Raw genomic sequence first — 72,089 nt, forward strand, 5'->3', positions numbered from 1 at the left:
CCATCATTGGGGGACACAGGACCATGGGTGTTATGCTGCCTATCCATAGGAGGACACTAAGTAGATGCAAAAGCATAGCTCCTCCTCTGCAGTATACACCCCCTGGCTGGGCCAGGCAACCTCAGTTTTAGTACACAAGCAGTAGGAGAAAAAACCAGTAAAAACTTCTCAACAGAGGAACATGAGAAAGGAAGAGTCATAACCAAATAAGGTACTGAGAGAACCAAGGCCCAACAGGGTGGGTGCTGTGTCCCCCAATGATGGCTAAGAGAAAACGATTTTACGGTGAGTACACAAAAATCCGTTTTTCTCTGACGCCTCATTGGGGGACACAGGACCATGGGTCGTCCTAAAGCAGTCCATGGGTGGGTAAACAATAAACAACGCAACCCAAGGACTAGGAACCAGTCCCAGATAGCCAGGAGCGCCTACTGAGATAGGTACTCCACTATCGTTTGCAGAATTTTCCCTACCTAGGTTCGCCTCAGCCGAAGCCTGGGTATGAATTCAGTAATGCTTTGAAACAGTATGTAGGCAAGACCAGGTCGCAGCCTTACACCTCTGATCCACTGAAGGCTGATGCCTAATGGCCCAAGAGGCGCCAATTGCTCGCGTGGAATGAGTCCGCAGCCCACTAGGAATGGGCTTAAGTTGCAAGCGGTAGACTTCCTGGATCGCAGAGCGAATCCAGCGAGCCAGCGTTGCCTATGAAGCGGCCTGTCCTTTCTTAGACTCCTTGTTCGTCATTCCTGAAAGGCCTATGTTCCTAAAGGGGCTGTCCTGGGTACGTAATATCTGAGAGCCCTCACAAGATGAAACCTTTCCACCCTATGGACTGGGTGTGGACAAAAAGGAAGTCAGAACAATGTCCTCGTTCATATGAAACGGGGAAATAACCATCGGAAGAAAATCCGGAAGGGGGCGTAGAACCACCTTGTCCTGATGAAAGATCAGAAAGGGTTTGCGGCAAGAGTGATGCCAGTTCCGAAACTTGTCTGATGGACGTAATCGCCACTAAGAATGTTACCTTCCAGTAGAGAAGAGCAAGAGAAGATTCCTTAAGAGGTTCAAAAGGGGAACTCTGGATACCGTCCAAAACGAGATTGAGGTCCCATGGGTCCAGCGACCGTTTATACAGGGAAACTAGATGGTAAACACCCTTGAGGAAAGTCTTGACTTGCGGATTGCAAGCTAGGCGGTATTGATAGAATATTGAGAGAGATGAAACCTGCCCCTTAAGGGAGCTGAGGGCCAATTCCTTTTGCAACCTGACTGCAAAAAAAAAATAAAAATCAAGAATTCTGGGGATCGCCAGAGGCATAGGTTGGACACATTAGATTCCCTGCACTGGGAAAGGAAAGTTTTCCACGTACGGTGGTAAATATGGGATGAAGGCCGGCTTTCGGGCACTGTACATGGTGGAGATGACCGCAGGAGAGAATCTCCCTCTTTTTAAAGTCCAGGTCTCAATGGCCAGGCCGTCAGCTTCAGGGCTCTGGCGTTCTGATGGGAAATGGGCCCTTGGGTCAGCAAGTCTGGGATGCTTACGAGGCACCATGAGCAATTGTACTAATTCAGCATACCAGGCGCACCTTGGCTAGTCCGGTGCTATTAGTATCACCGGGACTCCTTCTGCCTTGATCTTCCTGATTACTCGCGGCAGCAGGGGCAGAGGCGAAAAACATGTAAGTTGGACGGAAACGACTTCAGGAGACTAGAGCATCCGCGCCAATGGACTGTGGGTCACGTGACCTGGCTAAGAACGTGGGTACCTTTTGCGTTCAACCTTGAGGCCATTAGATTATTATTATTATTTATTTATAGAGCACCATTAATTCCACGTCTGGTGTACTCCAGTGAGTGCAGATGTGTGGGAACACTTCTGGGTGGAGAAACCACTCTCCGGCGACCAGGCCTTGGCGACTTAGAAGGTCCGCCACCCAGTTCTCTATTCCCGGTATGTGTAACGCTGAAAACACAGACCCCCGTCGATTCGGTCCAGGTGAGGATCCTGAGGACCTCGAGATAAGCTGTCTTGCTGCTGGTACCTCCCTGCTGATTGACATAGGCCACAGCTGTTGTATTGTCCAATTGGACCCGAATCAAACGACCTGCTAGCAGAAGGGGGGATGATCTGAGCGCGAGAAGATCGCGCTGATTTTCAGGATGATTTCTGGGAAGGGAAGACTCCTGGGGTGTCCAACGTCCCGAAGCAGTGTGGAGCCAGTACGCTGCTCCCCAGACTAAGAAGCTGGCGTCCGTGGTCAGTAGTAGCCAGTCCACTTGGGGGAACAAAACTCCTTCTCGATATGGAAGAGGACTGAAGCCACCAGTAAAGCGCATACTTGACTGAAGGTGTCAGGTGAAAAGTTCGCCCAAGGAAAAGGGGCTCTTGTCCCAGGCAGCTAGAAGCGCAAGCTGCAGTGGGCGGTGGTGAGGCTAAGCGAGCAGCACTGCCTCTATAGCCGCCGCTATCCTACCTAGCACTCTCATACTGAATCGTATGAAGTGACAGGAGTACGTAGAGGGCAGTGTACCGCTTGTTGTAGAGCGGTCACCTTGACTTGAGGAAGAAATATCAAGCCCCAAAGAGTGTCCAGGGACAAGCCCAGGGAGGTGACGGATTTTGATGTGACCAGGGATGATTTGACTGGAGTCAGAAGCCGCCCTAAGCGGGATAGGGTGCCCACAGAGATCTGCACGCTGGTTGAGCCCTTGATGAGGAGGTCATCCAAGCAAGGCAGAACCGTCACTCTCCTGGCGTGAAGGGCACTCATGGCGGCCGCCATGACCTTAGTTAAGACCCATGGTGCTGTGGCAGAGCCGAGGGTAGGGCCACAAATGAAAAAAAGAAGTCCTGAACCGCGAAGCGGAGGAACTTTGGTGAGCTGGAGCGATGGGTATGTGCAGGTACGCGTCCCTGAAGCTAGGGAGGCAAGGAATTCTCCTTCGACCATAAAGGTAATGATGGACCCTAGGAAGTCCATTCTGAATCTCCTTACGTGCACATGTTTGCTCAGGTGTTAGAGGTCCAGGATGGGACGAACTGACCCATCTTTTTTTATTTTTTTTTCTGCGACCACGATAGGTTGGAATAACCTTGAATCTCTCGCCGTCCAGAACAGGTACCATCACCCCCGCCGTTTGGAGGGAGTGGATTGCTGAGAAGGCCTCGTGGTGTTTTGGAGCGTTTGGGGGGGGGGGGTTTGAGAGAAAAGACTGACCAGGGGATCGGGTCCAGAATTCAATAAGTGGTAACCGGAAGACACAAGGTATCACACCCATTTGTGGTCTGAGGCGGCGGCCCACATGGAGAGGAACGAGACTTCTCGGGTCTTTGTCTAGACTGCCAGGACGAGGTGTACTCTGGGATGGGCTGAGAAGGTCGGGCCCTGCGTGTCTAGTAAAAAAAAAAAAAAACATCCTGGGCTAGAGTTGGGGGAGGGAGGTACTCTTTTTCCTCCCGTGGCGTCAGACACAAAAAGAGCCTGTCCAGACGATCGGCAAACCATCGATCTGGAAAGGAGTACTGTGAGAGGCTTCTTAGAGACAGAGTCCACTCTCCATTATCGGAACCAGAGGGCCTTATGGATGGCTATGGTATTTGATGCGGCAATAACTGCGCAGGTAGCAGCGCCGAGGGAGGCCTGCATGAGGTACTCTGCCGCCGCAGCAATGTGAACAGTTACATCTGTGAGGGTCTGAGGGAACCTGGTAGTCCTGGTGCCTGTGCGACCCACACGGAAGGGGAGAGGGACCCGCGGCCTTGAGGCAGAGTGATCGAGCTGCTCCACTTTTCTGTCTGTCGGGTCCTTGAAGGAGGATCTATCAAGTAAAAGACAGGAGGGTCTTTCAGGCAGGCGGAAGCCGGGTGAGGGTCCACCGAGGCCGGATCGGCTCAGCCCTTAGAGACAGCTAAGCAAAAGGGGTACCGGAACTCCATGAGTTTACGGATACCGAAGCGGTGTCAAAAAGCTCTTTTTTTTTTTTTTTTTTTTTGAGGTTTCTTCACCCTTTTAAAGGAGACCGCAGGGTCAGTAGTAGTGGATGGGAGATCTTCCACATGCAGAGTTTTGGTGGATTGCTGCAATAAGGGAGTCCATCGCAGCTTGATCGCTCGGGGAGGTTGAAACCAAGGAATCATCCCGGTACAAATATCATTTCCCTTCCTCCGGCTCCTCGGAGACCGCGGAACATGTGGGAGAACCCCATCTGTGTACCCCAGAGGGAGACCCATGGGGGTCATGCCCTTTTTCTGATCTGCAACCGGTGAAGCAGAGGGCTGACTCTTATCAGAAGGACCCTCTATAGAGGTGTCATCAGGCTGTGTTCTGTCCAGGGGCCCTGAGGGGTGTAGGACGATGTTGCATAGCCAGCACCAGGTTCTGGGAACTGTGCCCATTCTGGGGGACTGGGAGCCGTAGGCTCTGGGCTGGCAGCGGTTGCTGCGGTGGGGCTACAAAGGCACCGGACTCACAGAAGGAAGAGGTGCTATCATCCCCTAGTAGCTCAGCGTGGCAGGATACATTAATAGTCTTATAGTTGTTGCTGTAGTTGTGCAGGGCATAAAACATGTGACTGCAGCCCCTGGCTGATGAGCCACAAACTCTGATTGTAATGAGGGAGAAATGCTCTGCAGGGTTAATATGCAAGTGAGGCTATAACTCATCCAGAACCCTGATGACCCCTTCCCCCTCCTGCGTCACAGTTCCTGTGGGAAGGAGGAAGCCAGCTCTGAGAGACGCCCACAGGCTCTCATCACAACAAGAGGGAGCAATGCTCTGCAGATCCTGTGTGAGGAGGGTTACGCGCGCTTTCGTGAGGGAGCGTGGCTTATCGAGTGTCGTAGGGGGCAGGGCTTAGCTCTGACAAGAAGGTGGACAGAAAAACCTCTATAAGTGTACCGCAGCTGCGGGGTGCACTTAGTCCAGGGAGTTGTCCCTCCCCCCGCCACAGATGGAATGCTATGCAGGTGTCTGCAATCACAGCCCATGTGCATCCAGTCAGTGTGACCTTTGCTCCAGTTTCCTGTCAGGGAGCCAGTGTGCAGATTCTGACGCCTGCTGTGCCCGGTCATAGAACGTGTATCAACTCAGAGCCTGCCAGAGGGACTGAGGAATGCTCTGGGGCTCTGGAAAAATCGGAATTCTCTCACCTCAACTCCTGTGGAGATGGCAGTCTGGTCACGCTGGTGCGGAGCGAATATCAACTCAGAGCCTGCAAGAGGGGCTGAGGAAGTTTTCATCTGCTCTGGAAAATCAGTGCCATGAGACCTGTCGTCCAGTGAGTAACAGCCCAGGATCCAGCGTCGCAGGAGGTGGTACAGGGAGGCAACACTCCGCGTTCCCGCCTGTTGATGGTTTTGGGAAATCAGTCCCCGAAGGAACCGTTGCCCTCTAAAAACAAAAAATTCTTGCTGCAGTAGTCTGCAGAGATGTGCCTCCTATAGACACTAAGCTAAAACTGAGGTTGCCTGGCCCGGCCAGAGGGTGTATACTGCAGAGGAAGAGCTATGCTTTTGCATCTACTTAGTGTCCTCCTATGGATAGGCAGCATAACACCCATGGTCCTGTGTCCCCCAATGAGGCGTCAGAGAAATAGTGTCAGGGGGTGGCGCATGCGCAGATGATGATATATTGAGCAGAGAGCTCCATCTGCGCACGCGCTGACTCCGGGCGCCATTATTTTGAAGTCCGCACCACTGACATTTTCAGGATGGCTCCCACAGCACAGCGCTCTCTGACTGCAGCCTCTGCCCAGCCCTAGCAAAGCACCAGCGGCATTGCTCCACCATCCCCGGTAAGCAACATTTTGTTTATAAGGCACACCCCTCGTTTTCCTCCCAAAATGTGAGAGGAAAAGTGCATCTTATAATCCAAAAAAATTCAGGATTCTCCGGCGGTCCCATGGTGAATTTGCTGGACTGTTGCTCTATTCAAATTGGGGACATATGTTCAGACTCCACCAATCTAGAATTGAGAACCCATTCTGTGATAAGGGATAATGTCTTACCGGAATCCTTAAATGAACACAAGACATTGGCGCTGCAAGGGGGGAGGTTTGTCAGAAAGACTAGGACTATATAAAATTAATAAATGTATTCAATGAAAAAAGTAGCAATAAAAATGTGAAGATTTGAGGGGGTACATGCATCAATGAAAAAGTGTACCTGCAAGTAGTAAGCAGGGTCTGCGTGGCTCCAGGCAAACAAAGAAAATGATCAATAACTGATATTACCTCGCTGCCAGGTGAGAATGGGTACATTAATACTGTATTACCTGGAAGAAGTGAGACAGTGGATAGCAGGTTCAGTATCAGGCTGTAAGGTTAGGACTGGATAGTATTCAAATATATTTACACAACAATTCATTTATCTTAGAGTGTTGCAGGCACACTACCTATATAGTCCACCCAGTGCAAACCTTACAGCCTGATAATGAACCTGCTATCCACCGTTTCACTTCTTCCAGGTAATAAATTATTAATCTACCCATTCCTATCTGGCAGCGTGGTTGTATCAGTTATTGATCTTACTGGAATCCCCCTTTTAAGGCCTGTGCCACACTCACGTGGAAATCACGCACGTGCCGCGAAACACGTATTTTCCCTGTGTGTTGCGTGTGGTAAGTACGTGTCTCCAGTACGTGCGGTCCACGTGTGTTCTCCGTGTGCTATCCGCAATAAGACATGGAGAACCGGTAATTTGCACACTCACGTGGTCCTCGCTGCTGTCCAGGGTTCTGATCTTCGGCTCTAGCCCCGCCCACTCCCCGCTGTTGCTGCTTCCGGCCGAGTGGAGGGGCGGAGATTTGAGCCAGTGACAGCACGCCCACCTCCTTAACACGCTCATAATGAGCGCCGGTCGGCAGCAACTTTTTGCAGCGGAAGATTCTGCAGGGCTGAAGGAGGTGAGTATTTGGTTTTTTTTTTTTTTTTATTTTAACATAATGACACGTGTTTCTCCGGCGAGTGTCACACTGGACTGCATCCACACTACATCCGTGTGGAACGGGTGCGGGCCGTGTGACACCCGTGCTGCCAGAGAACACGTGGACATGGCGTGAGGAACACACGGACACACGTAAGTACGGAACAGACACACGTTCCGTTCCAAAATACTTACGGGTGTCCAAAGCATTATGAAATCATATGTGTACGTGCCTCCGGTATGTGAAAAAACTGCCAAACACGTACCGGAGGCACGAACGTGTGATAGAGGCCTAAGGGAATGTGTCATCTGAAGATTTCCTTATTGCTACTGTGAAAGCTACAAGATTGCCAGTTATTTTGTTTTTAACTAAAGATTGTGATATGGAAAAATATGTAATTTTCAGACAAAACATTCCCCTTTAAAGACTACCTGTCCTCAGGACAAAAATGTCCAGTGTTTTCTCTTTTTCCCACTGCTCCCCTGATTGTTCAGTTTATTTTATTTTGTAAATCCACCATATCGTTTCAGATATGGGTCTTTTTATTTAGAGCTAGTTTTTATGATTTTACTAAAGGGAGGTAGCTCCCCTGTGAGCATTGATCATAAACATTAGCACTAAATAAAGAGGCCCATATTCTGAAACCATGTGACAGTTTAAAAAGAAAAAAAAACAAAACTGGACACTTTAAGATGTTCATTAAAAGGAGGCCTAGACAATATAGATTATCTGTACATTCATTATGAGAAATGTCTAAAACAAAAGTAGTGCACTAGACAAATTTCATAACTTGAAGTGCAGAGGAAGAGTACCACAAAAAACTGACCAGCACCTCCAAATACAATTTAGCAAGTGTGAACAGGTGCAAGCTGCTATAACTGCATAATATAAAAACCAAAGAATACAACAGCCTCTAAGCTCGAAGATGCATGTAAATATTGAATATTTGAATTTTGAACTGCATTACTGCTATATACCGCATTCAGTCACAGTAGCTTGTGCATGTTCACACTTGCTTTATTCTATTTAAAGGTACTGGTCCTCTGGAATATTTCCCAGAGGAGCATTGCAGCTATAAGGCTATGTGCGCACTAGGCCGTTTTACCCGCGGATTTGCTGCGGAAATTTTTTGAGAAAGGTTTGAAATCTTTCTGCAGACATTTCCCAGCAAAACCTATGGAAACAAAAAAATAGCTGTGCGCACGCTGCGGATTTTTCTCAAGAAACTTTCTTGAGAAAATGAGCATGTCCATTATTTTCCGCAGGTACCTGCGGAATACCCCCGGAATTTCACTCCATTCACTGTAATGTAATCGCGAAATTCCGGGGGTATACCGCAGGTAGCAAATGATGTGCGGTATACCCCCGATTTACCTGCGGTAATGCTCATCGCTCCCTGCGGTTTTGCAGGGAGGGATATCATTATGCCAGGAAGAGGAGGCGGAGCAGAGTAAACACACACGCCACACTCCCTAGATGCCGCACAGAAGCGCTTCCGTGTGACGTCCGGCGGGTGCCCGTGCAGTCTGTGTCCCGCTGCAGCCCCGCCGCTGCACGCACAGCAGTGTCAGTGTCTGCCCGCAGTGTCAGCAGCTTGTCACCCTGCAGCACAGGCAGACACTGACACACAGCAGTGTGTGCAGCCGTGGGGATGCCGAGCGCTGCTGTCAGGAGGTGAGATGAGATAATTACCTGCTGTGACGATCTCCTGCCTCCTGACGTCACCGCGGTCACTGCTGTCTATGCCCGTCTTGCGAGCGGCCCGAGACTGTCACTAGCGGTGACGTCACGGGCTCTCGCGATACTGCTGACAACGCGGCGGGCATAGAAGGCAGTGACAGCGCTGATGGCAGGACTGCAGGAGATCATCACAGCAGGTAATGATCTCATCTATCCTCCTGACAGCAGCGCTCGGCATCCCCTGCAGTGACCTGGGCTATTGATGTTAGCTCAGGTCACTGCATTGCTCTCCCAGCCAATGGGGAACATTCTATTCTTCATTAAATGGGACAGTGACTATGGTATGGATCGCCGTGGGACCCCCCTTATTGGATTACGCCGGACGTGGAATTGATTGTTCTTGTCAATAAATTGGTGAAAGAGGCTATGTGGGGAGTGTTTTTTCAAATAAAACTTTTTTTGTTGTCCATTTTTTATTTCTTACTGACTGGGTTGGTGATGTCGGGTATCTGATAGACGCGTGACATCACGAACCCCAGGGCTTGATGCCAGGTGACATTACACATCTGGCATCAACCCCATATATTACTTCGTTTGCCAACGCACCAGGGCAACGGGATGAGTTGGGGCGAAGCGCCAGGATTGGCACGTCTAATGGATGTGCCACTTCTGGGGTGGCTGCGGCCTGCTATTTTTAGACTGTGGAGTGTCCAATAACAGTGGACCTCCCTAGTCTGAGAATATCAGACCACAGCTGTCTGCTTTACCTTGGCTGGTGATCCAATTTGGAGGGGACCCCATGTTTTTTGTTTTAAATTATTTATTTAATGTAAAATAACAGCGTGGGGTGCCCTCTGTTTTGGATTACCAGCCAAGGTGAAGCTGCCAGCTGTGGTCTGCAGGCTGCAGCCATCTGCTTTACCCTAGCTGGCTACAAAAGATGGGGGGACCTCACATGTTGTTTTTTTTTTTTTTTTAATTATTTATTTATTTTATGGCTAAATACAAGGCTAGACACCCTTTAGTGCCACATGAAAGTCACTAAAGGGTGCCAGGTTAGAATATGCAGGGGGGTGGGACATTATATAGGTCTTTCTCATCTATCTATCCATCTATCCATCTTTCCCTCTATCCATTATCTGTCTATTGATTATCTATCTATTATCTATATTATTTATTGCAGTAGTTACAGCATAAAAAAACCGCAGGGAACAACCTGCGGCAAAAACGCATGCGTTTTTCCCGCGGATTTGGTGCGTTTTTTTAACGCAGGTGTGGTAATTTTCAACTCCCAGAAGTTTCTCAAGAAATTATCTTGAGAAAAAAACAATTTTCTAGTGCGCACATAGCCTAAGACTCCTCACTGGCAGCCAGATTGGTTTGTCAGGTCTCCGCAAGGAGAAAAAAACTTTTCTCCTTAGACCCCACTATAGCTTCTCATTTAGCCATATCAGATCTCATACTTTGTACTGACGAGGGACAATCACCCCAAAACACATTGTCTGCAAATTGAGGTTCTGATCTGGCGCAAATTGAGGTTCTGATCTGGCATAAATCCTAGGTCACATGAAAAGGCTTGTTAAAGGGCCATTTCTTTGTCGCTCCATTGGGAGACCCAGACAATTGGGTGTATAGCTTCTGCCTCCGGAGGCCACACAAAGTATTACACTCAAAAGTGTAACCCCTCCCCTCTGCCTATACACCCTCCCGTGCCTCACGGGCTCCTCAGTTTTTATGCTTTGTGTGGAAGGAAGCACACATCCACTCACACATCTCCATTTTAGTCAGCAGCAGCTGCTGATTGTATCGGTTGGAAGAAAAGAGGGCCCCCACGGGGCCCCCGGCATGCTCCCTTCTCACCCCACTATGTCGGCGGTGCTGTTAAGGTTGAGGTACCCATTGCGGGTACGACAGCCGGAGCCTCATGCCGTGTTTCCTTCTCCATCCCTGAGGGCTCTGGTAGAAGTGGGATCCGAAGCGGTCATCCAGGTTCTGGGACCGTGCTCCCTCCGCAGCCCCTGAGGGAATCTGCTGGACAGGAGCTTATCTATCTTCAGGGACAGGGCCCTGCATCCACGAGGTACTCTGTGTCCCCATGGGGACTGTGTATGGAGCGCCTGGGTTCCGGACGCCGCAACTGTATGCTCAATTGTGAAGACCGGGGACTACCGCGCCGACCGCGCCTGCTTGTCGGCCGCGGTATTAAATTTAGTCCCCGGCTTCATCGCGGCCTAGTGGAAAACTCCCGCCCCCGTGCCTGTCTATCAGAGATAGGGGCGGGACAGCCGACCTGACGTCGGATATGAGGGCCGGGGCATCCTGTATGCTCCCTCCCCCCTCTCTGATCACTGTGGGGACCCCAGATTCCCGCACTTTTCCTAACGCCGCCCCTGGCTTTACTCCTCCCCTGAGAGCTCCGGCAGCCATCTTTAGGACATTCTGCCGGTGGAGAATCACACAGAACAGCTCTGCAGCTCTGGGAGACCAGGCAGGGAATCTGGAGCGCACACACCCCGCTTTTTAGCGGTCGGTAAGCCGCACCGGTCACTCGGTGTTGGTCCCCTCTGGTGCCGGTATAGATACGTATATATATACCTTTCTGTTCGGCCGGGCTGTATACCCTTTTTTCTGTATACCCTCAGTGATCACGCTCCTAGGACACAACAGCATGTCGGTCACAAGGAGCAAGGGCACTAAAGCACAGGATTTTTTTGCGACATGTACCTCTTGTAGGGCCATGTTACCTGCGGGTTCCACCTACCCTCACTGTGAGCAATGCTCGACCCCTGTTACGCTTGCTCAGCCGGAGCCTCGGTCACTAGTGGGCCCCTCGGCTCAGGCAGACCCCCCTGTTTCTACTGTCCAGGTGGCAGCGACTGAGTTTGCAGTTTTTGCTGACAAGCTCTCAGAGTCACTCTCACAATCCATGGCTCAGTCTATGGACAAATGGTCTGCCAAGTTGCTGGAAGCCCTGCAGTCCAGACCGGTCCTTACACAGGCCCCGGACCCGGTTAGATCGGCACCTCCAGGTCCCTCTGGGTACACCCCGGCCGGGGTGGGCCCCAGGTCTCACGTGGAGGACTACTCCACGGACCACAGTCCCAGACCAGCTAAGCGGGCTCGCTTGGAATCATCCCCGACTTCCTCACGCTGCTCGGGTTCCCAGCTTGAGGACTCTCTAGAGGACGAGGCGGAGGTCGCAGCTCAGGGCTCGGACCCTGATGTTGCTCTCAATCTTGATACACCTGAGGGGGACGCCTTAGTAAATGATCTTATCTCGTCCATCAATCAGGTGTTAGATCTATCTCCACCGCCTCCACCTATAGAGGAGTCTCAGCAGGAGAAACACCAGTTTCGGTTTCCCAAACGTATACGGAGTGCGTTTTTTGATCACTCTAACTTCAGAGATGCTGTCCAGAAGCCCAGAGCGGTTCCGGACAAGCGCTTTACTAAGCGCCTTACTGACACACGTTACCCCTTCCCCGCTGACATAGTTAAGGGTTGGGCTCAATGTCCTAAGGTGGATCCCCCAGTCTCCAGATTGGCGGCTAGATCTGTGGTTTCGGTTGCAGATGGCTCATCACTAAAAGATGCCACTGACAGGCAGATAGAACTCCTGGTGAAATCCATCTATGAGGCCACGGGAGCGTCTTTTGCCCCGGCTTTTGCAGCCGTGTGGGCACTCCAAGCTATCTCAGCTTGTCTGGCTGAGATTAATGCGGTCACACGTACGTCTGCCCCGCAGGTTGCATCTTTAACCTCTCAGGCGTCGGCGTTTTCTTCCTACGCCATGAACGCAGTCCTAGACTCTGCTAGCCGTACAGCGGTGGCATCCGCTAATTCTGTTGCAGTCCGCAGGGCCATGTGGCTGCGCGAATGGAAGGCAGACTCTGCTTCCAAGAGGTTCTTAACCGGTTTGCCGTTTTCTGGCGAGAGATTGTTTGGCGAACGATTGGATGAGATTATTAAGGAATCCAAGGGAAAGGACTCCTCCTTACCCCAGTCCAAACCTAAGAGACCTCAGCAGCGGAAAATACAATCGAGGTTTCGGTCCTTTCGTCCCTCCGCCAAGCCACAGTCCTCTTCGTCCAATAGACAGGACAAAGGCCAGAGGAACTCCTATGCGTGGCGGTCTAAGTCACGCCCCCAAAAGACCGCCGGAGGCACTGCTTCCAAGGCGGCCTCCTCATGACTCACGGCATCCCCGAACCGCATCCTCGGTTGGTGGCAGGCTCTCCCGCTTTCGCGACGCCTGGTGGCCACATGTTCAAGACCAATGGGTGAGAGACATCCTGTCTCACGGTTACAGGATAGAGTTCAGCTCTCGTCCTCCGACTCGTTTCTTCAGAACCTCCCCGCCCCCCGCGCGAGCAGACGCACTTTTTCAAGCAGTGGACGCTCTGAAAAAAGAAGGCGTCGTGACCCCCGTTCCCACTCAGGAAAAGGGTCGCCGTTTTTACTCCAACTTATTCGTGGTACCAAAGAAGGACGGATCATTCCGTCCCGTTCTGGACCTCAAATTGCTCAACAAACACGTGAGCACCAGACGATTCCGGATGGAATCTCTCCGCTCGGTCATCGCCTCGATGTCACAAGGAGACTTCCTCGCATCGATCGACATCAAGGATGCCTATCTCCATGTGCCGATCGCACCAGAACATCAACGCTTTTTGCGTTTCGCCATAGGGGACGAACACCTTCAGTTCGTGGCTTTACCCTTCGGCCTGGCGACAGCCCCACGGGTTTTCACCAAAGTCATGGCATCCGTTGTGGCGATCCTGCATTCTCAGGGGCACTCGGTGATTCCTTACTTGGACGATCTCCTAGTCAGGGCACCTTCTCGGGCGGCGTGTCAACACAGCCTTACCGTCGCTCTGGAGACCCTCCAGCAGTTCGGGTGGCTCATCAACTTCCCAAAATCCAAGTTGACACCGACCCAATTTCTGACCTATCTAGGGATGGAGTTTCATACACAGTCAGCGGTAGTCAAGCTACCACTAGACAAACAGCTGTCACTGCAGGCAGGGGTGCAATCTCTGATTCAGACTCAGTCTCACCCCTTGAGACGTCTCATGCACTTCCTGGGGAAGATGGTAGCAGCGATGGAGGCAGTGCCCTTCGCGCAATTCCATCTGCGACCACTCCAGTGGGACATTCTCCGCAAATGGGACAGGAGGTCGAACTCTCTCGACAGGAACGTCTCTCTTTCCCTTGCAACAAAGACGTCCCTTCAGTGGTGGCTTCTTCCCACTTCTCTTTCACAGGGAAAATCCTTCCTGCCCCCAACCTGGGCTGTGGTCACCACGGACGCGAGCCTGTCAGGGTGGGGAGCGGTGTTCCTCCATCACAGGGCTCAGGGAACCTGGACTCCGATAGAGTCTTCCCTTCAGATCAATGTCCTGGAGATAAGGGCAGTGTATCTGGCCCTAGTGGCTTTCCAGCAGCTACTGGAAGGCAGGCAGATCCGTATCCAGTCGGACAACGCCACTGCCGTCGCATACATCAACCACCAGGGCGGCACGCGGAGTCGTCAAGCCTTCCAAGAAGTCCGGCGAATTCTGCAGTGGGTGGAAGCCACAGCATCCACCATCTCAGCAGTTCACATACCGGGCGTAGAAAACTGGGAAGCAGATTTTCTCAGTCGTCAGGGCATGGATGCGGGGGAATGGTCCCTGCACCCAGAGGTGTTTCGAGAGATCTGTCGCCGCTGGGGAACGCCGGACGTCGATCTCATGGCGTCACGGCACAACAACAAGGTCCCGACCTTCATGGCACGATCTCAGGATCACAGAGCTCTGGCGGCGGACGCACTAGTTCAGGATTGGTCGCAGTTTCGACTACCTTATGTATTTCCTCCTCTGGCAATGCTGCCCAGAGTACTACGCAAGATCAGGTCCGACTGCCGTCGCGCCATTCTCGTCGCTCCAGACTGGCCGAGGCGGTCATGGTACCCGGATCTGTGGCATCTCACGGTGGGTCAGCCGTGGGCGCTGCCAGACCGCCCAGACTTGCTGTCGCAAGGGCCGTTTTTCCATCTGAATTCTGCGGCCCTCAACCTGACTGTGTGGCCATTGAGTCCTGGCTCCTAGCGGCTTCAGGGCTGTCTCAGGATGTCATTGCCACCATGAGACAGGCCAGGAAACCAACGTCCGCCAAGATCTATCACAGGACTTGGCGGATTTTCTTGTCCTGGTGTTCTGATAAAGGTCTTTCTCCCTGGCCTTTTGCCTTACCCACTTTTCTTTCCTTCCTTCAATCCGGAATGGATAAGGGGTTGTCACTTAGTTCTCTCAAAGGGCAAGTATCGTCACTCTCAATATTCTTTCAAAAGCGCCTGGCCAAGCTTCCGCAGGACCGCACGTTCCTGCAGGGAGTTTGCCACATAGTCCCACCTTACAAGCACCTGCTTGAACCCTGGGACCTTAACAGGGTGCTGACGGCTCTGCAGAAACCGCCTTTTGAGCCGCTGCGTGATGTCTCCTTATCACGTCTTTCGCAGAAAGTGGCATTTCTAGTAGCGGTTACTTCTCTCCGTAGAGTGTCGGAGCTTGCAGCACTGTCATGCAAAGCCCCCTTCCTGGTTTTTCACCAGGATAAGGTGGTTCTCCGTCCTGTTCCGGAATTTCTCCCTAAGGTGGTATCGCCTTTTCATCTCAATCAGGATATCACCTTACCTTCATTTTGCCCTAATCCAATTCACCGCTTTGAAAAGGATTTGCACTCATTAGATTTAGTGAGAGCACTCCGTTTCTACGTGTCTCGCACAGCGCCCCTGCATCGTTCAGATGCGCTTTTTGTCCTTGTGGCTGGTCAGCGTAAGGGTTCGCAAGCTTCCAGGTCAACCTTGGCTCGGTGGATCAAGGAACCGATTCTTGAAGCTTACCGTTCTTCGGGGCTTCCGATTCCTTCGGGGCTGAAAGCCCATTCTACCAGAGCCGTAGGGGCGTCCTGGGCATTGCGGCACCGGGCGACGGCGCAGCAGGTGTGTCAGGCAGCTACGTGGTCTAGTCTGCACACTTTCACAAAGCACTATCAAGTGCATGCCTATGCTTCGGCAGATGCCAGTCTAGGTAGGCAGGTCCTTCAGGCGGCGGTGGCCCACCTGTAAGAGGGAGTCGTGTCGGCTCTTGTTATAGAGGTATTCTTTTACCCACCCAGGGACTGCTTTTGGACGTCCCAATTGTCTGGGTCTACCAATGGAGCGACAAAGAAGAAGGGAATTTTGTTTACTTACCGTAAATTCCTTTTCTTCTAGCTCCTATTGGAAGACCCAGCACCCGCCCCTGTTCCCTTCGGGCTAGTTGTTCTTTTGTGTACACATGTTGTTCATGTTCAATTGTTTCATGGTTTTCAGTTTTCCGAACATCCTTCGGATTGAATTTACCTTAAACCAATTATAAGTTTCCTCCTTCCTGCTTTTGCACCAAAACTGAGGAGCCCGTGAGGCACGGGAGGGTGTATAGGCAGAGGGGAGGGGTTACACTTTTGAGTGTAATACTTTGTGTGGCCTCCGGAGGCAGAAGCTATACACCCAATTGGCTGGGTCTCCCAATAGGAGCTAGAAGAAAAGGAATTTACGGTAAGTAAACAAAATTCCCTTCTTTTGACTTTCAGGATTGCTACCTCCAATAGGTGGCACTAGAGTTAGTCTCCTTCCTACCTGAAGAGACAATTTGAATATTTCTCAGAGGAGCATGGCAGCTACAAGATTCCTCACTGGCAGCCAGATTGGTTTGTCAGGTTTCCACAAGAAGAGAAGGTAATATAAGTATAACGCTCCTGGTTTTTGATTTTTTTAAAATTTTTTACAGGGGAGCCAGATCTGGATAGTTACATGGAGTTCCCTGGAACGCCGGGGTCGGTGCACAGATACTAGGTATCCTGTACGGATCCCGACTTTTACAGTCCGTGTTCGCCCATCACTATTAAGTTTTTCAGAAGGGTTGGAGAACCATTTGTTGGACCTGTAATGACAGTTATGGTGGTTGTCAATCAGCCTGATATTCCCTTCACAAGTCCACAACCGGAAGAAGAAAAAAGACCCAGACATTGACAGACCAACTTTGAGACCCAAAAGCCACTTTCTCCCTCTAGTGGCGATGAAAAGCCATATTTGTTAGACACAGACAGCACAACTAAAGTATTGTGTTTTGAATAAGAGATCTATCACCATTCTTAGTTTAGGAGTAATAATACCTCTTTATTTAGGAGAATTCACCAGACAACGCACACACAAGCATTCTCATATACGTTTATTTACATTGCACAGCTTATGTCTTGGTGCTATATCAGTACCCGCCATTTGTTATATATGGATGTACAGCTGCAGGAGCCATTGGTCCTTTGCTACAAGATTGTGCTTTATGTAATCCATAAAAAAAAGACAAGAAAAATTCAACATAAATTAATTGTATAAATCTTGATAGGCTTGCTCTAAACAGGGCAGCCCCCAAGATGCCGCAGTCATAGCACCTGGCCATGCTTGGCAATCTACTCACAGCGATAAGATTCAGTGCATTTTATGATGCCCTAAACTGTAGCGAATAGTGATGAGCGAGCACTACCATGCTCGGGTACTTAGTACTCATAATGAGCAGTTGGGAGACTCTTGTATCAAGTATAATGGAAGTGTGGCGCCCTGGACTAGCCAGGGGCCACAGGTAACAACACACACAAACCCCCACCTCCAGCAGTTCACAGCAGTCATCTCCAGTGAGACCTGATTTCTTCCCTCGGGTTCAGACAGACACACCAGGTGGGCGGAGTGAGGCAGATGGGCACGCCCACCGAGGAGTCTAACTGGTCAGAGGCAGGAAACAAGGTAGTGAAGTCCAGGTAGAGGAAGAGAGAGGAGGTCTGCAGACTGGGGCCTAGGTTGGAGCCAGTCAGGCAGACGGGGTAGTGGCCTTCTGCGGGAGCTGGGAAGACAGCCTTGGTGGAACCGTAGGTAGCCGGGGTTGGGCGGTGGCCCACTGGTACCGAACCGGGGAGCCAGCTGGAAACCGGAGCGCAGGAGGAGCGTACACTAAGGTGCAGGAAAGGACTTACACTAACAACCTGGGGTCAGGGGAAAAACACCGCAGCCGTCTGTGGGACTCGTCCATCCAGCCGTTTGTTTTACCAGAGACTCCGTGTGCATTACTGGCTGAGTGAGTACTACCGTGCCGCCTGGCACTGCGCTGCCCCACGACCCTGCACCCGGCCAGGCCCCGCAACCCACCTTCCGACCTCCACCACCGGGCCCCAGGACCACCAAACCCCCCTACCCACGGAGGGGAGAAAACATCTCAGCTGCTCCCTGTCAACGCTCCCGGGATCCCCGTACAGAGCAGCGGTGATGTCCCAACCTCACCACAAACCGTGGGTGGCGTCACAGACAATATCCCTAAACCAAACCACCCACTTTCACTCACGGGCGAGGAGCGCCGCTCGAGTCCCCGGGATCCGGCCCACCGCTCGAGCCAGAGCGAGCAGCAGCAGCAGCTGGACCCGAGCAGTGGGTGAGCGCAGCTCCCTCCCTGCCCGCGACAGAAGCCAGTGGGAAGGTCTGGAAAAATGCTCCAGTTTCCCATAGACTTCCATTATACTTTGTACAGGAGTCTGGCACCTCCAAGCGTTAGGAGCACCCGAGCATGATAGTGCTCGCTCATCACTAGCAGCGAATCTTTCTCATCAATTGGTAAATAACTGTACTATAGCCTTTTGTATATCTAATAGTTGCACTGACACCACATCCAAGTTTGCGCTAAATCATCAAGTGACCAATCCAGAGAAGTTGCTGATGAGGGTCTCTAAATATACTCACGTCCTATACACTGCACTGAAACCTCTTCTTTTACAGAGTCAATAATGATTAGGTCTTACCACTTTAGGTCCCAGTTCATCAAAAGGTGGCGTAAGCGCTTTGAAATGTCACCAAATTTTGGCGCAACTTGTTTTTAGCCAGTTTCTCCCAACTCCCCCAAAGTGGACAGAGCTGGGACAGCGATGCCACAGAGCGGACTGGAGTGAGACTTCTGGCGCGCACCTCTTCATGAGTTAGGCGTATATCACTCCCCCACTTATCAAGATTGGTGAGAACAATTGCCGATCTTGATGAATTGGGGCCTTAGTGTAGTTCCCCTGTAAGGACCATAAGATGTGAAACTAATGGACAAAAGGAGTTAAAATAGAATACATGCGAGATATTATACTGCAGTTATTATTCCTGTGGTTGAGAGTACATGATCTCCGAACTCTGTTGTTGGAGTCATCTTCTAAGTGTCTGAATCTTCTTCCTCTTCCTCCTCATCTTCCTCTTCTTGGTTATACGCCACTGTGCTCAGCTGCAACTCAGTCTGGTTTATCGCAACTTCATCATCCACGCTCATAGAATCCTGGAACAAAAAAAAAGTTAATTTACATATGTCACATACTTCTTGTACAATATACAGGATTTCACAAAAGTGAGTACACCCCTCACATTTTTGTAAATATTTTAATATATATTTTCATGGGACAACACAGACGATATGACACTTGGATGCAATGTAAAGTAGTCTGTGTACAGCTTGCATAAGAGTGTAAGGCCCTGTGCGCACGCTGCGGATTTTGCCGTGGATTTGATGCAGAACATGTGTAACATTGCTGCAGTCATTCCCCAGCAAATCCTATGTGTTTTAAAAAAATGCTATGTGCACACTGCGGATTTTTATACCCGCGGATTTTCCACTGCGAAATTAATGGGGGACCAACCTGCGGAAAATCCACGGTAAAACAGCATGCAGATTTCGCTGCAGTTTTTTAAAGCAGGTGCGGGATTCTTTATAAGACGGTCCGTTTTTTTCTTAAGAAATAGTCACTTTCTAGTGCCCACATAGCCTAAATGTGGTGTCTCCTCTAAATAACTCAACACCGCTATTAATGTCTAAACTGCTGGCAGCAATAGTGAGTACACCCCTAAGAGAAAATGGCCAAAGTGTCAATATTTTGTGCAGCCAAATATTTTCAAGCACTGTCTTAACTCTCTTGGACATTGAGTTCACTAGAGCTTCACAGGAGCCGCTGAATCCTCTTCCATCCTCCATGACGACATCACAGAGCTGGAGGATGTTAGGGACGTTGCGCTCATCCACCTTCCGATTGAGGATATCCCATAGATGCTCAATAGGGTTTAGGTCCGGAGACATGTTTGGCCAGTCCAGCACCTTTACGCTCAGTTTCTTTAGCAAGGCAGTTGTCATCTTGGAGGTGTGTTTGGGTTTATGTTGCAACCATTCCCTGAGGCCCAGGTCCGAAGGGAGGGCATAATGCTCTGCTTCAGTATGTCACAGTACATTTTGGCATTTATGGTTCTATTAACCCCTTCACGATCATGGACTGATATATCCGTCATGGAGCGTGTCCCGCCCCCTGCCGCAGGCAGGCAGTGGCAGTCGGCACACATCAGCTGTTTTCAACAGCTGACGTGTGCCTGCATGTTGCGAGTGGAATCGCTTCCACTCGCAACATTTAACCCCTTAAATCTCGCTGCCAAAGTCTGGCAGCGAGATCTATATGCGCGCGGCCATGATTTTTACTTACCGCCGCCCCCACCGGAAGTCACGTGCGTGATCACGTGACTTTCGGTGGTTGCCATCGTAGCACAGGGTCATGTGATGACGCCTGCAGCTATGAAGTTTCACTTTCGTTTTCCCTCGGCCGGGATCAGAGAGAAACAGGAAGTGACTGAATCTGCTGTTTACAGCTGTATAGCTGTGATCAGCAGATAGATAAGAGCGATCGAATTGCTGATCGCTATAGCCCCCTAGGGGGACTAGTAAAGTTAAAAAAAAACCAAACCTAAAAGTTCAAATCACCCCCCTTTCCCCCCATTGAAAATTAAAGTCTTAAAAAAAATAAATAAATATACACATTTGGTATCGCCGCGTTCAGAAATGCCCGATCAAAATATAAAATCAATTAATCTGATTGGAATTTTTTTGCTACTACGTTTACCAAACGCCAAAATTACTTTTTGGTCGCCGCAAGTTTTACGCAAAATGCAATAACAGGCGATCATAACGTAGCATTTGCGCAAAAATGGTACCATTAGAAACGACAGCTCGAGACGCAAAAAAAAAAAGCAGTCAATGAGCCGTAGATCCCAAAAAATGAGAACTCTACGGTTTTTGGAAAATGGCGCAAAACGTGCGCCACTTTTATTGGACAAGCTTGTTAATTTTTTTAACTCCTTAGATACAAGTAAACCTATACATGTTTGGTGTCTACAAACTCGCACCGACCTCAGGCATCACACCCACACATCAGTTTTACCATACAGTGAACACCGTGAATAAAACATCCCAAAAACTATTGTGCCATCACACTTTTTTGCAGTTTTTCCACACTTGGAATTTTTTTGCTGTTTTCCAGTACACCATATGGTAAAAGTTATGGTTTCATTTAAACGTACTTGTCCCGCAAAAAACAAGCCCTCATATGGCAAGATTGATGGAAAAATAAAAAAGTTACGGCTCTCGGAAAAAGGGGAGCAAAAAACAAAGACGCAAAAACGGAAAGTGCCCCGGGGCTGAATGGGTTAAACTCATGCAGCCCAAACCATGACACTCCCATCACCATGCTTGACTGGAGGCAAGACACACTTGTCTTTGTATTCCTGACTTGGTTGCTGCCACATAAGCTTATTTGGTTTAGATGGTGTCGAGTGTAGCTTGGTCTCATTAGACCACAGGACATGGTTCCAATAATCCATGTCCTTAGTCTGCTTGTCTTCAGCAAAGTGTTTGTGGGCTTTCTTGTGCATTATTTTTTTTAGAAGAGTGCAGTATGCGGCGTATGGTCTGAGCACTAATAGGCAGACTTCACCCATCCCTTTAACTTTTGCAGCAGTGCTGGTAGCACTTATATGTCTATTTTCAAAAGACAACCTCTGGATGTGACGCCTAGGCCATCTTTATGTAGAGCAACAATTCTTTTTTTTTTTCTTTTTTTTTTTTCAGACCTTCAGAGAATTCTTTGCCATGAGGAGCCATGTTGAACTTCCAGTGACCAGTATGAGAGAGTGTGTGAGCGATAACACCAAATTCACCACATCTGCTGCCCATTCTAGAGGAGACCTTGTAACAGTGACATTGGGGAGGGGAAATGGCTAATGCAGCTACTTTCACTTAGAGGTGTACTCACTTTTGTTGTCAGTGGTGTAGACATTAAAGGGAACCTGTCACCTACTCACCTGTGGGGAGGTCTGATGGGCGTCACTGATCTTGACCCAGCACTTCCTCTATCCTTGCGATCGCCGTCCTCCATCCTGCTTTGTATGGATGACACTTCTCTCTGCCATGCTGGGGGTAGAGCAAAGTACTGTAATACGCGTGTGCGGGAAAAGGTCAAAGACCGCACATGCTCTCTACAATACTTTGCTCTGCCCTTAGCATCGCAGAGAGAAGTGCAAGTGTGCCGGAGCAAAATGGAGGGCTCTGTGTGGATGACATAGGACGTGTCATCCACACGAGGCAAGAAGGAGAACGGCTATCGCACAGATGGAGGAGGCATTGGACCCAAGACCAGTGACGCCCATTGGACCGGAACGTATCGGACCGCCCCACAGTTGAGTAGGGAGACAGGTTCCCTTTAATGGCTGTGTATTGAGTTATTTAGAGAGCACCATATTTACACTGTTATACAAGCTGTACACTGATACTGTAGAGTAAAAGTGTCATATCTTCAGTGGTGTCCCATGAAAAATTATAAAATCACAAAAATGTGAGGGATGTACTCACTTTTGTAATAGTTGTACAGTATAACAGTGCAGGTAGTGGACTGAAACTAATATGAAAACATTTTTTTAGCTTTAAGAGAGGTCTAACTGCTATACTCTTGTGCTTTCACCATACGACCCAGGACTACGCCTCCCAATCCTCTCCCTGCTGTGATTGGTATAATGGTATAATGCACCAGACTCCCTGTAAAGGAAAACTTCATCAAGGAGACACCAGTCCTTTGTCTGAAGCCTGGACAACCCCTTTAAAAGGGAACCTGCCAGTACATTTTAATATATGGAAGTAGTGGTAGAGCTGCATAGAAGTATAAAAATTATATCTTTGCTGTAAAGATCTAATGTGCCATTAGTGAGTAATTAAGCATGGAAGCCATATGCAAATCAGGCTGGAAGTGCACTGGGGGAGGAGTGTCAATATATGAAGAGAGTGAAGCAAAAATCTCAAGAAATTAGCCTGGAAATTAACACTTGGGGGTAAATGAGTCTTCCAAATGGACAATGATCCAAAGAACACATGCAAAGTTGTTTAAAGGGAATCTGTTATCAAAAACCTGCTAACTTATCTGAGAGCAGCTTAATGTAGAGACAGAGACCCTGATTCCAGCAATGTATCACTTAGATTACTGGGTGCAGGTGTTCTGTGAGTTTTTAGATTTAGCAATGCAGCAGAGGTGAGAAAGCTAACCCCGCCCACACCAGGCTGTCTATATACAATGTCTGACAGTGAGCTGCTTATCACAGAAAGGGGTAGAGTCAGGCGAGTGCCCATGAGGCAGCTAGTCAAAGCAATGATAACCTTCTGGTGCTAAAACAAACATTACACGTTAGCACCATGGTTGTTGATATGACAACTCAAAAATATCTCCCGGATCCGCGCTTTCCTTAATCAAGAATCTGCAAAAACATTAGTGCATGCCCTCATCATCTCCCGCCTCGACTACTGCAACCTCCTGCTCTCTGGCCTCCCTTCCAACACTCTTGCACCCCTCCAATCTATCCTAAACTCTGCGGCCCGCCTAATCCACCTCTCCCCCTCGCTACTCCCCAGCCTCGCCACTCTGCCAATCCCTTCACTGGCTTCCCATCGCCCAACGACTCCAGTTCAAAACATTAACCATGACATACAAAGCCATGCACAACCTGTCTCCTCCCTACATCTGTGACCTAGTCTCCCGGTACCTACCTGCACGCAACCTCAGATCCTCACAAGATCTCCTTCTCTGCTCCTCTCTTATCTCCTCTTCCCACAATCGCGTACAAGATTTCTCCCGTGCCTTCCCCATACTCTGGAACGCTCCACCTCAGCATATCAGACTCTCCCCTACCATGGAAAGCTTCAAGAGGAACCTCAAGACCCACCTCTTCCAACAAGCCTACAACCTACAATAACCCTCAGTCCAGTACACCACTGCGCAACCAGCTCTGTCCTCACCTATTGTACCATCACCCATTCCCTGTAGACTGTGAACCCTCGCGGGCAGGGTCCTCTCTCCTCCTATACCAGTCTGTTTTGTATTGTTAATGATTGTTGTACGTATACCCTCTTTCACTTGTAAAGCGCCATGGAATAAATAGCGCTATAATAATAAATAATAATAATAATAATAATAATAATAATAATATGAGACACATTACAGGCCCCTTTCACACAGTTTTTTGCCACAGTCACAATCCGTCGAATCTTGAAAAAAAAAAATGGATACGGTGACTGATGCCGCTGGATCAGTTTTTTTCCTCATCGACTTGTATTAGCGACGGATGGTCTCACGTTTCATCTGTCGTTTGACGGATCCGTCGAAAATTGTTTGTCCGGCGGACGGAGAGACGGACAAAGTAACGTTTTAGTTTACGTCAAAAAAATCAGACCGTGATGGATCCGCTGATGTCCATTGTTTGGTGGAATGGAAGCCTATGGGCACAGGATCCATTGTAATCCGTCAAATGACAGAATCCGGAAATGGATCCCTTTTTTTTTTTTAACGGAGTATGCTCCAATTATCATTTAGCATCAAATTAGCCAGCCAGCCCCCAATTAGGAAAGGTATATAAACCTGCCAGGTAGGGCTTCAGTCATCAATGTCCCAGCAAGCATGCCAGCCAGCCAGCATATCAAAATATCAAAGTTTTCCGCTTTCATCCGAACATAGTTAAAATAAACTTCCCGGGGTTTCCTCTCAACTCCATATATAACGTAGAATACACCCCACGTGTTATTCTCAGTGCTGTGATTGGGTGGATCCAAAACGACGCCGGCGCAGACACATGATGCGCTGTCTTTCTCTCTCCTTTTCAAGAACGACAGTTTCCAAACGATTCACCTCAAAAGTAAAATCCACATAGATCTTCACAATATTCGCAATCACACCTTCCATTTTTGCCATTTGCTCTACAACCTGTCAAAGATGGGGTGTAAAAACACTGTATATATAGGTTTTCAGCAGCCTATAACATTTGGGAGCCTCCCATTGGGAGTTTTTAAAAAACGGATCTGTCGAAAAACTGAAGAAACGGATGAAAAAACTGATGCGATGGATCCGTTTTTTCACCGGATCCGCTAGTCGAATCAGTCGAAAAACAGATCTGTCGCATCAGTTTTTCCACAATCTGCGACAGATCCGTCGAGCCAACGGATTGTGACTGACGGCAAAAAACTGATGTGTGAAAGGGGCCTTAAACTTTACAGCAGGCTGTATTCAGATTGCATAGCAAAACCCTGTTGTCAGATTCCCTTTAAAGGCCTCGTTACACGCGTCGATTTATTGTGCAATTGCACCCGCCCCCATCGTCTGTGCGTTACGGGCAATTTGTTGCCCGTGTCACACAAAGTCGGTAACCCCCGTCACGCGTACTTACCTCCCGCACGACCTCGCTGTGGGCGGTGAACATCCACTTCCAGAAGGGGTAAGGAGGGGGAGGGGGGGGGGGGACATTCGGCATCACAGCAACGTCACTCAACGGCCGCCCAATAGAAGTGGAGGGGCTGAGGTGAGCGGGACGTAACATTCCGCCAACCTCCTTCCTTCCTCATTGCCGGTTGACGCAGGTAAGCTGTAGTTCGTCGGTCCCAAGGTGTCACACGTAGCGATGTGTGCTGCCTCGGGAACAACGAACAACCTGCGTCCTCCAAAATCAACGATTTTTTGAAAATGAACGACGTGTCAACGATGGACGATAAGGTGAGTATTTTCCATCGTTAACGCTCGTTCGTTGGCGTCACACGCAGCGACGTCGCTAACGATGTCAGATGTGCATCACGGAATCCGTGACCCCGGCGATATATCATTAGATACGTCGCTGCGTGTATCGGGGCCTTAACCCCTTCGTGACCGGCCAATTTTGTGCTTTGGTTTTTTTTTTGCCATTCTTCTTCTGAAAGACTTAACTTTTTTATTTTTCAGTCAATATAGTCATGTGAAGGCTCGTTATTTCCGGAACAAACTGTACTTTTAAATCAAACCATGAGTTTTACCATATAGTGTACTGGAAAACAGCAAAAAAAATTCCAAATGTGGAAAAATTGCAAAAATAAAAAGTGTGATTGCACAATTGTTTTTGAAATATTTTATTCATAGTGTTCACTGTATGGTAAAACTGACATGTCGTTGTGATGCCTGAGGTCGGTGCGAGTTCATAGACACCAAACATGTGAAGGTTTACTTTTACCTAAGGGGTTAAAAGAAATATCTGAAGTTTGTCCGAAAAAAGTGGCGTACGTTTTGCGCCATTTTTCGTAACCTGTAGCGTTATTTTTTGGGATCTATGGCTCAGTGACAGCTTATTTTTTCTGTCTAGGGCTGACGTTGTTAACGGTACCATTTTTGCACAGATGATATGTTTTGATCGCCCATTATTACATTTAGCGCAAAATTTGTGACAACCAAAAAATGTAATTTTGGTGTTTGGAATTTTTTTTGCTGCTACGCCGTTTACCGATTAGATTAATTGATTTTATATTGTCATAGATCGGGCGTTTCTGAACGTGGCGATACTGAATAGGTGTGTATTTTTTTTTAGCGCTTTAAATTTTCAATGGAGCAAAAGGAGGGTGATTTGAACTTGATTTTTTATTTTTTTTTAAAACTTATTTTTATTTTACTAGGTCCCCTAGGGGACTATAACGATCAGTAGTCTGATCGCTCGTTCATTTCTCCAGATCAAAGCAGCACCGCTCAGACCAGGAGAAATTAACACATCTTGTAACAGCCAGTACTCAGCTGTTTCTTTCAGGACCTAAGTCATGTGAGCACAGGAGTCATAACATGACCCTGTGCTACCATGACAACCACCAGATCCACGTGATCAGGTCACATGACTTTTGGTATCGGCCTGCGAGTACGGATCTATAGCTATCGCCATTAATATGGTGCTGCAACATCTTGACAGCGCCATTTAAGGGTTTAAAAGGCATGGGCGGATAGCGATTCCGCTCGTACCTCGCAGGCACACGTCAGCTGTATAAATCAGCTGAGATGTGTGCTGATCTCTGAAGGCTGATTGCAGCAGACCGCGGGGATTAACACTATAACCGCCAGTACGTAAAATTACTGCCCGCGGGCGTTAAGGTGAACCAGTCACTTACCATAGAAAATGTTTTAACCTGGTGTAAAGGATTATTATTATTATTATTTATTTATAGAGCACCATTGATTCCATGGTGCTGTACATGAGAAGGGGGTTACATACAGAATACATCTACAAGTTACAATAGACAGACTAGTACAAAAGGGAAGAGGATGCTGCTGTTTTCATCAGTGTGGAGTATTTATTTAGTTCTGTACTTCTCTCATCCGGAGATATGGCCTCAAATATAATTCCAGTATTTTTTTAGCCAAGTGGGTGTGTTCATGTTGATCACGCCTATTTGGCTCCGTAGACTAGATTCACATAAAGGGAAGAGGGGCAATATCACAGGATCGGAGAGACACAGGAACAAAAGAAAAAACACCAGGTGTAGGAGAAATAAACATTTATGCCAGTTAAGAAAAAATTACATATTGATGGCAAGTGACAACAAAGAGAAGGTAATGATTTGGCCATCAAACGGCTCTGCCCCATCCTACAGAAAATGTATGAAAACTAAAAAACCACCTGCAGACCTGACTCAGTTACACAGTTCTGGTAGAAGTAATTCGCCCAAACCAGCCCCTCACCGTGACTGCATCGATGCCATCCCACCCCAGCCAGCATGTGGTAATATGGGAGATTGGAGCAGAACGTCATCGGAAGTAGAATGAATATAGGAACACGACGTCATATGACCAGGTGATAAATTTATTTTTTTAAGTATGAATTAGGAAAAAGCTTATTTAGCCATAATGGAATGAATTAGAAATTAACATTTTAGCATTGGATCACTTAGATGTCTTTAAAGGGAATCTGTTAGCAGCTTTTGCTATGTAAGCTGAAAACAGCATGCTGCAACAGTTAAAATATAGAATTCAGGGATGTCTGCCTTGTCACAGTCCGATCTGTTTATTTAAACAGCAAGATCCTTATCATTGCTCAGACTACAAGGTCACCTGCATGACAGTCCGGCACACCCACTGCTGTGAGTGGCACCTCACTGTCGATGTATATTATCTATCGAGAGCCTGGTGTGGATGGGGAAAGCTCTCTCAGCTCTGCTACATAAAGCAAAAATACTGATTGTGTCAGAACGGCTCACCCAGTAATCTAAGTAATACATCGTTGGATTCTGGTTCTCTTTGCCTACATCACGCTGCTCTCAGATGAGGGAGCAAAAACCTGCTGACAGATTCCCTTTAAAAGAAAAAAACCTTTAGTTCTCGGTCAGATAGAATTGATGTTTCTTGTATGATAAAATATACTGTTGCCAATCAGTGTTTTGGATCTGATTTAAATAAGTGTTTGGGCCGTCTGTCAGTTTGTATCATCAGTGATTTTTTTTTTGTTTATGTATGAAATAAATCAATGACAAAACATCCCCTATCCATTACAATGTTACTCACAAACACTGCATGGATTGCACACTGAGCTGTCCGAGGTTTTCATGGACCCATAGACTTCAATGGCTAATTTTTATCTCGGATCAATAACAGGCGTCTCCATGATTTTTTTTGCTGACAGTCAAACACGACCATGGGAGTAGCCCCATAGACTATAATGGGCACGAGTTCTATCCATGAAAACACGATAGAGCCTGTGATTCACGGACGTCTGACTGACACCTTAATAATGGAGGTGAACGTGTCACACACTCTCAAGAGGTCATACACAGCCCGTATCCACGTACTCACCGCCTCCGGCTGTACAACCTGCGACTGCTGATCCTCCTCCTCTCCGGCACTTATCATGGACTGAAGAGCCAGCTCCTCAACCTACAGAATAAGACAATGGTGGATTATAGGGTCACTCAGTCCTGTGCCCGCAGGTCACACCCCACTGTTATTGTCAGAGTCCCCATATGGGTGGTAACTAATGTGGGGCAGAGTGTCAGTGTGTGTATATATTATACACATACATACATACATAGGCTCCATGGTGCTGTGACAGCCAGCCTGGGGTTTGCCGGCCACATGCAGTCACATATAGCAGCCATATGCACTGTCTGGCCATATACCACATCAGGATGGCACCAGGGCACAGACACATTGGGACAATTTGCTTTATACACATCTAGATGCTTGCACTCTGACCTTTAACCTGTTGAGCTGATCGTGCAGGGCCGCCTTAATCTTCAGCAGGGTCTCTTCCTCCTTTTTAAGTTCTTGCAAGCGACTCAGCATCTTGCCTCCAGCTCACCGTCTCGGCCGCCCCATCACCCAAAATCTAGGCAGCTGCACTCACATTACCTGTCACGACACTGAGCCGCATCATCACACTGCGCGGAATCCCCTGACGTCAGCACTGAGCGACGGCTAACAGGCGGCCATGTTCACTGAGGGCAGCTAAAGACAGCAAACACGTAGGCGTTCTATCACATTACGTGCGCTGCGCCACCTTGCGGTATCAGCAGGAACACGCCGCAGGCTAACTCATGCAGTGTTCTAGTACTGAGTGCAGCGCCACCTTGTGGTACTAGTGGGACGGTGTTACCCAGGTTCATTACAGCGCAATCCTCTACTGCTACGGCTCCTCCTGATGCCCATCCTGAAAAAAAATCCTCTATGTGTACAGTTGAAACCAGACGTTTTCCCTCTCCATAAAGACACATCTGCATGTTTTTCTCACTATCTGACTTGGAATCAGAATAAACCTTTACCAATTAAGGTCAGTTAGGAACCAAAATTATTTATATTTGCCAAATGCCAGAATAATGAGAGAGAGAATGTTTTAACCCCTTCAGCCCCGGGGCACTTTCCGTTTTTGCGGTTTTGTTTTTTGCTCCCCTTCTTCCGAGAGCCGTAACTTTTTTATTTTTCCGTCAATCTTTCCATATGAGGGCTTGTTTTTTGCGGGACAAGTTGTACTTTTAATGAAACCATAAGTTTTACCATATGGTGTACTGGAAAACAGCAGAAAAAATTCCAAATGCGGAAAAATTGCAAAAAAAAGTGTGATGGCACAATAGTTTTTGGTATGGTTTATTTACGGTGTTCACTATTGTCACGAACCACCGGGGGGGGTCACTCAGAAATCCCCCGCGCTGGCTACCAGTACGTCACAATCGGGGTGTAACAAGTGGGGGGTCACCCCTCCTTTATACCTCCCGACCGACAGACAGAGCACGTGATGCGCTCTCTAGCGCCCCTCTTATAGTCAGGCCAATTATGGAATTGCCCGACGATAAGCAAGGAGGCCGCTATACTACTTATGCCGATTATTGAAGGGTCCCCGGTGAGAGTAGGGTATATATTCCCCCCGACCTCGGCGGGCGGAATATATAAAACCTCCCCGAATCTCACTGGCCTCCCCACAATAATCCTTGGCACAAACTCGCTGCCACCAACCGATTTACGGTAACTATTAGCCGAACACACAGACGTGGGATTCAAGATCGAGATAACAGAGCAGCCCAAGATTAATTATATAATTTAATCAGCCTAAAGCACACTAGAACTACAATATATACAATAGGGAATCTACAGAATATACAGTTATGTCAGAGTACAGTTACAAGCAAAGCATGGGTTACAAACAGGCATACACAGTTCCAGCAGTTACCTTGTGCGTCTGGCCACAGGGGGGCGCTGTAGGCCAGGTTTCTAGGATCCTTCCCACAGATGTTTCCTACACGTGACCCCCAGCGAAAGAACACTGGAAAATGGCCGAAGTAGGGTTATCAACCTGGGCAAATCCAGGTCCCCTCCTACCTTAGTGACCTCAGAGGGAGCACTGCTCCACCCCTGGCTGGAGTTATGGACAAAATCCACAACATGGAATATGGCCATAACTTTGCCTGGGAGCGTCGTAGGCGGACGCCGACGCTCTCATTGTGACAGTTATGAATTTAGCTACAGAACGAGAGGACTCATGACTTGTCTACTAGTTCCCCATTGGCTGATATCACGCCTGGGGTACTTCCCAAGCTCCCGCTCCCATAAAAAAGGTGTGCCAGCATCGTCCGCATGCGAAAACACCATTTTTATGGTTGCCACATTTATCGGAAATATGGCTTGCGAGATATGAACCATATTTTACTGGAGTCGTCCTGTCTGGATACTTCCATAGCCTTGCAAATTAGATAGCAGCCCCTACCACAGGGTCACGGCAGGGAGTCATCCTGTGTCCATTGTTCCCACATCACCTAATCTCCATATCACAGGAGATGGCTGGGATGTGACACCTTCACAGATGCTGGACATCTGAGAACAAGAAGGGAGGGGGCACTGCCATGGAGTGATGAGAGCGATTATGACTGGAAGTCATAATTCATCTTCATATCCCAGGGTTTGCCTCACACCTCCCCCCTTTTGAGGGCGCTAGGGGGCAGCACACTCCGGTGTTCCCCCGTGCGCCCGTCCGCGACCTCTCCTTGTCGGGACAGCCCGTCTGCGTTACCGTGGTCCCGGCCCCTTTTGTGGCGAATGGTGAAGTTGTATTGCTGGAGCGCAAGGCTCCATCGCAACAATCGCCCATTCGTCCCAGAGACAGTGTGTAACCAGCTGAGGGGATTGTGGTCCGTCTCCACGATGAAGTGGCGCCCGTATAGATAGGGTTGCAGACGCTGCAGGGCCCACACTATGGCCAGGCACTCCTTCTCCATGGTGGAATAGGCCACTTCCCTTGGTAACAGCTTCCTGCTCAGGTACAAGACTGGGTGCTCTTGGCTCGCAGAGTCCACCTGGCTGAGCACCGCACCGAGGCCGAAGTCACTGGCGTCGGTCTGTACTACAAACGGCCGCGTGAAGTCGGCTGCCTGTAGCACGGGCGGGCTGGACAGGGCGTCCTTTAGGGCCCGGAAGGCTGTCTCGCAGTCCATTGTCCAATCGACTGCAGAGGGCAGCTTCTTCTTGGTGAGGTCCGTCAAGGGCTTTGCCAGGCTACTATAGCATGGAACAAACCTCCTATAGTACCCAGCGGTCCCCAAGAAGGACATCACCTGCTTCTTGGTCCTGGGGGTGGGCCAGGATGCGATGGCCTCCACTTTCTCAGGCTCGGGCTTCAGTGTTCTCCCACCTACCCGGTGACCGAGGTACTGGACCTCGCTCATGGCCAGCTGACACTTTCCCGGCTTGATGGTCAAACCTGCCCGGTGGATCCGCCTGAGCACCTGTGCTAGATGCTCTAGGTGGTCCTCCCAGGTGGGACTGAAGACGGCAATGTCATCCAGGTACGCGGCCGCGTACCCTTCAAGTCCCTTGAGCAGGGTGTTGACCATCCGCTGGAAGGTGGCAGGGGCATTCCTCATCCCGAATGGCATCACCGTGGACTCGTACAGTCCAAATGGGGTAATAAAGGCAGAGCGTTCCCTGGCCTTGTGAGTCAGGGGGATCTGCCAATATCCCCGGCTCAGGTCCATGATGGTCAGGTACTGAGCCCCGGCCAACTGATCGAGCAGGTCATCGATGCGTGGCATTGGGTACGCATCGGCGACCGTGACAGCATTGAGCCCCCTGTAGTCCACGCAGAACCGAGTGGTTCTGTCCTTCTTAGGGACGAGGACTACAGGCAAGGCCCAAGCGCTGTTGGATGCCTGGATCACCCCCAGCTTCAGCATCTCGTCAATCTCCTGGCGCATGTGTTGCTGCACCTCCAGGGAGACCCGATATGCTGAACGCCGGATCGGGGGATGATCCCCAGTGTCCACGTGATGGACAGCCAAGTCAGTCCTTCCGGGCTGGTTGGTAAACAACCCCCGGAAGGGGTGTAGGGTGGCCCACAGCTGGGACCGTTGGTCCTCCAAGAGCTGGTGGCCAACCTCCACATCCTCAATGGATCCGCCTGCCCTAACCTGGGCTAGCATATCCAAGAGGGTTTCCGCTTCTCCCTCCTCGGGCAGGTTGCACACGGGGAGCGCACATGCCTCCCGCTCATGATGTGCCTTCATCATGTTCACATGGAAGGGCTTCCGCCTTCCACGGGCAGGGTCCAGGGTGACCAGGTACGTCACAGGGTTGAGCTGCTGGTACACGAGGTATGGGCCTTCCCAGGCTGCCTGAAGCTTGTCCTGTGGTACGGGGACCAGTACCCACACCTTTTGACCCACTTGGTAGGTCCTCTCACAAGCGTTCTGGTCGTACCAACGCTTCTGATCGGCCTGGGCTTGAGCCATATTGTCGTGTACCAGTTGCGTCAAGGCCTGCATTTTGTCCCGGAAGCGCATGACATACTCGATAACCGACACTCCAGGGGTGGCCAAATCCCCTTCCCAAGCCTCTTTCACCAGAGCCAGGGGGCCCCGCACACGTCGCCCGTACAGGAGCTCAAACGGTGAGAATCCTGTTGAGGCCTGTGGAACCTCCCGGTAAGCAAATAACAGGTGTGGGAGATACCGCTCCCAGTCACGCCCATGGGAGTCGACCAACATCTTAAGCATCTGCTTTAAGGTGCCATTGAACCGCTCGCACAGGCCATTAGTCTGTGGATGGTACGGGCTGGCCACCAGATGTCGCACCTGGACTTGCTTACAGAGGGCCTCCATCAGCTGGGACATGAATTGGGTCCCCCGGTCAGTGAGCATTTCCTGGGGAAAACCCACTCGGGAGAAAATCTCCAGCAATGCGGTGGCCACCTTGTCAGCCCGAATGGACGACAAGGCCACTGCTTCTGGGTACCGGGTGGCATAGTCCACTACCGTCAGTATGAAGCGTTTCCCGGAGCTGCTGGGGATGGCCAGCGGGCCGACCAGATCCACAGCCACCCTCCTGAAAGGCTCATCGATGATTGGCAGAGATACTAGTGGGGCTTTGGGGTGTGGCCCCGCCTTCCCCACTCTCTGACAGGTTTCACACGAACGGCAGTAGGCAGCCACATCGGCCCCCATTTTTGGCCAGTAGAAATGCTGGTTTAACCTGGCCTTGGTCTTAGCGATCCCTAGGTGTCCGGCCATCGGAATCTCATGTGCGATCCGCAACAACTCCGTCCGGAACGGATAGGGTACCACCAACTGTCGGTCCCTGGGCCACGCCTCCGGTGAACCCTGCTGGACCGTGGCCCGGTACAGCCGTCCTTGGTCCCAGACCACTCGCTCCGGGTCCGAGTCCGAGGGAGGCTGTGCCGCCTGCTCCTTTAGAGCTTTCAGGCTGTCGTCAGCTTCTAACGCTGCCTGAAACCCCTGACTAGATGTGGCCAGAATCGACGAGACTGTCACATCTTCGGTCAGTACCCCGGGACCTGTGTCCTGGCCTCCACCTGACTCGGCTGCCACTTGGTCAGAAGGGGAAGAGCTATCGGACCTCCGGGAGGCCCCTTGGCTTCCAGCACTCCCACTGCGGGTGACAGCGGCCACAGCCGCTGCGACCGTGGGTCGTGCCTGCTCCTCCTCCGTTCCTGACCAAGTCGCCGGTTCAGGCAGACCTACCTGGCTTCCTGACACCCCGGTTGTGGGGGAACCATGCACCGAGATCTTACCTGGGAGCACTTCCGCTCCTGGACCGGCCCCAATCTCACCTGCCTGTTCCCCTCCTGCAGCAACAGAACCCCGCTGTGAAATCTCTGGGGACCCCACATTTGCTGTGGTAGCCCCCACCCCACACACTGGTCCTCCCCCTGCAGCACCCTGCTCTCTGCTTATCCCTGCAGAGGGCAACAGATCCCAGCTCACAGGCTGATTACTTGTAGAGGCATTGTCACACCTTTCTCTGACCCCCTCCCCTGTCACAGCTGCAGCTGTGTGTGTGTCTATGGTGTCTATGCAAGCAGAAGTATCAGAGTTCACTCCCTCCTCCCTTACATCATTCATAGATAACACATTAACATTGTTAGGAGTCATGTCAGTACGGGCTGAAGGTTCAGCCCTTGGGGGGGGCCCAAACTGGGAGGTTATCTGCCCCAAATCTGTCCCAAGTAGCACGTTTGCAGGGATCCGATCAGTTACCCCCACCTCTCTCACCCCTCGCCCTGCGCCCCAGTCCACAAAAATGTCAGCAACAGGCAGCGCCGGGTCAATGCCTCCAATCCCGGAGACAGCGAGGGTTTTTCCAGGGATCAAGTCTTGGGGGGACACCATCTCAGGCCGCACCAGAGTCACCTCCGAGGCGCTGTCTCGCAGTCCCATGGTCACAGACCGGCCGACGGTGACAGGTTGGAAGCTGTCCAGGGACCTACCACCACCCCCACCCACACAATACACCTTGGGCGGCCCTTGGGACGGGGACGGAGCCGGGGCCTTGGGACGCTGAGGGCACATGGCCTTGAAGTGTCCAGGTAGGTTGCACTGGTGGCACCGTCTTGGTTCTGCCACGGGCCTGGAGAGGGGAGTTGAGGGGGACACCCCCTGCAGTCTAGGGGCAGGTGGGGCAGTCGCAGAGTTCATCTTACCCCCTCTCCAGGTGCTGCTGGTGGCTGCTCTCCTGGCCTCAGGAGCCCGATTGTTGGTGTAGTCATCGGCCAGGGCAGCTGTAGCCGTGGACCCCTTTGGCTTCTGGTCTCGGATGAACTGGCGGAGATCCTCAGGGCAGTTCCACAAGAGTTGCTCCGTGATGAACAAGTCCAGGATCTCCGGTCCGGTGGAAAGCTGCAGGCCTTGGGTCCAGTGGTCGGCAGCTCGGGCAAGTGCCCGCCGGTGGTCAGCCCAGGAGTCCTTTGGTCCCTTCTGTAGGCTCCGGAACTTCTTGCGGTAGGACTCTGGAGTGAGGTTGTACTGTTGGATCAGGGCCCGCTTGATGGTGTCGTAGCCCTGATCTGCCTCAGCAGGCAAGTCCCCAAGGATATCCAGGGCCTTACCCCTTAAACGGGGGGTCAGGTATTTGGCCCACTGGTCCTTGTCCAGATGGTGCGGCAGGCAAGTCCGTTCAAAAGCAGTCAAGAAAGAGTCCAAGTCTCCATCCTTCTCCAGCACTGGGAAGTCCTCAACACGGACCTTTGGAAGTTTGGTGTCTTGAAGGTCACGTGTGGCTGATGAGGGCCGGAGCTGAGCTAGCTGCAGCTGGTAGTCACGCTCTGCCTGGCGCTCTTCACGTGCTGCTTGCCGCTCCGCAGCCTCACGCACTGCTTGCCGCTCACGCTCGGCCATGAGTATCTCGTAGGTATCCCGGTCTCCAGCCTGGAGAAGGGCCATAGCCATTTGAAGAAGGCTATCCGAGCCTCCCAGGCTCGGTGGAATGGCACGTGGTGATCTGCGGCCCGCTGCGGAGCCTGGTGCTTCACTGTCCATTGCAGAGCGGAGGGCTGGCATCTGGCTCGTTGAGGACCCTTGGGTGAGCTGCTCCTCATCTTGTCCATAATTGCCAGGTTGTGCAATGTCCTCTGCAGAGCTGTTCTCTGGCGTCGGGCTCTTGGAGGGCTCGTGGACAACCTCCTCATCGTCTCTGGCCTGAGCATCGGCCCTTCCTTTGGCTTTGCTCCTGGTGCCATCAGCCATTCTTGCAGACTTTTGGTCACTGACACAGAACTGACACCTGATGCACCCACACACCTTACAGTATCTGCACTCTGACACTCTAGTGTTGAGCTAGTCTGAAGACCCCAGCAGCCACAGCTGCTGCAGGCAGTCTTTAGTGTCTGGGAGTATGGGTCTCACACTCACACACACTATTATCTCGATCCCACCGCTTGCCACCAATATGTCACGAACCACCGGGGGGGGTCACTCAGAAATCCCCCGCGCTGGCTACCAGTACGTCACAATCGGGGTGTAACAAGTGGGGGGTCACCCCTCCTTTATACCTCCCGACCGACAGACAGAGCACGTGATGCGCTCTCTAGCGCCCCTCTTATAGTCAAGCCAATTATGGAATTGCCCGACGATAAGCAAGGAGGCCGCTATACTACTTATGCCGATTATTGAAGGGTCCCCGGTGAGAGTAGGGTATATATTCCCCCCGACCTCCGCGGGCGGAATATATAAAACCTCCCCGAATCTCACTGGCCTCCCCACAATAATCCTTGGCACAAACTCGCTGCCACCAACCGATTTACGGTAACTATTAGCCGAACACACAGACGTGGGATTCAAGATCGAGATAACAGAGCAGCCCAAGATTAATTATATAATTTAATCAGCCTAAAGCACACTAGAACTACAATATATACAATAGGGAATCTACAGAATATACAGTTATGTCAGAGTACAGTTACAAGCAAAGCATGGGTTACAAACAGGCATACACAGTTCCAGCAGTTACCTTGTGCGTCTGGCCACAGGGGGGCGCTGTAGGCCAGGTTTCTAGGATCCTTCCCACAGATGTTTCCTACACGTGACCCCCAGCGAAAGAACACTGGAAAATGGCCGAAGTAGGGTTATCAACCTGGGCAAATCCAGGTCCCCTCCTACCTTAGTGACCTCAGAGGGAGCACTGCTCCACCCCTGGCTGGAGTTATGGACAAAATCCACAACATGGAATATGGCCATAACTTTGCCTGGGAGCTTCGTAGGCGGACGCCGACGCTCTCATTGTGACAGTTATGAATTTAGCTACAGAACGAGAGGACTCATGACTTGTCTACTAGTTCCCCATTGGCTGATATCACGCCTGGGGTACTTCCCAAGCTCCCGCTCCCATAAAAAAGGTGTGCCAGCATCGTCCGCATGCGAAAACACCATTTTTATGGTTGCCACATTTATCGGAAATATGGCTTGCGAGATATGAACCATATTTTACTGGAGTCGTCCTGTCTGGATACTTCCATAGCCTTGCAAATTAGATAGCAGCCCCTACCACAGGGTCACGGCAGGGAGTCATCCTGTGTCCATTGTTCCCACATCACCTAATCTCCATATCACAGGAGATGGCTGGGATGTGACACCTTCACAGATGCTGGACATCTGAGAACAAGAAGGGAGGGGGCACTGCCATGGAGTGATGAGAGCGATTATGACTGGAAGTCATAATTCATCTTCATATCCCAGGGTTTGCCTCACAACTATATGGTAAAACTGATGTGTGGGTATGATGCCTGAGGTCGGTGCGAATTTCTAGACACCAAACATGTATAGGTTTACTTGTATCTAAGGGTTTAAAAAAAATTGACAAGTTTGTCCAATAAAAGTGGCGTACGTTTTGCGCCATTTCCCGAAACACGTAGCGTTCTTATTTTTTGGGATCTATGGCTCAGTGACAGCTTATTTTTTGCGTCTCAAGCTGACGTTTCTAATGGTACCATTTTTGCGCAGATGCTACATTTTGATCGCCTGTTATTGCATTTTGCGTAAAACTTGCGGCAACCAAAACACGTAATTTTGGCGTTTGGAATTTTTTTGCCACTACGCCGTTTACCAATCAGATTAATTGATTTTATATTTTGATAGATCGGGCATTTCTGAACGCGGCGATACCAAATATGTGTATATTTATTTATTTTTTAACCCTTTAATTTTCAATGGGAGGAAATGGGGGTGATTTGAACTTTTAGGGTTTTTTGTGTTTTTTTTTATTTTTTAAAACTTTTTTTAACTTTTTTTCTTATTTTACTAGTCCCCCTAGGGGGCTATAGTGATCAGCAATCCGATCACTCTTATCTATCTGATGATCACAGCTATACAGCTGTAAACAGCAGATACAGTCACTTTCTGTTTCCCTCTGCTCCGTGCCGAGGGAAAACGAAAGTGAAACGTCATAGCTGCAGGCGTCATCACATGACCCTGTGCTACGATGGCAACCACCGATAGTCACGTGATCACGCACGTGACTTCTGGTGGGGGCTGTGGTAAGTAAAAAAACATGGCTGCGCGCATATAGATCTTGCTGCCAGACTTTGGCAGCAAGATTTAAGGGGTTAATGGCCGCGGGTGGAAGCGATTCCACCCGCGGCTAGCAGGCACACATGTCAGCTGCCCGCAGCAGGGGGCGGGGCTTAACGGGACACGCTCCATGACGGATATATCCGTCCATGGTCGTGCAAGGGTTAAGGCATTTTTATTACTTTCTGCAAAGTCAAAAGTTTCCATCCATTTCATTAGTATTTGGTACCATTGCCCCGAGACCCTCTTCACACGTCGTACATATGTGACCGTTTTTATACGTACCAGAATCACAGACATACACAGACCCATTATAATCAATGGGGCTGTGCACATATCAGTGATTTCTCACTGACCGTGTCTCCGTGCGGCGTACACGTGTGTCCCATGTGCTCCGCACGGAGACATGTCTGTTTTTTTCTGGTATCACTGATGTCCCATGGACCACACTATGGTGTGATATGTGAAACACACACCAGAAAAACATGGACATTGAAAACAAAAAGCTTTTTATACTCACCTTCTCCAGCGCTGCTGTGTTCAGCCACTGCTACCTCTGCTTTCAGGCCGGCTCATTATTCTCATGCATATGCATTTATGCACCGCACAGCCGAAAAGGAAGTAGCTGAAGTGGGGGTCAGCGGCGACCGGAAACAGCAGAGTTGAAAACTTCAGCATCAGTATACGTCCATGTTCTATCACGGATGACAGATCACGGATAGCACATGGATAACCCACGTGTGCCGTGAATCACGGCACACGGAGGGACATGTGAGATTTTTACACATCAGTGAAAAACGTTTGTGTTTTTCACTGACATGTGATAGAGACCTTACACTGTATGACTTGGGTCAAATGTTTTGGATCTCCATCCACAAGCTTCTCACAGTAGATGGTGGAATTTGAGCCCATTCCTCCTGACAAAACTAGTGTAACTGAGCCATGTTTGTAGGTCACCTTGCTCCCACCGACCTTTTCAGTTTTGCCCATACATTTTCAATATGATTGAGATCAGGGCTTTGTGATGGCCACTGCAAAACATTGACTTTGTTATCCTTAAGCCACTTTGTAACCAGTTTGCCAGTATGCTTCGGGTCATTATCCATTTGAAAGACCCAATTCCACACAAGCTTTAGGTTTCTGGCTGATATCTTGAGATGTTGCTTCTGTATTGCCACATAATCTTCTTTCCTCATGATGCCATCTATTTTGCAAAGTGCACCAGTCTCTCCTGCAGCAAAACAACCCCACAACAGGATGCTGCCACCCCCATGTTTCACATTCAGGATATGCTTCAAAGATTCTCCCTTTTTCCTCCAAACGTAACGATGGTCATTATGGCCAAACAGTTAAATTTTTGTTCAGTCAGACCACAGGACATGTCTCCAAAATTAAGGTTTTTGTGCCTGTGGGCATTTACAAACATTAACCTGGCTTTATTATGTTTCTTTTGGAGTAATGGCTTCTTCCGGGCAGAGTGCCCTTTCAGCCCATGTTAATTTAGTACTCGTTTTACTGTGGATAATGACACAATCTTACCAGCTTCCGCCAGCATCTTCACAAGGTCTTTTACTTTTGTACTTGGGTTGATATGCACATGTCTGACCAAAGCACGTTCCTCTCTGGTACGTAGAATCATCTCCTTCCTGAGCGGTATGATGGCTGGACATTCCCATCTTGTTTGTACTTACATATAACTGTTTATACAGATTAACGAGGCACCTTCAGGTATCTGGAAATTGCACCCAAGGATGAACCAGATTTGTGCAAGTCCGGAATTCTCTTTTCTGAGATCTTGACTGATTTCTTTTGATTTTCCAGTGATGCTACACAAAGAAGCAGTGTGTTTCAGGTGCGCAGTAACATACATCTACAGTTATGTCACTAATTAACTCAGATGTTGCAAATAAACCTATCAGAAGCTTCCAAAGACATGACATCATCATATGGGCTGTCCCATAATCTTTAAAGGCATAGTACTCTTAGTGTATGTAAACTTCTGGCTTCAACTGAATAATAATAATAAGGAAAAAAGAGAGACACTTCCTAACAATACCACCTGTGCCTTCAGGAAGACTGGTAAAAAAAAACACAAGGGAGGTGGACACTAGTACATATATATAAACAAAAAAAAACAATTTAAACTTATTGCTATCACCTGTCCTTTGTTTTAGGAGGATAAAATCCCCATTGTAGCTGTTAGACGACAAGGAAATAGAGGCATTTTGTGTCGCCATTTTTCAATACCTGTAAAATTTTCATTTTTGTTTATGGAGCTTTGTGAGGGCTTGTTTTTTGAGTGGCAGGCTGATGTTGTTACTGGTATTTTGGGACAGATACAGCATTTTAGTTACTTAAAGCATTTTTTTGGCAAAGTTGTAGCAAACGAAAAAACAATTCTGGCACTTCATCTTTTTTATCCTTATCACGTGTATGAATCAGGTTCATTTTGCTAGATCCTGACTTTTACGGATGCAGCGATACATTCATTTTGTTTGCCTGTTTCTTGACTTTTAAATGAGAAAAAGGGGTTGGGTTGAATTTTTACATTTGTTTAAGTTTATTTCTAGTCCTTAGGTTACTTGAACCTAAAGGGTACTTTACACGCTGCGATATCGCTATCGATATCGCTAGCAAGCATACCCGCCCCCGTCGGTTGTGCGTCACGGGCAAATCGCTGCCCGTGGCGCACAACATCACTTACACCCGACACACTGACTTACCTTCCCTGCGACATCGCTGTGGCCGGCGAACCGCCTCCTTTCTAATGGGGCGGTTTGTGCGGGTCACAGCGACGTCACATAGCAGCCGTCCAATAGAAGCGGAGGGGCGGAGATGAGCGGGCGGAACATGCCGCCCACCTACTTCCTTCCTCATTGCCGGTGGACGCAGGTAAGGAGATGTTCGTCGTTCCTGCAGTGTCACACATAGCGATGTGTGATGCTGCAGGAACGACGAACAACCAGCGGCATGCACCACCAATAATATTATGAAAAGGAGCGACGTGTCAACGATCAACGATTTTTGACGTTTTTGCGATCGTTGATCGTCGCTCCTAGCTGTCACACACTGCAATGTCGCTAACAACGCCGGATGTGCGTCACTAACGACGTGACCCTGACTATATATCGTTAGCGATGTCGCAGCGTGTAAAGCGCCCTTAAGTATTGCAGTATATTGTAAGAATGATAGTCCCCTCTGAAATCCAGACATGGCAACTTATCAGCACCACACGACCTTGTCTAGTGGGCGATTGGTGCATGGAACAGTTTCCATCACCTCGTCCATGCTCTTAAAAATGCAGCTGTTATGTATGGCACAACAGTAGGATCTGCTGTCAGAGGCAGTAACTGGCTTTGTAACAGTCATCATCTACTGGGTATCAAGCTCAGCTCATGAGCCTGCATCAAACACGGGGATATAAGATTGGACCTACTGGTACATGCAATATCAGGGTGGTAGCTGCCTCATGATTAGCACTGATATGGAGGTATTACGAGAGGAAGGGAGATTCCTACAGCCTGTCAGGATGGTGGGAAAGTGATACCCACAGCTTATCAAGATGATGAGAAAGTGGTACCCACAGCCTATCAGGAAGATGGCAAATTGTTACTCTACTCTACTCATAACCCCTTCAGTATGGTAGGAAAGAGGTACTCTCAGCATGTCAGGGTGATGGGAAACTGATTCCCACAGCCTTTCTTTAAGAAAGGAAAGTGTTACCCCCAGCCTGTCAGGATGATGGGAAAGTTGTACTTATAACCTGCCAATATGATACGAAAGAATTACTCACTGCCTGCCTCAGGATGGTGGGAAACTGTTACCCATAGCCTGTCAGAATAGCAGGAAAGTGTTACCCCCTAGTAGCCTGTCACTATGATGGGAAAGTGTTTCCTACAGCCTGTGAGGATAATGGGAAAGCCACAGCCTGTCGGGAAAGTGGTAGCAGTCTTTTAGGATGGTGTGAAAGTGTTATCCTTAGCCTGTCATGATGGCAGGAAAGTGTTATCTATAGCCTGTCAAATTGGTGGAAAAGTGTTACATAAGGCCCTGTCACACACAGAGATAAATCTTTGGCAGATCTGTGGTTGCAGTGATATTGTGGACAATCAGTGCCAGGTTTGTGGCTGTGTACAAATGAAACAATATGTCCATGATTTCACTGCAACCACAGATCTGCCAAAGATTTATCTGTGTGTGTGTGTAAAGTGGCCTTTACAGTCCGTCAGGATGGAGGCAAAGGATTATCCCCAACCTGTCCGGATGCTAGGAGAGTGGTACCCACAGCCTATCAGGATGTTGGGAAAATGTTATCCCCAGTCTGTCATAAAGATGGAAAGTGGCTCCACTCCAAGGTCCAAAAAAGGATTTATTGGTACAAAAAAGTGTGCATAAAAAAGGCAGTGGCAGAGCTGGGTGCGAGCTCCCCCAGGACTATGGGCATTTTGCGCTTCTACGGGGATGGAAAGTGTGATCTCCAGCCTATCAGGATGACGAGAAAGTGTTATCCCCAGGCTGTCAGGAGTGTTATCCCTAGCCTGTCAGCATGATGGGAAAGTGTTATCCCCAGCCTGTCAGGATGATGGGAAAGTGCTGTTATTAGAGCTGAGCGAGTACCTAACTATTCGTACTTGCTATACTTATAACAAATACAGTCTAATACTCGCGTATTCATTCTGAATAGCGTATGCAATGCAAGTCAATGGGGAAAACTCGCAAAGTAACGAGTAACCTGAATACCGTACTATTTGCTACTTGCACGAATAGTGCGGCATTCCAATTACTCATTACATTGCGAGTTTTCCCCATTGACTTGCATTGCAGACACTATTCGGAATGAATACGCGAGAATTAGCCAGTACTCGTTATGAGTATATCGAGTACGAATAGTTAGGTACTCGCTCAACTCTAGCTGTTATCAGCCAGGGAGACAGTTAGTAAACTACTTTTAACCCTTCAGTAGAAGACAAACGGAAATCACTAATCCCCACGATGCAGGGTGAAGATTGGAAAGCAGTGATAGACTTGGTTTTGCCCTCTAAGTGTGCCTGCTGAGTAGAGATGAGCCACCCCACTAGAGTTCGAGTTCGGTTCGAGTTCGGTTCGGTTCGTCAAACGGAGGCTCCGTTCGGCGAACGTTCGGCGAACGTTTGACGAACCCCTTCGAACCCCATTGAAAACAATGGCAGGCACACACAAACACATAAAAACACATTATACATGTACACATACAGTTACTAAACATTGCCATAACACTTACAGGTCCCCGTGACGCGTCCTGCACTCGGTCTCCCGGCGCTTTTCCTTTCGATAATTACTGCGTCCTCCCGGTAACCAGCACTGATGATAGGACCTCTCGTGACGTCAAAATAGCATGAGACCAGTCACGTGTCTATTATCTCATTGGCTACAGACTGGTCACATGGCTAGACGTCATGCTAGGTCCTGTCAGTGCATCTCTCCGGTACGCGGTGCTCGTTCCAGTATCTCCGTGTACCGGCGAAATGCTCTGGCACATGGTCGGCTTCCCCGTTCCTGCATGTGGGCACTCTTTACAGTGTCAGCCCACATGCAGGGACTATACAAATAGAGATAGCTCTGGCACACTGATAGAAGGAATACGGGAACAAAATGCTTTGATGCTTCAAAATATTTATTAGTGCATATATCAAAAAAAGGTTCTGGACCAATCCAACGTTTCGACCGTACACTCGGTCTTTCTCGAGGAAAGGTTATCTAAGGGGAAATAGTGGTAAATGACTGGATGTCGTCGATTGGATATTAGAGTGGGTTAGCAAAATTGAAGAACCTTATGCACTGTTGAAGGAACTAATGGACATGGCGATCCGCTTTTGTAGCAAGAAAAATTCTATTAGTACTGTAACAACATGAGTTGATCTTGAACGCTATATGATCATAGTGAGCTCCGCTTTATACAGCTGAGAAGGAGTACATATCCTTGTATGCCGCACAGATGCAAGAGATTCTTGATCAACTTGAGGACTATATGATCACGGTGGACGCCGTTTTATGCAGCTAAGAGAGGGTACATATTCTTGTATACTGCACAGATACAAGTGATTCTTGATCCACTTACATGCTGTCCGTCATTGTGATGGATTATGTGATCCGTTAGAATTACTCAAAGGAATATTGTATGCCACGAGAGTGTTTTCTATGCTGGACAGGTGAAACTATATTTGGTAATTGGATGCCAGTCAAAGAAAGGGTTACAGGTAACAGGGTAAGTTTCTCATACAAGCTCCACTGGGATCCCCTATGGGGGCATATGCTTATAAGGTGCTATACAATAATAACGCTGGAGTGAGCAGGGCTATGAGGATCTCTTCAGTGGTGGTTCAGGGTGTGAGCTGTGAGACCGCTGGCATGCAGGGACTGGCTGCCACAGCCGGTAAATAGCGGCAGCGGGAATCACGTGATTGGAGATTGCCGTTGCTATAGTAATGGTGGCAGCGGTGACGTCACCGCTTACAGCCCGCAGCCTCTGCTCACTCACTGAGTGATTACACTGCACGGAGCAGCAGCGTCTTCCTCCCATGCAGTGCTGTCTGATGTAGCAGAGCTGCATAGGTTGAAGGAAAAAGAAGACAGAAGACCAGGATCGTGGAGGGCTGACAGGGAGTAATAAACATGGAGTCTCTAATGTGTCTGTGCATTTATTCTATTAAAGTATTTTTTCTCTGTGTGGTGTCTTTTGTTTAACCCTTTATTGGAGATTCTTAATGGCCGGGTCAAACTTGCCTGACATTAAGAATCTCTGGCTTAATATTAGCTAGTGTAACAAAGCTAGTATTAACCCATTATTACCCAGCAAGCCACCCGGCTTCAGGGCTGCTGGAAGAGTTGGATACAGCGCCAGATGATGGCGCTTCTATGAAAACGCCATTTTCTGGGGCGGCTGCAGATTGCAATTCGCAGCAGAGGGGCCCAGAAAGCTCGGGCCAACCTGTGCTGCGGATTCCAATCCCCAACTGCCTAGTTGTACCTGGCTCGACACAAAATTGGGCAAAGCCCACGTCATTTTTTTTTTTAATTATTTCATGAAATTCGTGAAATAATTTAAAAAAAAGGACTTCCCTATATTTTTGGTTCCCAGCCTGGTACAAATAGGCAGCTGGGGGCAGCCGTACCTGCCTGCTGTACCTGGCTAGCATACAAAAATATGGCGAAGCCCACATCATTTTTTGGGGGGCAAAAAACTCCTGCATACAGTCCTGGATGGAGTATGCTGAGCCTTGTCGTTCTCCAGCTGCTGTCTGCTCTCCTGCATATGTGGCGCTCCTGACCTGGTCAGGCACCACTGAGTACTGCACTCGGGCTGAGTGAGTACAAAACAGGTAATCCCAAAGGCTGGCTAGGGTGTGGACACAGAGACACGAAGTAATCAGGATACACACACAGCTTAGAGGGGACCCCTGGGCAGACCCAGGGAGGTGGCGTGGCCCTCGCATCCAAGCGAGTGGTGGGTAGTGGGACTGGAGCTAAGGAGTTGTGCAGTGGCAGTCAGAGGAGTAGGAGTGGAGCAGCCGTGTCTGAAGGGTAGAGCAGAGGAGCAGGACCCTGTCAGACCCTGCACCCGTAGTGGCTGCTGGCGGGGGAGAACGGCTACCCAGTGGTGCTGCCTGAAAACCACCTAGAGAAGTAGTGAAGAGGTGGCTGAGTAAGGAGACTACCAGTAGACCAGGCCTGCACGGGGAAACAGGTCCCCAGAGCAGGAACCCATCTACTCGGCCTGCTAAACCTGCTCGTGAGGATGCTGTATGTACCTCACCAAACCACACAGAACCCGCAGCATCAACAGCAATGAGGGGGCCCATAAGGAGGATCAAGCCTGAAGCCATCTTATCCTTGGTCCATGCTGTCAGCAAACGGGTCAGAAAGGGGAGAATGGCAATTGTGACTTCCCTGGGTGATCCCCGCAGTACTACAAGTCTGGAGTCACCCCAAACAAGAAGGGCTAGGAAGGCGAGTCAGCAGTCACCCCTACATCAGCCGGAGGGATACCTGGTTCCAGCTGGTTCATCATAGCATCGCCCGGGTTGTCTCACATTACCATGGGAAAAGTGAGTAAAAACCCTGAAAGACATTGCTGCCTGTGTGTGAGTTCTTCTGTGACCTGTGGTACTACACACTTACACTGGGCCCTGGGCCAGCCTCACTCTCAGGAGGCCACAACAACTGACTGCATCTACCATCAGCCCCAGGCGCCCCCTAAACTGCAGTGGTAGTCACCCCCTGACCGCAATTACCAAGACTGGCGTCCCGATTCCCATTGAAGTTAACCTGACCTGCCTGTTGTCAGAAGATTCCCAGCACGCAAAGTCCCTGAAGACCCTGAGGCAGCCTGAAGGTAATGGGGCTCCACACATACACTAGTGAATGGAGCATGCTGAGCCTTGTAGTTCTGCTCCCCCTGCCTCTCCCTCCAGCATACAGTCCTGGATGCAGAATGCTGAGCCTTGTAGTTCTGCAGCTGCTGTCTGCTCTCCTGCATACTAGTGGATGAAGTATGCTGAGCCTTGCAGTTCTGCTCCCCCTGCCTCTCCCTTCAGCATGGAGGATGCTGAGCCTTGTAGTTCTGCAGCTGCTGTCTGCTCTCCTCCATACAGACAGACAGCAGAACTACAAGGCTCAGCATACTCCATCCAGAACTGTATGCAGGAGTTTGTGCCCCCCAAAAAAAATAAGCGGGCTTCGCCATGTTTTTGTATGCTAGCCAGGTACAGCAGGCAGCTACGGGCTGCCCCCAACCCCCTGCTGCCTATTTGCACCCAGCTGGGAACCAAAAATATAGGGAAGCCCTTTTTCTTTTTAATTATTTCATGAATTTCATGAAATAATTAAAAAGAAAAATGACGTGGGCTTCGCCCAATTTTTGTGTCCAGCCAGGTACAACTAGGCAGCTGGGGATTGGAATCCGCAGCGCAGGGTGCCCAAGCTTTCTGGGCACCCCTGCTGTGAATTGCAGTCTGCAGCTGCCCCAGAAAATGGCGCTTTCATAGAAGCGCCATCTTCTGGCGCTGTATCCAACTCTTCCAGCTGCCCTGATGGCAGGTGGCTCGCTGGGTAATAATGGAGTTAGGGCTAGCTGTATATTATCAACTGGCCCTAAGCCCGAAATTCATGGTGTCACGCCAATATTAGACATGGCCACCATGAATTTCTAGTACAGATAAAAAAAACACAACACACAGAAAAATATTTTTATTAGAAATAAAACACAGCACAATTAGTGACTCCATCTTTATTGAAATAAACAACCCCTTTCCGCAGTAATCCTGGGTCCAGGGTCCCGCGCCGTCAAATCCGGATCAAATATCATCTGATAGGTTTGCTGGAAGGCAAAACGATCAGATGATGTGTCAGGTTCAAGGGCCTGAATCACATGACACAGCAGCTGATTGTATAAACGGCTTTTATACAATCAGCTGATGCATCAGTGCAAAAAAAAAACAAACAAACTACACACTTCTGTGCAGACTCCTGTCTGACAGCAGCAGCTGATAGTTTAGCCGGCCGGGCGGTAAAAAGCCGGCCTCACCGCTCGACTACTAGTGTCAGCTGATTCCGTCAGGTGACCGCATCAGCTAATCATTGCCAGGTCTGAGAGAGAGAAAAGAGAGAAAAGAGAAGAGAGAGATGGAGAGAGAAAAGAGAGAGAAACGAGAGAGAAAAGAGAAGAGAGACGGAGAGAGAGGGAGATAAGAGAGAGAGAGAGAAGAGAGAGAGAAGAGGAAAGAAGAGAACAGAAGAGAGAGAGGAGAGAGAAGACTGAGAGAAGAGGAGAGAAGAGGAGAGAAGAGAGAGAGAGAAGAGAGAGAAGAGAAGAGAGGGAGAAGAGGAGAGAAGAGGAGAGAGAGATGAGAGAGGAGAGAAAAAGAGAAAAAAAGAGAGAGAGAAAGAGGAGAAAAAGAGAGAAAAAGAGAGAGAGAGGAAGAGAGAAAAAGAGAGAGAAAAAGAGAGAAAAAGAGAGAGAATAAGAGAGAGAGAGAGGGGGAGAAGAAGAGAAAAAGAGAAAGAGAGAAAGAGAGAAAAAGAGAGAGAGAGAGAGAGAACGAGAGAAGAAAGAGAAGAGAGAGAGAAGAGAGAGGAGAGAGAGAGAGAGGAGAGAGCAATGCAGCCTCATTCCGTGAACTGCTCCGATTTTAGAAGTGTGGCCCATGGCTCACAGCTCACAGCTGATGTCCGGCTTCTCCCCTCAGTGTATAATTAAATTAAATTATGAATACATAATAATTCTATTTAAAATTAAAAATAAATTAAATTCTTTACCGGGGCGGCCAGGACTTGAACTCGTGAACTAATGCTTCTTAGACGGTAGCTCTACCCATTGAGCCACTGCCTTTAATGAGAAACAGGCAGATTTGGTGATCTTGATGTCTGCATTGCAGAGTGAAGTCTCCAGTGACAGTGCGGCTCACTTCAGGTGCTACGTGGAGAGGACACAGAGCGCTTGTGTTCTACAGTGCTCCCTGCATCTTCATGTAGCAGAGCTGACAGTGTCGTGTGGATTACTTCAGACCTGGATTGTTGTTTGGGGATTAATAAAGAGGTAAATGAGGTGTTTTTTGTCTATTATTCCAAATAAAGGATTTTTTGCTGTGTGTGTTTCTTTACTTTCACTTACAGGTTAATCATGAAAGGTGTCTCGGGGAGAAGCTTGTCATGATTAACCTCGTTATTACCCCGATTGCCACCGCACCAGGGCAATTCGAGATGAGTGGGGTAGAGTCCCAGGAATGCCACATCTAATGGATGCGGCAATTCCGGGTGGGTGCCTGCTGATATTGTTAGGGTGGTGGGCTCCCCATAACGTGGCGCTCCCCATCCTGACAATACCAGCCTCCAGCCGTGTGGCTTTATCCTGGCTGGTATCAAAATTGGGGGGAACTGAATTTTTTTTTTATTATTATTTATTTATTTATTTCACTGCACGATATAGACCCACCCACCGGCTGCTGTGATTGGTTGCAGTGAGACAGCTGTCACTCATCGTGGGGGCGTGTGTGACTGCAACCAATCATGGGCGCCGGTGGGTGGGGAAAGCACGGGATACCTGATTGAATAATGAAGCGGCAGCCACTTTCAAAAGAGGAAAAGCCGCTGGAGATTTCTGACAGTCGTGCAGCGAGGCGCCCGTGATCGGTGAGTAGGAAAGAGAGAGGGATTGTGCTGTTGACGCAGGACGCATGCAGATACGCAACGTGCGCACATAGCCTTACTGTGAAAAGCCACGCTTTTGGTGATCGAACCTTTCTCGAACGTAACTCGAACTGCCGAACTTTTAGCAAATCGTTCGAGTTCTCATGAGCCAGACCAGACACCCCATACTTTGCACTGACGAGGGGCAAGCACCCCGAAACACCGTGTCTGCAAATTGGGATTCTGGTCTGGCATAAAATCCTAAGTCATATGCAAGGGATTGTTAAAAATCCACTTCTGACTTTTAGGCTGGAAACACATCTATGCGAGTAAAATCGGTCCGACTGGGCTGAAAAAAACTCGGCTGATTTTAGTTCACGTTAGGTCCGAGTGCAACGCAAGTGCGATGTTTTTTCTGAATAAATTAATGATTTTACTAGCGTGTGTAATGCGTATTTTTTACTATGTCATCTGCCATTCAGCTCTGCTACATGGCCGCTGACAGCAGACACAGACAGCCATGTAGCAGAGCTGAATGGCAGATGACAGCAGACACAGACAGAGTAGTGAGTAGCACGATCAGCTGAGCTGTCACTGAGGTTACCCGCTGTGACTGGATCCAGCGGTGGCCGCGGGTAACCTCAGTGACAGCTCAGCTGATTGCGCTACTCACCTCAGTTGCTGCATGGAGCTGACAGGAGCGGCGGTGTCTTCTGCAGCTCCGGTCACCTTCATGCAGCACAGCTGGATGCGACGCTGGAGGTCCGTGGATTACACCGGACATGGAGGGCTTTTTGGGGCTTATTAAATTGGTGATGATGAGGGAATTTGTAAGTGTTTTTTATTTCTAATAAATGATTTTTTCGTGTGTGTGTGTTTATTTACTGTAACTTACAGATTAATCATGGAAGGTATCTCGGGAAGACGCCTGACATGATTAATCTAGGATTTAGTGGCAGCTATGGGCTGCCATTAACTCCTTATTACCCCGATTTGCCAACGCACCAGGGCAAATCGGGAAGAGCCGGGTACAGTCCCAGAACTGTCGCATCTAATGTATGCGGCAATTCTGGGCAGCTGCTGACTGATATTGTTAGGCTGGGGGGCTCCCCATAATGTGGAGCTCCCCATCCTGAGAATACCAGCCTTCAGCCGTATGGCTTTATCTGGCTGGTATTAAAATTGGGGGGACCGCACGCCATTTTTCTTAATTATTTAATTATTTCACTGCACAGTATAGACACGCCCACCGGCTGCTGTGATTGGGTGCAGTGAGACAGCTGTCACTCAGCGTGGGGGCGTGTCTCACTGCAACCAATCATAGGCGCCTGTGGGCGGGTAAAGCAGGGAATACGAGATTGTTTAATGAGCGGCCGGCTTTTTCAAAATAGTAAAAGCCGCCGGAGCAGTGTGAATGCCGTGCAGCGCCGCGCCGGGGATCGGGGAACGGTGAGTATGAGAGAGGAGGGGAAAATGACCGACAGACTGTGAGAGAGGGACAGAGATAGTGACCGACCGACAGAGAGAGAATAGAGACCGAGAGGGAGAGACCGACTGACAGAGAATAGTGATTGACAGACATTGTGAGACATTGCTCGTTTCCAGTGTTTTAGGAAACATGCGAGAAATGTATTTAGAAAATCGGATGTCACTAGGATGGTGTGAGTGCCGTCCCTTGACATCCGATTTTTTGCACGCTCCCATAGACTTGCATTGGAGAGACTCGCAGCAGAAACTCGCAAAAAAGCAGCATGCTGCGATTTTTTTCTCAGTCCGATTCGGACTGAGAAAAAAAATCGCAAATGCGAGCTGAATCATTCACTAACATGTGTCCGATTCCAATGCGAGTTTTTCTCGCATTGCTCTACTGCGAGAAACTCGCAAGTGAGAAGCAGCCCTTAAAGAGTTGGTTCACTACCCTGCAGTAGTGGCCACATCTGTGTAAACCTTAGGCTACATGCGCCCGCTGCTTTTTTTGCTGCTTTTTTGGCTGCAGTTTTGTCAGCAGAACTTTCTGACATTTGACTTCCCAGCAAAGTCTATGAGAAGTCAGATTTGTCATGCGCACATTGCAGTTTATTTGTCAGCGTTTTTCTGAAGCATAGAGAACGGGTAGGGTGATAGACAGGGATGAGGGTGGAGATGTAGGGGTGTGCCGCACTGTGGAGAGCTTTGTGGGTGAGAAAAAGCAATTTAAATTGTATCTTATGATATATGGGCAGCCAGTGCAATGACTGGTACAGAGCGGAAGCATCTGAGTAGCAGTTAGGCAGATAGGTGATCCTGGCTGCTGCATTAAGGATGGACTGTAGAGGAGAAAGTTGAGTTAGGGGGAGGCCAATTATTAGAGAACTAGAAGGTGGCCCGATTCTACGCATCGGGTATTCTAGAATTTACGTATTGTGTAGTTCATGTATGATTTTTGTTATATATATATATATAGATGTTGTTGTGTGTAGTTACCAAGTGTTTGTGTAGGGCGCTGTACATGTTCTGGGTGTTGTCTGGGTGTGGCGGGGGGTGAGAGCGGTGTTGTTTGTGTGTTGCGTTGTTTGTGGAGCGCTGTGTGTCTGTAGCGTTGTGTGTGTGTTGCGCGGTTTGTGTGTGTGTGGTGTGTTTTGGGGGGAGGTATGTTTTGTGCAATGTGTGTGTTGTGCGGTATGTGCGTATATTTGTGTGTGCAGCGTTGTCTGTGTGTGGGTGTCTGTGTAGGGCAGTTGTTTGTGGTTCCCAGTGTGTGTGTGTGGTGTGTTGTGCAGTGCGCGCGTGTGTGTGTTGGGGGGAGGTGTGCACTTCCCATCGTGCTCCATCCCCCATGCAGCGCACTCCCCATCGTGCTCCATCCCCTATGCTGCGCACCCCCCATCGTGCTCCATCTCCCATCCTGCGTACTCGTAAACGTGCTCCATCCGCCATGCAGCGCACTCCCCATCGTGCTCCATCCCCCATGCTGCGCACTCCCAAACGTGCTCCATCCGCCATGCTGCGCACTCCCCATCGTGCTCCATCCCCCATGCTGCGCACTCCCAAACGTGCTCCATCCGCCATGCTGCGCACTCCCAAACGTGCTCCATCCGCCATGCTGCGCAATCCGAAACGTGCTCCATCCGCCATGCTGCGCACTCCGAAACGTGGTCCATCCGCCATGCTGCGCACTCCCAAACGTGCTCCATCCGCCATACTCCGCACTCCCAATCGTGCTCCATCCGCCATGCAGCGCACTCCCTATCGTGCTCCATCCCCCATGCTGCGCACTCCCAAACGTGCTCCATCCGCCATGCTGCGCACTCCCCATCGTGCTCCATCTCCCATGCTGCGCACTCCCAAACGTGCTCCATCTGCCATGCTGCGCACTCTCAAACGTGCTCCATCCGCCATGCTGCGCACTCCCAAACGTGCTCCATCCGCCATGCTGCGCCAGCATCAGCCTCTCTACCCGCAGCATCAGCCTCTCTATCCCCAGCATCAGCCTCTCTGTCCCAAGCATCAGCCTCTCTGTCCCCAGCATCAGCCTCTCTGTCCCCAGCATCAGCCTCTCTGTCCTCAGCATCAACCTCTCTGTCCCCAGCATCAGCCTCTCTGTCCCCAGCATCAGCCTCTCTGTCCCTAGCATCAGCCTCTCTGTCCTCAGCATCAACCTCTCTGTCCCCAGCATCAGCCTCTCTGTCCCCAGCATCAGCCTCTCTGTCCCTAGCATCAGCCTCTCTGTCCCCAGCATCAGCCTCTCTGTCCCCAGCATCAGCCTCTCTGTCCCCAGCATCAGCCTCTCTGTCCCCAGCATCAGCCTCTCCATCCCAGCCTTCCCCAGGATCAGCCTCTCTCATCCCAGCATCAGCCTCTCTGTCCCCAGCATCAGCCTCTCTGTCCCCAGCATCAGCCTCTCTGTCCCCAGCATCAGCCTCTGTCCCCAGCATCAGCCGCTCTGTCCCCAGCATCAGCCTCTCTGTCCCCAGCATCAGCCTCTCTCATCCCAGCATCAGCCTCTCTCATCCCAGCATCAGCCTCTCTGTCCCCAGCATCAGCCTCCCCATCCCAGCCTTCCCCAGGATCAGCCTCTCTCCTCCCAGCCACCTCCAGCACGCCATGCTCCTCTGCCGACACTCACAGATCCGATCGCATACACTCACACACACCGACACACACCCGATCGCATACACTGACACACACCGACACACACCCGATCGCATACACTCACACACACACACATTGACTATATTGCACATACGCGCTCATACTCACAACATCCGGAGATACCACATGCTTCTGGCTATGTGATCCTCCGGCAGGTCCTGGAAGGTCACAACAGCACAGTATCGAGGCCGAGAAGCAAGCGATATCGCCGGATGCTGTGAGTGTGTGGATGCGATGTGTGTGTGAGGTGTTTGTGAGAGTGAGTGTGATCTGATGTGTGTGTATGTGTATGTGTGTGTGCTGTTATGTGTGTGCGTGTGGATCTTCCGCCGCTGCAGGACCTTGATGTGCTGGTAACTATGCTAGGATGGTTACCAGCGCATCACGTCCCCCACTCGCACGGGAGCCCACACCAGCATACGGCGGCAAGGCCAGCAATGCGAGGGTAAGTGTCGGCTGGGTTGGCGGCGTACGCTGATGTGGGCTCCCGTGGGGGGGGGTTGTACAGTACTCACCTGGGAGCCGTGACCGTGTCAGTTCGGGGAATGCGCGGGGGGGGGCAGAGCTAACGTCCATTGCGTGAGGGGGGCGGGGCGTGGCGTGGCCGAGTTGCCAATGCCTGCAGGGTGCCGGGGCAAGAGGCCAATCTGTGGGGGGGGCGGCGGAGCCTGGGCGAGCGGCTGGCCAATCCGTGTGGGGGCGCAGCCGGGGCGAGCGGCCAATCGGTGTGGGGGGGCGGGGCCATGGCGAGCCCAGCGGCCAATCAGCTTTGTGTCACCGTAAGGACACAATGTCACCGGAAGGACACAATTTTGAAGCATGACAGACAGACAGACAGACAGACAGAATAAGGCAATTATATATATAGATTACAGTAGTCGAGATCGGAGTGAATCAGGGCCATTGTGAGGGTTTTTGTAGTTTCCATGGTGAGTAAGGGGCAGATCCTAGAGATGTTCTTGAGGTGTAAGCGACAGGAGTGAGCAAGAGATTGTATATAGGAGGTGATGGAGAGATCGGTGTCAAGTATAACACTCAGATAGCGAGCCTGCCACTTGGGAGTTATCGTGGTTCCACAGAGAGGAAGATGTCAGGTTTAGGGAGGTTAGCAGACGGAGGGAGTAGAAGTTGAATGTTGGAAAGGTTAAGTTTCAGACAGAGAGCAGACATGACATTGGAAATTCCAGTCACTGGTGTTCTGTATTACAGTGGGGGTGAGCTCAGGGGATGAGGTGTATAGCTGTGTGTCATCAGCATAAAGATGGTACTGGAAACCAGGTAGTCACACAGAAAAGGCCCCCGCACAACATCATCCCACACAAGGTTACATACAGCCGACGGGAAACCCTAGCCACCCCCCCTTAGGGTAGACACACCAGGGGCGGAACCAAGCGGATGGGGAACGCCCACCTATGAGTCTAGAGAGCCCGGGGCGGGAAAACAGTCAGTTGAGTTGAGTCTAAGTTGGAGTTAAGTCTGGAGTTCAAGTTGAGAGGAGTAGGAGAAAGGAAAGGCGTCAGGGTTGGAGCCCCGGCGTACTGGCTAGGTGGCAGACAGTGGTCCGTGTCTGCAGGAGACGAGAAGACGGCTGCCGGAGATCCGAGGTGGACCGGGGCAGGGTTGGAGCCCGCCGGTACCGACACCGGAGAACCGTCCCGGAAACAGTACACTGAGGGGGTACTTGGACCCTGAAGCCAGGACCGGGACCAACGGCCTAGCTAATTAACCAATTGAGGGCAGGATTATAGGTCCTGTCCCAACCAAAGTCCCAAAGGCAGACAACAGCCCACCGCGGGAGATAAAGGGCATCCGCTAGGGCCCTGTAGATCCGAAGGGCCAACGTCAGCGGGCACGGCTCCCAACCAAAGGACCAGGCGCGGACTCCCGTGTTTCACACCGGGAAGTCCACAACACAAAAACACAGAGTGCAGAGGAAAGTGACACAGACCATCAGCCCGGGTGTGGGACCAGATACACCTGTCTGCGGCGGCCGGCCACCAACACCTTGGTCTTCCAAAAGGACTTTGTGTTTATTGACTCCACACATAAGTGTAACCTCATCCAGCACCACGACAACTATTGACTCCACACATCAGTGCAACCTCATCCAGCACCAGGACAACCGTTCTGTAAGTTACTGGTCCCTGCAACCCTGCACAACACTGGGCCCCGGGGCATCCATCCCTACCCACGGAGGGGTTAACATCCAGCTGCCATCCCATCGCCCCCGGGTACCCTATAAACAGCAGCGGTGGTGCCACATCTCACCACACACCGTGGGTGGCGTCACAGACTAATTACAGCACATCCCATACAAATACGTCCCCTTTTATTTGAAGTGTCCGCACGACCCCCGGGTCCGGTAGAATCCCTCGAGCCACACTGTGGATCCGGATCCGAGCAGCCCGGCTGCTGGCACAGGGGCGGCACAGTAGCATGAGAGGAAGAGGAGCCTGGAGACTACTTCTTCTGTGACTAGGTCAAATGTGGAAAATGACCTGGATGGAATGTGGTGAGAGATGGGAATTGTGATGCTTGGTGGCCGAGAGTGGATATTTTCTCTATGAAATCAGAGGTCAGTTCATAAGCATGAAGGTCTGTATTTTGGGACTGAGGAGGGAATGAAAGTTGTCAAAGAGCTCTTTTGGATTCTTGGAGAATGAGGAGATCATGGTGGTGAAGTCGGTCTCTTTGGCAAGTTGAAGGGCAGAGTTATCCATCCTGCACAAACAACTACAGACCAGTCTCCAATCCCCCCTTCATTTTCAAACTCTTGGGAGTGTCTAGTTTATTCCCGCCTCACCTGCTACCTCTCCACTCACTTTCTGCTAGATTCTTAAGGCTACTTTCACATTTGCGTTATGCGGCATCCGTTGCAATCCGCCGCCTTGAGGAATTACGGTAACCGTTGCAGGAATCAGTTTATTCCTCATATGCTTCTATTAAGGGCGGATTCCAACGGATGGTCTTGCGTTGCATTCACCCCACAGCGCATCAGTTGTTTAGTGACTGACTGTAGGGCAGGAGGAACGCACAATGTAACATTTTTTTGTTGCTGTAAAAAAAAAAACACTACGCAGGATTCTGTCGGGATCCGTTAAAAGGCCTAATGAATGTCTATGGTGCTGGATTTCTTTGTCATGCATCTGGCGATGGATTCCAGAGCAGGATTCCATCACGTTCTACAGAGCATGCTCAGCATGTCCAGCAGAACATTATGAATAGTGTAAAAGCACTTGTGGTCTCGCTCTCACAAAACGTTCTTTCATAGGTATCCATTACCTTTATTACCACACTATTTGCAATGCATCAGTCACATCTGCCATACAACGCAAGTGTGAAAGTAGCATTAGTCTGGCTTCCACCCCCTCCACTTGACAGAAACTGCCCTCAACAAAGTGATTAATGACCTTCTGATAGCAAAATGTAACGGTGACTACTCTCTGCTTATTCTTCTAGACCTCTCTGCAGCCTTCGACACTGTTGACCATGATCTCCTGCTCTCTGTACTCCATTCAATCGGCCTAAGGCCAGTTTCACACGTCAGTGAAAAACACGGACGTTTTTCACTTGCGTGTAAAACACGCACATGTCCCTCCGTGTGCCGTGAATCACGGCACACGTGGGTTGTCTAAGTGCAATCCGGGCTCCGTTCCCCGTGATTGCACTTAGAGATTAACTCACCTGTGTGCGCTCCCGCTCTCCATGGTGCTGATCGCTCCCACGGTGCAGCATCTGGCCGGCGCTGACCCCCGCAGCAGCTGCTTCTGGGTCGGCTGTGTCGTGCATCATGAATATGCGCGACAGTAATGAGCCGGCTCAGAAGCAGCAGCAAACTGCACGGGCTGCAGAGAGCGCCGCTGAAGCCGGGTGAGTAAAAAAGGGAATTTTGTTTACTTACCGTATATTCCTTTTCTTCTAGCTCCTATTGGGAGACCCAGACAATTGGGTGTATAGCTTCTGCCTCCGGAGGCCACACAAAGTATTACACTTTAAAAAGTGTAACCCCTCCCCTCTGCCTATACACCCTCCCGTGCATCACGGGCTCCTCAGTTGTGGTGCAAAAGCAGGAAGGAGGAAACTTATAAATTGGTCTAAGGTAAATTCAATCCGAAGGATGTTCGGAGAACTGAAACCATGAACCAAAAGAACCATTCAACATGAACAACATGTGTACACAAAAGAACAAACAGCCCGAAGGGAACAGGGGCGGGTGCTGGGTCTCCCAATAGGAGCTAGAAGAAAAGGAATTTACGGTAAGTAAACAAAATTCCCTTCTTCTTTGTCTCTCCATTGGGAGACCCAGACAATTGGGACGTCCAAAAGCAGTCCCTGGGTGGGTAAAAGAATACCTCGATAAAAAGAGCCGAAAACGACCCCCTCTTACAGGTGGGCAACCGCCGCCTGAAGGACTCGCCTACCTAGACTGGCGTCTGCAGAAGCATAGGTATGCACTTGATAGTGTTTCGTGAAAGTGTGCAGACTAGACCACGTAGCTGCCTGACACACCTGCTGAGCCGTAGCCCGGTGCCGCAATGCCCAGGACGCACCCACGGCTCTGGTAGAATGGGCTTTCAGCCCCAAAGGAAGCGGAAGCCCAGAAGAACGGTAGGCTTCAAGAATCGGTTCCTTGATCCACCGAGCCAAGGTTGACTTGGAAGCCTGCGAACCCTTACGCTGGCCAGCGACAAGGACAAAGAGCGCATCCGAACGACGCAGGGGCGCCGTGCGAGACACGTAGTGTCGGAGTGCTCTCACTAGATCTAAGGAGTGCAAATCCTTTTCACATTGGTGAATTGGATTAGGGCAAAATGAAGGTAAGGAGATATCCTGATTGAGATGAAAAGGAGATACCACCTTAGGGAGAAATTCCGGAACAGGACGCAGAACCACCTTATCCTGGTGAAAAACCAGGAAGGGGGCTTTGCATGACAGCGCTGCCAGCTCCGACACTCTACGGAGCGATGTAACTGCCACTAGAAATGCCACCTTCTGCGAAAGACGTGATAAAGAGACATCCCGCAGCGGCTCGAAAGGTGGTTTCTGAAGAGCCGTTAGCACCCTGTTAAGATCCCAGGGTTCCAGCGGACGCTTGTAAGGTGGGACTATATGGCAAACTCGGACGTGCGGACCTGCGGAAGTCTGGCTAGACGCTTTTGAAAAAATACGGATAGCGCCGATACTTGTCCCTTGAGAGAGCCGAGAGACAACCCCTTGTCCATTCCGGATTGAAGGAATGAAAGAAAAGTGGGTAAGGCAAAAGGCCAGGGAGTAAAACCCTTATCAGAGCACCAGGATAAGAAGATCCTCCAAGACCTGTGATAGATCTTGGCGGACGTTGGTTTCCTGGCCTGTCTCATGGTGGCAATGACATCTTGAGATAACCCTGAGGACGCTAGGAGCCAGGACTCAATGGCCACACAGTCAGGTTGAGGGCCACAGAATTCAGATGGAAAAACGGCCCTTGTGACAGCAAGTCTGGGCGGTCTGGGAGCGCCCACGGTTGACCCACCGTGAGATGCCACAGATCCGGGTACCATGACCGCCTCGGCCAATCTGGGGCGACGAGAATGGCGCGACGACAGTCGGACCTGATTTTGCGCAACACTCTGGGCAGCATCGCCAGAGGAGGAAATACGTAAGGCAGTCGAAACTGCGACCAATCCTGAACTAATGCGTCCGCCGCCAGAGCTCTGTGATCTTGAGACCGGGCCATGAATGCCGGGACTTTGTTGTTGTGCCGTGACGCCATGAGGTCGACGTCCGGCGTTCCCCAGCGGCGACAGATCTCTCGAAACACGTCTGGGTGAAGAGACCATTCCCCCGCGTCCATGCCCTGACGACTGAGAAAATCTGCTTCCCAGTTTTCTACACCCGGGATGTGAACTGCGGAGATGGTGGAAGCTGTGGCTTCCACCCACTGCAGAATCCGTCGGACTTCCTGGAAGGCTTGACGACTGCGAGTGCCGCCTTGGTGGTTGATGTATGCGACGGCAGTGGCGTTGTCCGACTGGATCCGGATCTGCCTGCCCTCCAGCCACCGATGAAAGGCCAATAGGGCTAGATACACTGCCCTTATCTCCAGAATATTGATCTGAAGGGATGACTCTATCGGAGTCCAGGTTCCCTGAGCCCTGTGGTGGAGAAAAAACGCTCCCCACCCTGACAGGCTCGCGTCCGTGGTGACCACAGCCCAGGTTGGGGGTAGGAAGGATTTTCCCTGCGAAAGAGAGTTGGGAAGGAGCCACCACTGAAGTGACGTCTTGGTTGCAAGGGAAAGAGAGACATTCCTGTCGAGGGAAGTCGACCTCCTGTCCCATTTGCGGAGAATGTCCCACTGGAGTGGCCGCAGATGGAATTGCGCGAAGGGCACTGCCTCCATCGCTGCCACCATCTTCCCCAGGAAGTGCATAAGGCGCCTCAAGGGGTGTGACTGACCCCGAAGAAGAGATTGCACCCCCGCCTGTAGCGACAGCTGTTTGTCCAGCGGTAGCATGACTACCGCTGACTGAGTATGAAACTCCATCCCAAGGTACGTCAGTGATTGGGTCGGTGTCAACTTGGATTTTGGGAAGTTGATGATCCACCCGAACTGCTGGAGAGTCGCCAGAGCGACGGAAAGGCTGTTTTGACACGCCATCTGGGAGGGTGCCCTGACCAGAAGATCGTCTAAGTAGGGAATCACCGAGTGGCCCTGAGAGTGTAGGACCGCCACAACCGATGCCATGACCTTGGTGAACACCCGTGGGGCTGTCGCCAGGCCGAAAGGCAATGCCACGAACTGAAGGTGTTCGTCCCCGATGGCGAAACGCAAAAAGCGTTGATGTTCGGGAGCGATCGGCACATGGAGATAAGCATCCTTGATGTCGATCGATGCTAGGAAGTCTCCTTGTGACATCGAAGCGATGACCGAGCGGAGAGATTCCATCCGAAACCGTCTGGTGCTCACATGTCTGTTGAGCAGTTTGAGGTCCAGAACGGGACGGAACGAGCCGTCCTTCTTTGGCACCACAAACAAGTTGGAGTAAAAGCCGCGACCATGTTCCTGGGGGGGAACAGGGATCACAACTCCTTCTGTCTTCAGAGCGTTCACCGCCTGAAAAAGTGCCTCGGCTCACTCGGGGGGCGGAGAGGTTCTGAAGAAACGAGTCGGGGGACGAGAGCTGAACTCTATCCTGTAACCGTGAGACAGAATGTCTCTCACCCATCGGTCTTGAACATGTGGCCACCAGGCGTCGCAAAAGCGGGAGAGCCCGCCACCGACCGAGGATGCGGTTCGGGGATGCCGAGAGTCATGAAGAGGCCGCCTTGGAGGCATTGCCTCCGGCGGGTTTTTGGGGGCGTGGCTTAGCCCGCCACGCATAGGAGTTCCTCTGGCCTTTCTCCGGCCTGCTGGACGAAGAGGATTGAGGCTTGGCGGAGGGACGAAAGGACCGAAACCTCGATTGTATTTTCCGTTGCTGAGGTCTCTTCGGTTTGGACTGGGGTAAGGAGGAGTCCTTTCCCTTGGATTCCTTAATAATCTCATCCAATCGTTCGCCAAACAAGCGGTCGCCAGAAAACGGCAAACCGGTTAAGAACCTCTTGGAAGCCGAGTCTGCCTTCCATTCGCGCAGCCACATGGCCCTGCGGACTGCCACAGAGTTAGCTGATGCCACCACTGTACGGCTAGCAGAGTCTAGAACTGCGTTCATGGCGTAGGAAGAAAAAGCCTTCATAGATGGATTTCACCAGGAGCTCTATCTGCCTGTCCGTGGCATCCTTAAGCGATGAGCCATCTGCAACCGATACCACAGATCTAGCCGCCAATCTAGAGACTGGGGGATCCACCTTGGGACATTGAGCCCAACCCTTAACTACGTCAGAGGGGAAGGGGTAACGTGTGTCAGTAAGGCGCTTAGTAAAGCGCTTGTGCGGAACCGCTCTGGGCTTCTGGACAGCATCTCAAGTTAGAGTGATCGAAAAACGCACTCCGTGTACGTTTAGGGAACCGAAACTGGTTTTTCTCCTGCTGAGAAGTCGACTCCTCTACAGGTGGCGGCGGGGGAGATATATCTAACACCTGGTTGATGGACGAGATAAGGTCATTTACTATGGCGTCCCCTTCAGGTGTATCAAGATTGAGAGCAACGTCAGGGTCAGAGCCCTGAGCTGCGACGTCCGCCTCGTCCTCCAGAGAGTCCTCAAGCTGGGAACCCGAGCAGCGCGAAGAAGTCGGAGAAGATTCCCAGCGGGCCCGCTTAGCCGGTCTTAGACTGTGGTCCGGGCAGGAGTCCTCCACGTGAGACCTACGGCCCCCCCTGGGAACGCGCTGCGGCGCGGACAGAGAGGGGCCTGGAGGCGACGATCCAACAGGGCCTGGGGCCTGTATAAAGACCGGTCTGGACTGCAAAGCTTCAAGCAGCTTGGCAGACCATTTGTCCATAGACTGAGCCATGGATTGTGAGAGTGACTCAGAGAGTTTTTCAGCAAAAACGGCAAACTCTGTCCCTGCCGCCGGGACAGGGAGAGCAGGGGGGTCTACCTGAGCCGAGGGGCCCACTAGTGACCGAGGCTCCGGCTGAGCAAGCAAAACAGGGGTTGAGCATTGCTCACAGTGAGGGTAGGTGGAACCCGCAGGTAACTTAGCCGCACAAGAGGTACAGGTCGCAAAATAACCCTGTGCCTTAACAGATTTGCTCCTTGTGGACGACATGCTGTTGTCTCCTAGGAGAATGATCACTGAGGGTATATGGGCAAAAAAGGGTATACAGCCCGACCGAACAGAAATATATATATAAATACGTATCTATTCCGGCACCCTAGGGGGACCAGCACCGGGTGACCGGTGTGGCTTACTGACCGCTAAAAAGCGGAGTGTGTGTCCTCCAGATTCCCTGCCTTAGGTCCCCCGGAGCTGCAGAGCTCTGCACTGAGAATCCTCCACCGGAAGAATGCAAAAAAAATGCCTTGGCACCCTTGCTCCTTGTGGACGACATGCTGTTGTCTCCTAGGAGAGTGATCACTGAGGGTATATGGGAAAGGGTATACAGCCCGACCGAACAGAAATATATAAATATATAGTATCTATTCCGGCACCCTAAGGGGACCAGCACCGGGTGACCGGTGTGGCTTACCGACCGCTAAAAAGCGGAGCGTGTGTCCTCCAGATTCCCTGCCTTAGGTCTCCCAGCGTTGCAGAGCTCTTTCCTGGAAATCCTCCACCGGCAGAATGCCAAAAAAATGGCTGCCGGAGCTCTCTGGGGAGGAGTGGGGCCGTGGGCGGCGCTAGAAAAGTGCGGGAATCTGGAGTCCCCACAGTGATCAGTGAGGGGGGAGGAAACATACAGGATGCTCCGGCCCTCACATCCGACGTCAGGTCGGCAGTCCCGCCCTTACCCCTGATAGACAGGTCCGGGGGCGGGAGTTTTGCTACTAGGCCGCAATTGAAGCCGGGGACTAAATTTAAGACTGCGGCCGACAAGCAGGCGCGGTCGGCGCGGAAGTCCGCCGGCCGTCACAAATAAGCAGCTGCTGCAGCGTCCGGGATGAAGGCGCTCCATGCACATCCCCCATGGGGACACAGAGTACCTTAGTGATGCAGGGCCCGGTCCCTGAGGATAAATAGACTCCTGTCCGACAGATTCCCACAGGGGCTGCGGAGGAAGCACGGTCCCAGTGAATGGATGACCGCTCAGGATCCCACTTCTCCCAGAGCCGCTAAGGGATGGTGAAGGAGACGGCATGAGGCTCCGGCCTTTGTACCCGCAATGGGTACCTCAACCTTAAAAGCACCGCCGACGTAGTGGGGTGAGAAGGGAACATGCCGGGGGCCCCGTGGGGGCCCACTTTTCTTCCAACCGATATAACTAAAATGAGAATGCATGAGTGGATGTGTGCCTCCTTCCACACAAAGCATAAAACTGAGGAGCCCGTGATGCACGGGAGGGTGTATAGGCAGAGGGGAGGGGTTACACTTTTTAAAGTGTAATACTTTGTGTGGCCTCCGGAGGCAGAAGCTATACACCCAATTGTCTGGGTCTCCCAATGGAGCGACAAAGAAAATGATTTTTATTTTAAAAGCACGTTTTTTTCTGGCACGTGTCTCACGGACCACACTACTGCGTGGTCCGTGGGACATCAGTGATGCCAGAAAAAAATGGACATATCTCCGTGCGGCAATCACGGACAAGCGTGAACGCTGCACTGAGACATGGTCAGTGAAACATCACTGATGTGTGAGCAGACCTATTGATTATAATGGGTCTGCGTATGTGATTCTGGTAAGTTTAAAAAAAAAAAAAAAGCACAAACGTACCAGAATCACTGACGTGTGAAACAGGCCTAAAGGACACACTGCTCTCCTGGTTCTCTTCCTAGCCGCTCATTCTGCGTATAATTTGCCGGCTCCACATCTCTTCCTCTCAGTGTTGGGGTTCCTCAAGGTTCAGTCCTTGGCCCTCTTTTCTCCCTCTACACTGCCCCAATTGGACAGACCATCAGTAGATTTGGCTTCCAGTACCATCTTTATGCTGATGACACAACTATACACCTCATCCCCTGGGCTCACCTCCGCTGTACTTCAGAACACCAGTGACTGCCTGACTGCAGTTTGCAGCATCATGTCTGCTCTCTATCTGAAACTTAACCTTTCTAAAACTGAACTGCTTATATTATTCAGTCTTCTAAACTTCCGAAACCTGACATCACCCTATCTGTGACACCACAATAACTCCTAGGCAGCAGGCTCGTCCATCCTTAATGCAGCAGCCAGGGTCACCTTTCTGGCTAACAGTTACTCGCATGCTTCTGCTCTGTGCCAGTCATTGCACTGGCTGCCCATATATCACAGGATCCAATTCAAATTGCTTGTTCTCATCCACAAAGCTCTCCACAGTGCAGCACCCCCCTACATCTCCACCCTCATCTCTATCACCCTATAGATTTCTCTACGCTCTGCAAACGACGTTCGACTAAAGCTATGTGCCCACGTTGCGTATTTGCATGCAGTTACGCTGCATTCTGCACCGCAGCGTAATTACATGCGTCCCCAGCACAATCTATGAAGATTATGCATAATCCTTGTCCACGTTGCGTTTTAGAACGAAGAGATTTGCATGCTGCCAAATCGCTGCGTTCTAAAAATCAACATGTCACTTCTTTTGTGCGCTTTGCATGCTGTCTCCATTCTATATATAGGAAGAGGCAGCATCCAGAGCGCACGAATTCTGCAGTACAATGCGTCTCAGAACGCAGCTTTTCGGCTGTGTTCTGAGACGCACATGCAGTGACTTTACACTGCGGTGCAGAAAGCACTCACGGCACATAGCCTAACATACACACTAATCCGAGCCTCCCACTCCCGGATCCAAGACTTGTCCCTAGCTGCACTAATCCTCTGGAATGCTTTACTCCAAGAAACTAGGACTAATCACAGCTTACTCAGCTTCAGACATTTCCTAAAAACACATCTATCTTTTTTAGGGTGGCCTATCACACTCCCTAGCCTAATTTAATTCACAGTCCCTCCACGACTTTTCAGAACATAACTCCCTGTCAAACTCCACCGCACCCAAAAGCATCTCAAAGTTTTGGCTGACTGGTTCAGGCAGACTTTATCCTCCATTTCTTTGAGATTGCTGGATTGTCATTGTAAATAAGCACTTGTACCTTGTCCCGTCCCCCACACCCCATTGTAGATTGTAAGCTCTCACGAGCAGTTGTCTTTTTTGCTCTAATTTTGTATTTTTGATAACTTAATTATTTATATATGAATCTCTGAATTGTAAAGCATTGCGGAATATGTTGGCGCTATAGAAAGAATTATTCTTAACATGAATTTGTAGTGGATAAAGTTTACTGGTGTGTTTTCCGCCAGAGGTGTTCGGTGCTCCAAGAGAATCTCTAGAACTTTATACCCACTAAACATGGTGGGATATCTTGCCAAATCACAGTAATTATATAGCCATCTTTGCTACTGGCATTACTGTGATAGGGAGGTAGTGGAAAAGAAGGGAATTTTGTTACTTACCGTAAATTCCTTTTCTTCTAGCTCTTATTGGGAGACCCAGACGATTGGGGTATAGCTACTGCCCTCCGGAGGCCACACAAAGCACTACACTAAAAAGTGCAAGGCCCCTCCCCTTCTGGCTATACCCCCCCGTGGTATCACGGGTTCTCCAGTTTTAGTGCCAAAGCAAGAAGGAGGAAGCCAATAACTGGTTTAAACAAATTAACTCCGAATAACGTCGGAAAACTGAAAAACCGTTCAACATGAACAACATGTGTACCCGCAAACAACCAAGAAATCCCGAAGGACAACAGGGCGGGTGCTGGGTCTCCCAATAAGAGCTAGAAGAAAAGGAATTTACGGTAAGTAACAAAATTCCCTTCTTCTTCAGCGCTCTATTGGGAGACCCAGACGATTGGGACGTCCAAAAGCTGTCCCTGGGTGGGTAAAGAGATACCTCATGTTAGAGCTGCAAAACAGCCCTCCCCTACGGGGATGTCACTGCCGCCTGCAGGACTCTTCTACCTAAGCTGGCATCCGCCGAAGCATAGGTATGCACCTGATAATGTTTGGTGAAAGTGTGCAGACTCGACCAGGTAGCTGCCTGGCACACCTGTTGAGCCGAAGCCTGGTGTCGTAGCGCCCAGGACGCACCCACGGCTCTGGTTGAATGGGCTTTCAGCCCTGAAAGAACCGGAAGCCCTGCAGAACGGTAGGCTTCAAGAATTGGTTCTTTGATCCATCGAGCCAGGGTGGCTTTAGAAGCCTGCAACCTCTTGCGCGTACCAGCGACAAGGGCATCGGAACGGCGTATGGGCGCCGTGCGGGAAATGTAGATACTGAGTGCTCTCACCAGATCTAGCAAACGTAAATCATTCTCATACCGGTGAACCGGATGAGTGCAAAAGGACGGTAAGGAGATATCCTGATTAAGATGAAACGAGGATACGACCTTAGGGAGAAACTCCGGAATGAGGCGCAGCACTACCTTGTCCTGGTGAAACACCAGGAAGGGAGCCTTGGATGACAGAGCTGCCAGCTCAGACACTCGCCGAAGCGATGTGATCGCAACGAGAAACGCCACCTTCTGTGACAGGCGAGAAAAGGAAACTTCCTTCAGAGGCTCGAAAGGCGGCTTCTGGAGAGCAACTAGAACCCTGTTCAGATCCCATGGATCTAACGGCCGCTTGTACGGGGGTACGAAATGACAAACCCCCTGCGGGAACGTGCGCACCTTAGAAAGACGTGCTAGACGCTTCTGAAAAAACACGGATAGTGCTGAGACTTGCCCTTTGAGGGAGTCTAGCGACAAGCCCTTTTCTAACTCCTATTGTAGGAAGGAAAGAAAAGTAGGCAATGCAAATGGCCAGGGAGACACTCCCTGAGTAGAGCACCAGATTAAGAAAATCTTCCACGTTCTGTGGTAGATCTTAGCAGACGTGGGCTTCCTAGCCTGTCTCATGGTGGCAACGACCCCTTGGGATAATCCTGAAGACGCTAGGATCCAGGACACAAAGGCCACACAGTCAGGTTCAGGGCCGCAGAATTCCGATGGAGAAAACGGCCCTTGGGACAGTAAGTCTGGTCGGTCTGGTAGTGACCCCGGTCGGCCGACCGTGAGATGCCACAGATCCGGGTACCACGATCTCCTCGGCCAGTCTGGTGCGACGAGTATGACGCGGCTGCAATCGGATCTGATTTTTGCGCAGTACTCTGGGCAAGAGTGCCAGAGGTGGAAACACATATGTGAGCCGGAACTGCGACCAATCTTGCACTAAGGCGTCTGCCGCCAGAGCTCTGTGATCGCGCGATCGTGCCATAAATGCCGGGACCTTGTTAGTGTGCCGAGACGCCATTAGGTCGACGTCCGGCACCCTCCAGCGGCAACAGATTTCCTGAAACACGTCCGGGTGAAGGGACCATTCCCCCGCGTCCATGCCCTGGCGACTGAGTAAGTCTGCTTCCCAGTTTTCTACGCCCGGGATGTGAACTGCGGATATGGTGGATGCTGTGTCCTCCACCCACATGATGATTCGCCGGACTTCCTGGAAGGCTTGCCGACTGCGTGTCCCTCCTTGGTGGTTGATGTATGCCACCGCTGTGGAGTTGTCCGACTGGATTCGGATCTGCTCTCTTTCTAGCCACTTCTGGAAAGCTAATAGGGTAAGATACCCTGCCCCGATTTCCAGAACATCGATCTGAAGGGTGGACTCCTGCTGAGTCCACGTCCCCTGAGCCATGTGGCAGAGACAAGCTGCTCCCCACCCTGACAGACTCGTATCTGTCGTGACCACTGCCCAGGATGGGGGCTATGACAATGAGGTGGGAATAAGCCACTATTGCAGAGAGTCCTCGGCCGTCAGGGAAAGGGAGACTTCCCTGTCCAGGGAGGTTGACTGCCCGTCCCTTTGGCGGAGAATGTCCCATTGCCGTTGGCGCAGATGAAACTGCGCAAAGAGAACTGCCTCGATGGCTGCCACCATCTTCCTTAGGAAGTGCCGAGATACGTTAGTGATTGAGTCGGAGACAGATTTGACCTTGCCAAATTGATGATCCACCCGAAAGTCTGGAGAGTCTCCAGCGTAACATTCAGGCTGCGTTGGCATGCCTCGAGGGAGGGTGCTTTGACGAGTAGATCGTCCAAGTACGGGATCACCGGGTGTCCCTGAGAGTGCAAGACTGCTACCACTGCTGCCATGACCTTGGTGAACACCCGTGGGGCTGTCGCCAGACTGAATGGCAGAGCTACGAACTGAAGATGTTCGTCTCCTATCACAAAACGTAGACGTTGGTGCTCCGTAGCAATTGGCACGTGGAGATAGGCATCTTTGATGTCTGTTGAGGCAAGGAAGTCTCCTCGAGACATTGAGGCAATGACGGATCGGAGGGATCCCATCCGGAACCGCCTGGCGTTCGCATGCTCGTTGAGCAGTTTCAGGACTAGAACAGGACGGAAGGAACCGTCCATTTTTGGAGCCACAAAGAGATTGGAGTACAAACCCTCGCCCTCGTTCCTGAGGGGGGACAGGGATCACCACTCCTTCTGCTCTTAGAGCGTCCACCGCCTGCAGCAGGGCATCTGCTCGGTGGAGAGGTGGGGCCGTTCTGAAGAATGGAGTCGGAGGACGAGAACAGAACACTGTCCTGTGCACGTGAGCACAATGTCCGTCACCCACCGGTCTGTGACCTGTGGCAGCTAAATGTCGCCAAAGGCGGGGGAGTCTGCCATCAACCGCGGATGCGGAGAGAGAGAGAGCTGAGAGTCCTGAGGAGACCGCCTTGGTAGCGGTTCCTCCGACTGCCTTCCTTGGGCGAGATTGAGCCCGGCCGGAATCTGAGCCCGTCTGAGGTTTTGTAGCCCTTTTGCACGAGGACAATTGGGACCTGCCGGAGCTTGGGAAGGACCGAAACCTCGACTGTACTTTTAGAACAGTATTAACAGGGTAAGTCGCAGTGCAGACATTGCGGGGTTACGGACGCCTCTGCGGTACAGATGTCCCTGCTCAAGGTCAGCTGCGCAAGAACAGCTGAAAAGGTTAGGTTGCCAATACGGCTGTGGGTGCCGGAGCAACCGACACGCCGATAGCCTCCTAGACAGATTTCAACCAGAGTCCATCTGTCTGTGAATGGCATCTTTAAGTGAAGCCCCATCTCCAGTGCAACTATGGCTCTAGATGCAAGCCTGGAGATTGGAGAATCCACCTTTGGACCCTGGGTCCAGCGCTGACCACGTCAGGGGAAAAGGGATAACGTGTATCCTAAAAACGTTTGGAGAAGACGCTTATCTGGTAAGCGTGGTGTTCCTGGACTGCTTCTCTGAAGTCAGCGTGGCCAGAAAAAAACTCAATATCTGCGTGAGATACTGAAAAGGAACTTTTCCTGTTCGTCTCCTATCTCCACTGGGGGAGCTGAGGGAGAAAGATCCAACCTTCCATTGATGGACGGTATAGGATCATTCCGTATGGCGTTACCACCCGGTGTATCCGGATTGAGAACGATGTCAGTATCAAAGCCCTGAAGAGCTGCCTTTTGGTCAAGTAGATTGCCCATGGGTGCAAGTCTCTATATTATGACTACTCCGTCCCTGTCCATGGACAGGGTTGACAGGAGGTTTCTTTGGCCACAACTAGTAGAGCCCCGGCAGCCGAAGTGCTAGAGACCCCGGCAGACGACGTGCTACAGGGGAGCATGCACACAATGGGACGGTGTCATGAACAGCATCCCATGTAGTAAAAACAGCACTGAAATCTGTGTTGCTTTTTTGCCGCTGCCGACTAGCTATCTAGAAGTATATAGCCAAGATTGGTGACCGTACAGTGCAATGTATAGCATACAGGCATAAAGTACAAATGACCACTGCAGCACAAGCAATACAAGCAGCATAGAAGCCTGTGCCCTGGCACCCCTGCTCTTCTGCTGCTGTATACTAGTCATCTAGGGGAATATAGCCCAGAAGAGTGACCCTACAGTGCAATGTATAGCATACAAGTACAAATGAACACTGCAGCACATGCAATACCAGCAGCATAGAAGCCTGTGCCCTGGCACCCCAGCTCTTCTGCTGCTGTAGACTAGTCATCTCGGGGAATATGGCCCAGAAGAGTGACCATACAGTGCTATGTATGGCATACAAGCACAAGTACAAATGCACACTGCAGCCCATGCAATACAAGCAGCATAGAAAAAAACCTGTGCCCCAGCACCCTTGGTTTTCTGCTGCTGTAGTCTAGCCATTTCATGAGAATATAGCTAAGACTAGCGACTGTACAGTGCAATGTATAGCATATAAGCATAAACACAAATGAACACCTCAGTCGTGCAATACAAGCAGCCTAGAAAGCCTGTGCCTTAGCACACCTGCTTTCCTGCTGCTGATGTGTCGCTCCCCCAGCGGGCATATAGCGACCTATGCAGTTAAAAACAACACATGTATACACTGCATATATATTGTGGTCAGCACTATGTGTGCCGCTTACCGCCCGCCTATAAGCGGGTGTATGATCGCCACCGTCCTGCCTTGGTGCCGAAAGTCCGAGCTCGGACTGCAGTAATGGCTGCCGGCTTCTTCCCCAACTCATGTGAGGAGGGGCGGGCCGTGGGCGTGCCCTCAAGGCAGAGCGGGAATCCGGCGTCCGACAGTGTGCAGTGAGAGGGCTGGAGCATGTAAAAAGGCTCCAGCCCTCGGCGCTGCTGATTGCTCAGCGCCTGTCCCCTTCCCTGAGTGACAGGGAGGGGGCGGGAACGAAGCGGCACTAGGCCGCAGAAGCCGGGGACTGGATTTATAAGCGCCGCCGCCGTAAAAGCGCGGTCGGCGCCCAGTCCCCGGCGAACTACAAGTCCCAGCCGCGCCGCCGCTCCCGGAGCGTCCGGCGCGGTAGTTCCCAAAACACAAAGTCACTCAGCAAAGCTGCAGTGACTGTAACCCATTACTGTCCCCGGCGCACTAGCACACCCAGCAAGTCTGGAGTGTGCTGTGCCTGTGTGTACGGGGACACAGAGTACCTGTAATGGTGCAGGGCCATGTCCCTGAACGGTACTCCAGCTCCGTATCCAGCAGGTTCAAATGGGTCTGTGGATGGAGCCCGGCGTCAGAGCTTTGAGGCCGGCAGGATCCCACTTCCACAGAGCCCCTCAGGGGGATGTGGAAGGAAAGCAGCATGTGGGCTCCAGCCTCCGTACCAGCAATAGGTACCTCAACCTTACAACACCATCAATGGGTGAGAAGGGAGCATGCTGGGGGCCCTATATGGGCCCTCTTTTCTTCCATCCGAAATAGTCAGCAGCTACTGCTGACTAAAATCTGTGGAGCTATGCGTGGATGTCTGACCTCCTTCGCACAAAGCTTGAAAACTGGAGAACCCGTGATACCACGGGGGGGTATAGCCAGAAGGGGAGGGGCCTTGCACTTTTTAGTGTAGTGCTTTGTGTGGCCTCCGGAGGGCAGTAGCTATACCCCAATCGTCTGGGTCTCCCAATAGAGCGCTGAAGAAAAAACAAAAAACGCATGCCTTTTAAAAAATAAAAGAAAAAAAAGTTGCATGGGGGGTCCCTCATTTTGATACAGCCAAGGTAACACAGGTTGCAGCCTGTAGAGGTCTGCTTCATCTGCACTGGATATCAGTATACAAGGAACTCCGCGCAATTTTTTCAAATTGTTTATTTGTACACTCAGTCCTGCCCCAGACAGCTACTGTG

At 50.4% G+C, this 72,089-nt stretch overlaps 1 protein-coding gene across 1 annotated transcript; it reads right to left on the minus strand.

The window, feature by feature from the left end:
• Positions 1–16,781: 16,781 nt before the first annotated feature.
• SNAPC5 (small nuclear RNA activating complex polypeptide 5) lies at positions 16,782–29,217 on the minus strand. The gene is made up of 3 exons (XM_075346055.1): positions 29,025–29,217; positions 28,626–28,706; positions 16,782–18,985 (listed from the first exon to the last, which is right to left on the minus strand). Exons 1-3 carry the CDS (start codon positions 29,112–29,114, stop codon positions 18,866–18,868), a joined length of 291 nt encoding a protein of 96 aa, XP_075202170.1. The 5' UTR covers positions 29,115–29,217; the 3' UTR covers positions 16,782–18,865.
• Between the last annotated feature and the right edge of the window lie 42,872 nt (positions 29,218–72,089).

The sequence above is a fragment of the Anomaloglossus baeobatrachus genome, chromosome 4 (assembly GCF_048569485.1).
Source record: "Anomaloglossus baeobatrachus isolate aAnoBae1 chromosome 4, aAnoBae1.hap1, whole genome shotgun sequence".
Lineage (NCBI taxonomy): Eukaryota > Metazoa > Chordata > Amphibia > Anura > Aromobatidae > Anomaloglossus > Anomaloglossus baeobatrachus.

What these genes read in the sequence shown, in the direction of transcription:
- SNAPC5 (XM_075346055.1), bottom strand. Translation starts at nt 29,114, where the DNA reads ATGCTGAGTCGCTTGCAAGAACTTAAAAAGGAGGAAGAGACCCTGCTG. An exon ending in ATCAGCTCAACAGGTTAAAG is followed by an intron (nt 28,707 to 29,024) that starts GTCAGAGTGCAA and finishes CTTATTCTGTAG; the next exon opens with GTTGAGGAGCTGGCTCTTCA. An exon ending in AGGTTGTACAGCCGGAGGCG is followed by an intron (nt 18,986 to 28,625) that starts GTGAGTACGTGG and finishes TTTTTGTTCCAG; the next exon opens with GATTCTATGAGCGTGGATGA.